At 52.1% G+C, this 70,111-nt stretch overlaps 2 protein-coding genes across 4 annotated transcripts; both read right to left on the bottom strand.

Moving 5' to 3' along the window:
• Window positions 1-35,127: 35,127 nt before the first annotated feature.
• Window positions 35,128-45,914, bottom strand: LOC129200833 (sestrin-2-like). Of its 2 annotated transcripts, XM_054812076.1 has the most exons (10): window positions 45,689-45,914; window positions 40,453-40,518; window positions 39,366-39,563; window positions 38,777-38,959; window positions 38,220-38,429; window positions 37,705-37,855; window positions 37,427-37,542; window positions 36,935-37,125; window positions 36,566-36,710; window positions 35,128-36,476 (listed from the first exon to the last, which is right to left on the bottom strand). In XM_054812076.1, the coding sequence occupies exons 1-10, from the start codon at window positions 45,764-45,766 to the stop codon at window positions 36,390-36,392; spliced, it is 1,425 nt and encodes a 474-aa protein (XP_054668051.1). In that variant the 5' UTR covers window positions 45,767-45,914; the 3' UTR covers window positions 35,128-36,389. The 2 variants fall into 2 exon arrangements, with proteins under 2 accessions (XP_054668051.1, XP_054668052.1); XM_054812077.1 differs by lacking the exons at window positions 40,453-40,518; window positions 45,689-45,914 and adding an exon at window positions 39,740-39,966.
• A 5,555-nt stretch (window positions 45,915-51,469) lies between these two features.
• LOC129200834 (protein FAM76A) lies at window positions 51,470-67,319 on the bottom strand. Of its 2 annotated transcripts, XM_054812079.1 has the most exons (10): window positions 67,201-67,319; window positions 65,938-66,002; window positions 65,061-65,115; window positions 64,334-64,486; window positions 63,321-63,478; window positions 62,719-62,805; window positions 61,927-62,058; window positions 56,776-56,911; window positions 56,207-56,308; window positions 51,470-53,631 (listed from the first exon to the last, which is right to left on the bottom strand). In XM_054812079.1, exons 1-10 carry the CDS (start codon window positions 67,279-67,281, stop codon window positions 53,545-53,547), a joined length of 1,056 nt encoding a protein of 351 aa, XP_054668054.1. In that variant the 5' UTR covers window positions 67,282-67,319; the 3' UTR covers window positions 51,470-53,544. The 2 variants fall into 2 exon arrangements, with proteins under 2 accessions (XP_054668054.1, XP_054668055.1); XM_054812080.1 differs by lacking the exon at window positions 61,927-62,058.
• Between the last annotated feature and the right edge of the window lie 2,792 nt (window positions 67,320-70,111).

Here is a 70,111-nt window from a genome sequence, read left to right as displayed (position 1 = left end):
GTTAAGGTGTCATAATTACAAAACATCAAATGTTTGTTCCCAGGGAAAACATTCCATTGCCTGCCTCTTCGAGAAGGCGTGTGTCTGCTGTAAAAGGGAACAGCTTGTGCTTATCTAGCAAAGGCAGAATAGCACGTGCACAGGAAGTATTTGAGATGTCACACAACATCAAGACAGTTCTGAACATACTGGGGAAAAGACACAAAAAGGAGGAACTAGGATTTTAGTAGCAAACCCAACTTTTCTCTGGAGAAAGCTCTGAAATGAGGTGCAAGAGGAACCGAGTTTGGGGAAATCAGGAGACATCCTGATTCTCATATATTACGTAGCGCGGTAAAAACACGCTCAGCATTTTAGAAAGAGAGAACTTCTGTCCTAAAGAGATTGCAGTTCAAACTAAGACAACCACAATAGGAAATGTCAACAGGCACAGCATGGGGTGATTGGGAAAGAGCTACAAAATAAGCTTGTTTCCAGCTCTGAGAAGTCAAAGCTAGCTTTTATGCGTAGCCCATTTCAGCCTAACCCTTCACCACTAAGTCTAGGACAGCTCATCACCTTGCCCCCCAGCAGCAAAGCGCAGTTGTTGCCTGTAACGCAACATCAGATCAGATGATAATTTGCTGACTTTACAGCACGTGCTCAGCTTGCACGACAGCACCAGTGCATCACAGGGCTGCGGTGTCAGAGGAGATAACCCTCCCACACCATCACTGGAAGTGCACCCGAACAAGCTATCGCCAGCAGGGCTTCTAAGCTTTGCTTTGCTGAACTGCGTAGGCGAAACACTTCTTTTGATCAGACAACCATGCTCCAGGCTACTTCTCTCTGCTGCAGCTAGAATACCATTGCAGCAATATTCCTAGATGGGGAGAACACCTCGACAAAGCCATTAAACTCTCAAAAGATCGTTGGCAATCACAACATTTAAAGAGCTTTGCAAAGAGAAGGGTTAGCTGTGCAGACTTCTGGGCAGCAAGTCAGTCGCCCAAGAACATCAGGTGGTCTTCATTTCAGAGGCAGGTTACTTGGGAAACACCCTCAGAATCCCTCCAGCTTTATCCATTAACACTGCTAAAATACAGCTAACATGCATTTTGGATGCATGATTCGGTACATCCACGTGATATGTGCATAAAGGACACCATTTGCAAAAACTAGAACAAATGCTTCCCACTGAAGGCAGAAGAGCCATAATGATTATTAGAAATATCATTATCAAGTCAGCATTCTCCACACAACCTCCAGTTAGTTGCAACTCTACCGTACAGAGCATTTACAGGTAAGGTCTCCATGCCTGCCCTTCTGGGAAGGGAAAGCAGAAGAGAAACAAAAGCAGACACCTCAAAACCTACTTGAACCTCAGCATAGATGACAGCAACCCTCCTACTCCCCCGGAGCCACCAGGGAGTTCAGTTTAATTCGCCTTTCAAGGGCATTCCTGCACAGGCTGCGCTGAGCTTTGCATATTACAAGGGGCACATTTGTGCCTGGAATACTAATCCTGGCAGCCCATCGCTACTGGACACTCACTGTACGCACCAAGGACATCTGTCATCGCTTGACAGCGCGGCTGGAAGCACCTCAGCCTGTATGGGGAAGGATTCTTCTGAGCAAAACGCTAAAGCCACAGTCCTCTGGTTATTAATAGAACAAGCATAAAAGGTACATCGGAGAAGAAAAAAGGCGATGCTAGGTTAGAGCAAGAAGGAGCAACGTCAGGACTCCCAGCATTTCCATGAGGCTGCCAAAGCAGGAGCGCACGTCCCTGCATGCGCTAAGAAACAGGCACTTTCTCACTGAAGCAATGGATTAAGCAGTGCAGATCCTGCTGCCAGCGTTAACTAGGACTGGCTAGTTGGGAAGCTGTAGTCTGCAACGGACAGTTTGAGACAACCTGCCCCGCAGAACAGAAAATTACTTTTATACCTTATTGTCAGATGTTTCCCAGGTACGTAAGCCTGAGAAAACTTGGATTTTGCATTTCCTTTAGCACGACACATGCTACAGTTCCTCTGAATATTCATGTCCCCAAAGCGCTCAGACATTCCCTGGGCCTGACAGCTGTGTGAAATTCCTGGTACCGGCACAGCACAGCTCCTTTCACCACCCTGGGATACACCACTCCGCAGCCCTGCTGCCTGCCCCTCGCTGCTGCTCAGCATTGCAGCGAGCAGAAGCACCGTCTTTGTCTGGCTTGTTAGTTCAAACACTTCGCCCCTTTTTTTTTTCCCCCCAGCTCTTTGTACCAATCTAAGAATATATTCTTGTTCCATTGACCTGTCTCTGAACTCGCAGCAGCAAGGTGATGGCTTTTTTCCAGCTAGGCGGCTAATCCACACACAATAGAAAACGACTGCTCCGCAGCCATGCTGTAGTATTTTCTACACTGTTTTCTACCCCGTTTTTTCAGTCTTAATGCGTTCTGTGCTGAAGCAGGGAATTTCATCCGTCCCAGCTCTGCCCATATGCTCAGCTCCGTGGCATCCTCCTGAGGGTGCGGTCCCACAGCAACATAAACCGAGCGAAGTCCAGACTCCGGATCTCCTCCCGTGCCTTCCCACCCCTTCCTTGCGCCAGCACCAATTCAGCCACCCAGGGAGCAGCCGGAAAGCTGACCCAGATGCAAACTAAGCACTTTGAGAGGAGCATGCAGTGGGTCGGGAAGGACAGGACCTTGACAGCCCCAGCTCCAAACACTAAGTCACCACGAAACTGCACACCAAGGTGCCACTTGTTTTCCAGCCTTGGGCGATCCACATAGTTCAGCTAGAGCTTTACTGATTACCAGCTTACCCACTTTCTCATGGTCTGATTTTCAGCAACCCTTACCCAGACCTCTTGAAAATTATGCTTTCAGCTTTCTCCACAGTGAAGCTCATTAGCTGTACCTCTCTGTCCTCACAGATGCTTCTGATCTAGGATTGCTCATCTCCGGTAACACTAAACAGCTTCTTTTAAAAGACTAAGAGATGTTTCCAAAAGTCCAACTAAAAACCAAGCCAATGTTGGTTGTTTTTCCCAACTAAACTAGAAAACTGACAACTCTTCCAAACAGAAGTGGCACATTACTTCTCCGCAGCGCCTGCTAACAGGCTTGCCTTAGGCGTGGAAAGCCAGTTTCCATGCTGGCTCAGCTCTAAATCACCATTCCAGAGAGGGACGTGACAGCAGCTGGGCAGCTACTACAGGGCTCTTACTGTAATGAGACACAAAACCGGAGGCTGTCTTGGAAAAAAAAGCATGTGGGGGAGAGAAAGGATGTTCTTATGTGTGTTCAACTATACCCATCGGTTGGAGAGAGAGGGAAAGGGAAGTGTTAACAAACACCCAACAGCCTGGGGAACAAGGTCCTGCATTAATACAGACCATTACCGAGCACTCAAGTGACATACCCATGACATGAAACCAAACTCACTTGACAACCTCCTAAAAGATACTTTATTTGGACCCAATACATTGCTAGTAACAGTCAATAAACAAATATAATATTATAATTCATTATACTAGTTCAGTGCTTTGCTTTACACAATTTTATAAATGATATCACTACAGCAGCACTCAGGAGCCCAAATTCAGAGCCGGTCCCCGCTGGACCAGATGGCAGATGAGCCGAGTGAGGGACTGCTCCTGCCTGCGAGAGCTCCCAATTCTACCAAGAAAAAGCGGACAAGAAGAGTAAGGCTAGCTGGGGGACGAGGCCAGGCAGCCTGCTCTTCTTCACACAGGTTATCCAAGGGGGTTCTGAGTTTTCATCCCTGGCTTGCCAAGCTTTACTCAGATGGTTGAACCGAGCCATCAGAAAGACTCTTTTCAGTGCATCAAACCCAGCTGCAGATGTTTCTGAAAGGCTGGACTCACAGCAAAAACTTCCCAACTGCGCTACCAGATCTGGTTGTCCATCCCTTTTTTATAAATGCAATTAAAAAAAAAAAAAATCAACATTTTATTCTCTCAGCAATCAATTACTCATTCCAGGAAGGCAGATGAGCGGATTTTTGCAAAGCTGAGATAACTCCACCTAATGCTATGGGTATGCTGTCCATGAAGCCCCATGAAGTCCCCAGGGAAGGGCTAAAGTAACTCAATTTATCTGCCAGCCGTAAGATTAAGAGCATGGTAAACAATATTAAAATTCTGTTCTACAAAGCTGAATAACTCAACAGCACAGAACAGTTCTCCCAAGGGGCAGCTTATAGCATAGGTGCACAGACGAGAGTTTAAACATCACAAGGGAAATTGTGAAAATAACCTAAACAGATCGAGGATGCCAAATGCGCAACTATAAATTACAAGACAAGGTGTGAAGGCAGAGTTAACCTCTTGTTGGATCAAGCAGTACAGAGGGGAAGAGAGAGATACACAAGCCCTTCTTCAGGTCAGCGGAAGCCGAAAAGCTTGTCTGTTTTTCTGACTTCATCTAATAACAATATCAACCCCACCTAAAAATCTTGGTTTGCCCATGTCCTTCAGTTATACGGTTTGAATATTTACTACAAATAGGTATGCCGGTTTCAAAATCCTCCAAGCAGCCCCTGCTGACCCAGTTTGTTCCATGCTAATCATGCACAGAGCAATAGAGAAGTCAGCTCCTGTGCATCCCTGGAGGTAAATCAGAATATTCCTCCCTCCATAAAATGACACAGATTAAACCAAGTTGTTCTCACAGCTTAATCTGGCAACGCATCAATGAATGGGGTGCACCAATAATTAATGGGCCTGCAGTTTCTCTCACTTCACAAGGATCCCAAAGCTTGAGACTAGAAGCGGCTTGCATTTCTTCACTTCAAGCAGGAGCACGGCAGCTGCTTAGCACAAGGAAAGGGTTTTGTGGAAGAAGTGGGAAACAGTGGGAAAATCAGAAAATAGTATAACAACCATAAATGTAATTTAAATAGAATACTAGAATAACTAGGTTTGAGAAATCTAAATACAGGAGGACATTACAGCAAATGAAACTGATGACTTTTCGTCACAGATTTAACATTTGGTAACTGGCTCCCCATACAAACGGCAAATATTTTTCAGCAGCGTGGTAGCTGCCTGTGGGTGGCACAGTAATATAACATTACCAGAGAGGAACTGGAAAGGGAAAGGAGCTGCATACTCCATGGCTGCGAGGTGTGGTAAGCGGGTGGGTTTTTTCATCACTCATGCAAAGTTAGCCTTAAAAATACTCATCGACACGCTGTGCAGAACACTGAAGCGGGACTCCAGACGCACCTTCAATCGCAACTCTGCTACTGACCAGCACATTGCACTCTAGAAAAGGCCCTTTGTCTATCCGTGCCTCAGTTTCTCCCTCTTCAAGAGGGGATTAACTTCTTTTGTAAAGCAATTCAAAACCAAATGAAAACTTGCAATACTCTGTTTTCTAGAAACTGCCTTATATAGGACTCCCACATTAGCACCTGGACATCTTACTCAGCTAACAAGCCAAACACAGCAAATATTTTACATAGTTCTACTTGAAACAGATCATACAAAGTCTCAAAAAGCCACTACAGCCTCTCCCAGGTGTCTCAGTTCACTGGATGAGCTCTATTTACCAAACCTTAAACAAAAAGCCAGCGGCCTATAGGAAAGCATGGCACGGAGCATGACTTCTAAGCCAGCTCCCAGTGACAAATGCTATTTCTATTTAGCTATCAGTATGGTAAACACTTATAATTCACCTCCAGACCTTTTGGCAGCTGATCAACCACTCTGGAGGTGTGGATGCACGCGGGGGGGGAAAAAACCTGCAGTATGAATATAGCCAGCCAGCTTCCCTACTTGCTGCCCTTGAAGCAGCTGAAGGGCTTGCCTCAACCAAAATTATCTTCCTGATAAAAGCAGAGAGTAAAATTAAAGCAGAATGGCTAATGACAGATGCTCTTGTTCTTATTATCGTGGAAGCTGACACAGGAGTAAGAGCATCCAAAGGGAGGTAGCAAGGTATGATCAACCTCCCAAAAACTGGAAGCCCTAAGTCACCAAGAACAAGAGATAATTTACCCTCTGGATTCCTGACTGACAGCTAAACTGTAAAACTTTAGATTTACCTCTACTGTTGAGTACATCTGGACATTTTACCCTAGAAGGCTTGACAAATGTACTCATTACCTGCAGGTTACCACATGTCTGTGTGCAGCTGGTATTTAGTGCCCCATCCTCTCCAAACTCCAATTTCATCAGCTGTCTGCCCAACATTTAGCAATGCAGGTTTCAGCTTGGAAAAGGTTTATGAAAGACAAGATTTTAAGCTTGGCTCAGCAAGAAGGCTCAACACCTAACATTTGAACCACAACCCTCAAAACTCACCACCACAGCTGCAAAACAGTTCTACTACAGAAATCTTTTCAACAGAGGAAGATGTACATTTAATTGTAACACAGAAGGAACAAAATAGCCCTTTTGTGGAGATCAGAGGTGAGATCTAAGAGCGACACAGGGCTGAGATGTTAAAAAAGCCAGAAGACCAAGCTTGATATAATTAAATCCAGGATATTAAAGATATTCTAGACATCCACAAGACCAAAACATACTACTTAATCTATCAACACATACAAACCCTCAAAATGTGTTAATAAATTCTTATACCAAAGAATGCAATTCACACATTTTGCTATTACCCAGGAAATCTGGGCACACCAAAAGGAGAGAAGGAACAGAACTGATGTATTTGTAGAGTAGTTTCTACAGAGGATCCCAGTTATCTGAGTACCCAACTCATTTTAGCACAGTGGGACATAAGATGATGAACCAGCTCCACCAACACCTGCTTCAGCATACTGCAAGCAAAAGACAATGAATATTTGAAATGCAGCTCATTTGCCCAAAATCTAAGCTGTACTTTCTATTTCTCCCTCTGTCCAAAAAGCACGAGATGACAAACTGAATTCTTGACTATGAGTCCCATATTAGGAATAACATTATTGCTGCTCGAGCCACCATAGCACCAGAGCATCCCTAGCTAGCTACAAAAATACCAGCTGAGCCTCTGCAAACCTAGACCACAGCCCAATCTCTGCACCAGAGCAAGGTCCGTATAAATTAATTAGTGCAGTAACAGGAAGCACACAGGAGATGTGGAAATACCTAGGAAATTCACCTTTCAGAGAGGGTTATACTAGCGTAAAGGAAAAGCATTCAGGAGTGTGGTCTCTATTCCTCGGATCTGTGAATATTAAGAACAGAAAGTCCCGAGATGCCTTTTTTTCCTAAAACACCACACAATGTATTAAACATTGAGTATCTAAGATTCAAACCCAAAAGTCAGCCTAGCTGCCTTAAACCACCCTAAATGCAGGCCACCAATAAAAGGATTTCTTTTCACCCAGATCTTTTCCAGCTTGTTACATTGCCACAAAAACACTAGCCCCAGCTTTTTTTAAGGGAGAAAACATGGTAGATGCAGGGCTGTACAAAGTTTCTCTTCCAAAAGCAACTAAATGTCAGCTTGCAGTTCCTGTGAAATCCCAGCCCCAGCAGCTCCACACTTGTTTCAACTCTGGAACTGGCGTCTTTCCATCGCATCTTTCTGCACAACCGATTTCAGTACAATAGGGCTCGTCAGAAATTAAAATTCCCTTGTGATCAGTACATACCTGCTCATACAACAGTTTGTTCTTGTACCACATCTCACGGGGAATTTCAATTTACTCGAAAAACCACTAACCAACTCTATCCGTACAGAACCATGGAGACAATTAGAAATGAGAGGATTATTGACTCCAGGGTAAAGAAACTGCAGCAGCCCGAGAGCATGGGGCAGCTTGTCTGAAGCTACAATCCAATACCGCAAAGCAAAGCAAGCAGACTCACGATAGCAACTCCACGACAGAAATAAATGCACCTGTCGACTTGCACTTAACTCTGCATAGGAAGTTACATCTTTCACCCCCCAATTTTAACAATTATGTTCTACTCTTCTTGAATTTGTACAGAGACTGCTGAAGAATCTCACACCTCTGCCACAAAAGACTGATCAGAGATAATCACCGCATTCATTAAGTCTCAGCACTGATTAAGTGAAAAGGCTTTACTGTTTCCAAGGAAGCCTACAGCTTTGGAAGTAGCAAGAGCTGCTTTTACAACCCAACAGGAGCTCCCAAGAAAAACTGCATCTAATGAACAAAATCCATTTTAACCCGACAAATGCTACTGAAAACATGAACTCAGTCTTCTACTTACAGCTGTCTGCCATGGAGCATGAGAATGAGCTTGTTTGGATGTATCAGCAACAAAAACCTCCATCCTCAACCTACCATTAAGGCGTACAGTTGAGGACTGTGGGTTGTACATATCATCTGGGCTATATATAATCTGTGTCTGCATCGCACTATAACACACACCCAAAAGGCACGTAATAATAGGGTTACTTATTTACCTCTGGCTTCTGGGGTAAAATACAAACCACCTTTATTTTAGTTTTGTGGTTTCCATTTTCGTCAAACTTTCAATGAAAACAAAGTAGCCGAGTACACATTGCAATGCTGTGGTAATGCCCCCGTAATTATGACTCGATAGACGATTTCATTTGCAACCACCATTTCCTCACCGAAATGAGGCCACTCTTCATCTCAGCCACTGCAAAGTCAGTTTGCAAAGCGTTTCTTTCTGCCCCTAAGAAGCGACAGGAATGAGCTTAGCCAAACTAAGCACTAAAATGAATTTCTCAGCTCACCTGAACTCTGAAAAAGCCAGCAGCACTTGAGGCAGTAGCTGAATTTGCAGTCCTGCCATATGGGTCATTCCCAAAGCACCTCGCAGGTTTGTTCCCGGCTGCACGCCCCAACTGCTTCCTGGGATAAACAGACCACAGGGTACACGCAATCTGATTAAACCCCACGTTTTCACAGCTGCGAGTACATAAAACAGGCACCTCTAATCAAATTCCATGCTGAAAGGCGACGCAATGTTCTCACTTGAAGAAAGGTGAGATAGACACCTACACAGCACAAGTTTCCTGTATCAAAGTATAGAGTCAATACTCATTAACTAGACACAGCTCAGCTATTGAATATTAAATCTCTTTCTGAATGGACACTTTGGAATCGTGTCATTACAGGAGCCTTAAATTTCATCTTTTGATTCAGATTTTGCCAAACAGTAAGTAGTTCAGGTAGTTTGTAATTCAGTTGTAGCCTTATTTTTCCCTTCACTCTCACTACAATAATCTCTAATTCTGATTAAGATATCGAATTTCCTTAAAGAAACCCTCCCCAGGCAATTTATTCTTCTTGTGTTCCACAGCTCCAGCTTTAATAAAAAGGTGCCCCAGCCATAACTAGGAAAACAGAGAAATTAATTCCCACTACTGATCCGGCAAACATAAGTACAGGCAGCGAGGCATCTCACCGTGAAAATAAGCCCATAAAGTTTCTGAACGAGAACATTTCCTTTAAAAAAAAATATCATTTGTAGTTCTCATTGCTGTGCAAAGTTTATGACACAGCAACACTGTTTGCATGAGGATCGTGCTTACTACAGCAATCTGACCTAACATGCCCCAAGCTGAGTCTAATCTCAGGGGAAAGTTGTGCCTTTCCTAACACTCTTCCAAATGCTTCCGAATAGGGATCAATACCATTGCTAATTCACACGTGGTCATTCATCTTTCAGACCTGTTGGAGGTTTTGGCACTGATACACTTCCCCAAACCTCAGGGCGGATAATCTTAAAGGCAGTGGTGATCTCCTGAAACTCCACCATGAACGGGAATGTTTCTTTCAGCCCGCTCCCATTCTCTCCTCACCACCCCACTCTCAATTTAGAGATGATAATTTCCAGCCAACACATTGAGCCGCATTAAGAGCTCAGCAAATTATCACTGCTTCTCCTGTGCTACAAAAGAACCTTCCATTATAACAATGGCTAGAAAAACACTCAAGTGAACAAGCAAATCTCACATCACGCCCTGCAGGCAGGCAGTCCGTGGAAACTGCTCTTCTACCAACCATGCAAAAATTAAACAAGAGGAATCCATTTCAGCAGCAGATCAGCGATCAGACAGGATGTGGAAGGGCAAAGCATCAAGTGTCTCAAATGTATTTCCAAGGCACAGAAGCTGCTAGCTGAGGAAAGGCCTTCAGATGGGGTGTATTAACTGTACGCTCACCGGAGCTGGCTCTCTGGTCTTGCATACCTGGCACGGTGAGCTCCGGGTTCACAAGCGGCAGATCCCCCAACACGAGATGTGCCTGGGAGAGAAGCGCTCGGGGTAGGTCCGCAGCTCACAGCCCTGCCTTAAGAACCAGCACACCTGGGTGCTTTGTCAGATTTACTTGACTCTGGGTAACCTTGAGTAAATCCATCTAAGAGCTAAGCGATAAATACATACACCTCGCAAGGTGGTTAGAAGTCCAGTATCAGAAGGAGCCTGTGAGGAGCTTCAGAAGAGAATTAAAATCCAGTAAGGAAAAAAATCCTTACAAAATGAGCAGCTTGAACTGTAAGCTATGCCTGTCTGGTGACATCTCTTGTACGCCACGTTCAGCCTTTCTGTTCTGTTCAACTCCTATGTCCTTGGACATCCGAGCAGGTTTGTTAGCACACTCCCCGACCCCCCCACACTCCCAAGCACAGCTATCGACAAGCCAGAAACTGCTGGTTTGCTCAGCAAACAAGAGCTTTTGATAGGTGGCCAGCATGAGGAATGGTTACAAAAGTACCCCCCATTCCCTCCACCTCCACTAGCACTCCCAGCAAATTTTAAACAAGGTTTCTGGGAACGGACTCAACTATATCAGAGTATGAAAAAAGATGAAAAGGAATGAAACTGAAGGAGAGTATGATCACTTAAAAAATGGAATATGGAACAGGCATATTAAGAAAAATTGTTAACGCTAGCAGGACCTAAATCTGTACTGAGCCATATAAACTAGACATAAACAAAAAGCACTTTGCTACACTCTTAAGACTTCAAAGGTAGCTCTGAGTAAGCCCTAGGAGTTTGATACCTGCACACGTATCAGGCAGCTATGAGTAGAAGCTGACAGCATTTCTGGAAATGTAAAAATACACTGAAATCATGTTAGGATTGTATCCTTACCTACAGCTGGAAAAAACTTACTCATTTTAAATGAAATCTAACATCAGCCATGTGAAACACACCTTGGTTCAGTTCTTACAGAAGGTAGCAGGTGGTGAAATATTCCATTTTAAGGAGAAGAAAGATTTTGCAGCACGGTCCATGCTTCCAAAGAGATGTCGTTAGCTACAGAGAGACTGCACGACACACACCCACTCACATTCAATGCTTAACCCTGTTAGATGTGTCCACAGAAAGCCACGCAGTCGAACGCCCTCTCCATCCCTACCGCAGCACAACATGCCCTTCTAAGGAACAAAACCCACCGCTTTTTGCCACCGCCATCTCCTGCACGTACACTGCGACTCAGCACACGCAAGGGCACGCGTTCCACAGCCGTGCTGCATACCTCTGCCACTCGAGATAAGGAGCTCGGTCCCTGCATGTAGGGATTGCATCGCTGCATGTAAACACGCAGCACTCCGTCACTTCTCACTTCCAAATGTCAAGCCAAGCTGTTCTAAAAGGAGACCTCGGAATAAGATGGCCAAAGGAAGGGTTTGCACAGATTATGCTGACCTACGGTGACAGGTTTATTACAGGGAAACTCAGTTCTGCAATAAAAAGGGCATTGAGGAATAGCTATTTTGATGTAAAAAGTAACTGAAGCTTCATCTAATCTGACCCAGCTTCACTCTGTAAATTAATGACACTTACAGCAATCTTCAGAATTGATAGGTATCCTTTCCCCTCTGACATAAGTCAAAGTTGGACAGATGATGTAATTCATTTGAAGGCCACAGAGGATATTTGTCAGCCAGCTTTGGGCTTTGCCTATAAATGGAGATTTCCTAAATGACTTCATCTGAGGAACACTTCAATTCACAAAGATGTGTCCACAAAAAACAGCATTTGATACACAAGAGCTGCATAACAGCAACAAACAGCTACCCCAGAATACAGGGAGCTGTAAAACGCCCACACCCAATCAAACACAAACCTACAGCAGCTTTCACCGGGACTTGAGCTATCAGGTTTGCACTCTCACATCCCAACAGCGAGCAGTGAGAAAGCTGCAGGAGCTCTGCTGACTACCAGTCACCTGTTTCACTAAATTTATTTGCTGGAGCCCATAACTGCACCTCTCTGCAGCCTCTCCTGTCCCTCCAGATGGGTCAGGGACCTCCAGGGAAAGGCAGCCTGTGAACGGAGCTGTAACTGCTCTGCAGCGGGGACTAGCTCAGACCACTCAGCCGTAACACTTTCCTACCTCCGCTCCAGTTTCAGCAGCCAAAAGGAATGAAGTGAGTGATTTCTTCAGCTGCCCTCCCCATCACTAAGACTTCCCTTCAGTCTTCAGTTAGGTCTGGGTATTAACTATCATGCTGCAGAGTCAAGCTTTGAGTAGCACAAACTAATGAGGTCTCTATGTCCCATACCTGTATTTGCAGCAAAGAGAGCGTACCACAAAAAAGTATCTTGCAAAAATGTCACATACTAGTGCATTTGGGATAAAATAAGCTTTTTTTTTTCCCCCCCAGGAGAAAGCATTCAAAGGAAAGAACAGGCTTTCCACAAAAATCAGCAGGCCTGGGCAAAATCCCCCCATTAACAAACTATCCTAACACTGTAGAGTTCAGCATAGCTCTTCCACACCTGCAGCGTCACAGCTTTTTCAGGTTAGTTTGAACTGAAAACGAAACCGGAGAAAACAACTAAACCTGAAAGCTTCCTCGAGGGAGCAATTCAGCAAGAAGCACCAGGTGAGGGCATGAGGCACCGAACACAGACCAGAGCAACTGCGCTTGAACACCAAAACAGCTCCGTGCAGATGGCAACAAAAGCCACAGGCATTTGGCAGCACACAGAGCAGCTCTGCCCAAGGCATCAGGAATGACCCCAGTCAAAACCAGCCTGGTGCAGAAACAGCTGGTTCTAATTCAATTCAGTTCCTCAATTTGTTTGTCACACAGCCCACAAACAGTTGTTTGAGTATCAGGGAAGGGAGTGAACACACAGGATCTCTTCTTCAGCAGCTATAGCAGTTTTAGGTGTTTACACAGCTGCAACCCAAAACAGGGGGCTCACACTGGACAGCACAGTCTGCTGTCACAGAGAAAAGGATAAAATTGGGTTAGAAGGCATCAAGTCAGGCTTCCCAGCACCACAAACTGGCTTGAAAGATCTGACATGAATCATAAGATCCTGCCCACCCCTCTATTCCTTCTTCCACAGCAAACACCAAAGAAAAGGTGCCATCCTTATCTTTCCATGCTGTTTGAGCCAGTTAGATCACCAAGGCAGGAGTATCTATGCTAGATACTCAGAGTATCTAATACTATGACAAAACAGGAGTGTTTACTCATATTTATAAGACTGAGATCGCTGCTACAAAACTATTGTTGAACTCCTCCAATACACTTAGGAGCAAAAACCTGAAACACCAACAGATCCCAAAGCACCAGGATTTGCCAGCCCCAGGTTTTGAAATGAGCAGGACCTTGCTGTTCATAACCCAAGGCCAGGCATGACCCAGGAATTCCAGTTCAACCAGTTCCACCCTTTCTACCCCCATTCCTCCCATTTTTTTGGAACAACAGACAGCAACAAAACCGTACCCCAATCTGCACCAGAATAAACAATTCATTGTAAACCCATGCACTGGAAAGCCACCTGCTCCCCAGCACAATTAAAGGCATTTCCAAATTCCAGCTCTCCTTCAGCCAGCACAGACAGATGGACACAAGAGGCACGCACAGCACAGAAAGCCCGCTCCACTTCCAGCAAAGCCTTTGTACTGCAGCAGGCCAGAGACACAAAGCCTAATGGCAGAGTCTGCCTCCACAAGAACTGTTTTGTTAAGGGATCACAACATAAATCAGCAATCCTCCGGCCACAAGAACAGCTCAAACTCACATGGAGGCCAATTAAACTTGCAATCTGCTAAAACACACATACAACCTCTCTGACTTCTGGGGACTCTGTCTCTCAACTGGCAGATCGGGTCCTGCAATCTAGCTGATGTATTACCTGCCCCAGATGTCCCCAGATAGTAACTGTGACTAAATTTAAAATGCAATGGCTCAGTCATCACCACAGACAACCACAGATTTTTCACTTTCTTGCACACTCTCCTTCCATTCAATACCATGTAACAGGAAGGAAATAACCCCTTTGCAAAGGAAGTGAGAGCCCTGAGAGCAGGCAATAAAATACTGAAATGGGAGCCGATCCGCCTTGCTCACTCCTGCAGGACCTGCCTCCAACATCATAATCCCTCAAGTCTGCAGGTATTTAGGCTGGACCTGGATTCTCAGCAGGAACAGGGCTGCACTAGGCAAATGGAGCGCCTGGCCACCAGAGACTGCCAATTATTCAGACACTTGCTACTGCCTTTGCCAAGACAGAAAATCAGCGCAAGAGGCTGTTCCCATAGTGCTCTGCAATGCGCACCAAGTACAGCAAGCACCAGAGACCGAAATCTCCTTCCTTTCTCCCCTACTTGAGGTCTCTATGTGCTGTTTAGCAAGTCTGGCCATCTGCTGTACACTTCCACTTGAAACACTGGCTATTAACAGGACTGGATTCCCAGTGTGGTTAATCATTGCCCCAGCATATCAGAACCAGACCTGCCACGCTGTAGCTCCCAGGCCCCTCGAGAAGCTGCCACCCACGCACAGGCAGAGCCTTCGTGCACCCACGCAGTGCTGCCCTCAGTGCCACCCTCCCTCTGCACCCTGAGCACAAGCAGAAGAATTTGTGAGCACAGTGCTGCGTGGCTCACGTGGCCTAAGCACCAATTCTTCCAGCCCCCTCAAGCATAGAAAGCTCTATCCACAGGACACATCCTATCAGCACCGCTCAGGAACCGTTTCTGTTAACTTTTGGCTTTCAACTCAGATTTCTTTGGAGACAAACGCTAATAGCCTTTATAAAAAAGGTTCACCAATCCAAAACCAAAGACTCATCACTCTTATGAATCACACAACATTATTCTCCTGCCCGTCAAAACAGAAATGTCTCACCTTGCAAAACAATTGCTGTGCTTGCTCAGGCTCACAAAAAAAGTATCTCATCTGTTTAAAAGCCAAATGCACTCAGTGAAACTATTTGACAAGCACTCCGCTAAAAGACAGCAAACATTTCACCCCACAATGGCTACTTCAAACATAGTCAAACAGCAATTGCAATGCAGCTCAGCTCGGTTAGTATCAGTCATCAGAAACACAGCTTTCTAGCAAGTAATTCTTTTTGAAGACAGAGCCCGTGGGGACACCGAATTTATGACTCAAGCCTGCAGCTGTGAGAAAGGTCCACAAATACAGGTTTAGAAGATCTCATGCCCCAACTACCACAATCAGAAAGCAAGGACCAAACTGTTTCTGCCTCCAACACTGTAACAGAGAAGGCAAATAAACCAGGACCTCCACTTTACCTGCAAAGTCTCTGTGTAACTGGCAAACATTCTCTCATCTCAGACTGGAAGGGACAGGCGTGGAAGGGACACCTACAGTAACACAGGAGCTAATCACCAAGGAGGGCAAGACACCAACATCACTGATGGAGCTGAGCAGCATGCTGACATGCATCACCCCAGCTCCTCCTGCACCACATTCCCAACTGCTTTACTGGCTGTTCTCGAACAGCAGTTTAACCCCAAACATGATTCATCTTGGGGAAATGGGCAAAAATCAGTCTGCTGCTGGTAAACCCAGCATACAGAAAGTTAAGCGCAATGATTTTTAACCAGCATCTCCCTGACAGACTCTTGGCAATGGACACCTCCTTCTGTTTAATGCAGATACAAATCCATTCCCAGACTCCTATTTCAACTGCCCTCGTTGTCACAAGCAAGTCACATGCCATATCAGAACTGGAATTTTGGATGAGAAAGCTTTATTTGTTCAAAAGGCGTGCAAGGATGAACACAGCGGACGATCAGTGCAGGCAAACGACAGCACGAGCTGTCACACTTTCCCAAGAGCAACCACTAGCATCAACTTCAGACGGGGCTTTGTTGAAGCCCAACTCATTAGCAGCGTGGTCAGCCATCCCATAAGTGCTGCCCACTGAGGACTCATCCAGCTAATGCACTTCCCCAGGATCAATGCTGTGCTCCAGGTTCAAGAATGCAGCATAGCTTTATAGGACCTGAGAGCAAGACGACATGAGGCTTTAAACGCACAAAGAAACACTATCCACCACGTTATCCTGATTATGCAAATCAAAACCCTTGCTACTGGCATTAAGAATGAAGGCTCGAATAGCTTCCTGCAGCAAAGTCACCTTGGAAATATGTAAGAATTTGAGCTTTCAGGAAGGCAGGACTAAATAGCAGTTGTAAAGAGTGTCCCAATAACTTATGAGCCAACAGATAATGTCAAACCCCAAGGGAACGATTTGTGGAGAGCGCAGGAGGACGCACCATCATCCACCCGTATATGATCAGGTAGTTCTGCTATCTTAACTGATAATCAAAAGGTAGTAAGCTAAACATCTCGGACTAACATAAGGAACGCTGCTCTTTGCATTTACTTAGCAATGCAACCACACAGTAAGGTGCAAACAAACCTAAAGAAATGTTCATGCCAATTATTAAAAAAGCTAGAGTTGTTTCAGTACTCATTACATGCACCACAAATGCAGAATATCCTTCAACATTAGTCCCCTATAAAAATGACTCTGATCAGCAGAACACATTAATGAATCGGCCATAATATTGACAAAAAACCCGCAATGAACTGAAAGTGAACTCCACCCTCTCGTTAAAGATTTCACTGCTATAGAAACTATGATTAAACATACAGCGCCATGAATCAGCTACCTGAAACGAAGGTACGCCTCAGCAATCACGGAAGTGCCCAGCATGAGCAAGCAGACTTACATTTTGGTCACCGAAGACATTTCTGTCCCCCTCCCAGCATCCCAAAACTGCAGCATCCTGCAGACGAGCAGCTTTAAGACACTTCACAGTTCCCATGAACATTTATTCCTTCTTACCTCTTGGGTTGTTTGGTTTAGGGTTTGGGGTGTATTTTTGGGCAGCGTTTAAAGCTGCACACACTCATTACAGAAAGAGAGCAAACAGTTTTCAAATCGATTTTGACACAACTGGATAAAGCACCTAAACCCAACTCCCAGATGCCTCTGGACCAGCTATGTCTCTCTCTGCAACATTTCCAATCAAGCCTGCAGAAAAGCTGGAGGAAGACAGCAGGGCTTACCAGCAGTTCCCCAGTCTAGAGTCTGAACAAAGTGGATTTAAAAGAGGTTTAATTTTCCCAGAGACTAATGCTCTCAAATCAGAATAAATCCTCCAAAAGAAGAGATTATCCATAAATTTACTAGTTAGAGATGTTAATATATCCAGTGTTTATGCAAGGACTGCTGATCTCTCCATGCATGAGCATCACCTATACAATTTCATATTAAAGAAGAAACAGATTTCTGCTAGTTTCTCCCTCCGCCTCCCTTTCCACACTAAAATGTGGCATAGCAGCTTTATAAATACCACTTTCCAAGAGCAACAGTAATTTACTGAAGAATCGAAGCAAACTTGTTCCTATTACACAAGGAAAGCTCTGAAAAAATCCTCCCCTGCAAAGGAACTTAACACAGAAAACAAGATCCACAGGTAGAAAAGTCCATGGAAAAACATTCAAATAAAATAAAAAAAAATAGCAGAGCTGAAACTTCAAATATGCATTCACAAGCTATTGGACATGGTGCAAATTAAGAAACAACTACTTGAACACTGCTGATTCAACCAGAGCACAGCAACAATACTCACCTGCATTGCCGGACTTACCCAACACATACCTGCTACTCAAACACTTCCTCCTGTTATTCATATTCTAAAGGCTCCATCTACACACCATACAACACGTAGTACGATGGGACCCAGACCAGTATAACCTGGCTGCTAATTACAGCCCTTAAGGCTGAGATGAATTAATACGTCCCTCTAGCTATGAACACAAGTATGACTACGCCTTCGCTAAGCACACATAATCTTAGAGGATAGACAGGAGGATGCAACAGGTACAGGAAAAAGTGACTTGCCTGACATCAAACAGCACAGCAGCAACACAGCTAGAAGTTAAATTAGGCCTCCTGTCCACCCAAGCACCCTTATTTTCCCTGTACTCAGTCTAGTTGATAGGTAGAGAGAACCCAGTCATTAGAATACAGATTGAAGGCTTCGTTTTGAAGCTAAAAGCAGATGAGAAATAGCACTGATTAATGTAATCACTAGCGTCAAATTGATTTTAGAGATCCAAGGGCACAGCACTCCTTCATTCTACTTTCCAAGCCTGATGTGTTCACACAGGTTTCTGCATGCTGGTGACAGAACTGCACGCGCTGCAACGTGTTCAAGACACCTCAGAAAGCCTGCTTAATAAATTAATCTTGAAAATTCCCCCATTTCTTTCCACCAGATGCTTTCTGTGTAAGCCCCCCAATGCTCCCCAGAGAAGCTGGATACTTTCTCACTGCTCCCAAATACCAACCTCATTGGGTGAGATACAGAAGCAGCCGGCCTGAACTCAGGTATCAGCAACAGCAACTGAGCAGCTCATGCATGAGCAAAGTTTTCCGGCCCAAGAACTTCCCTCCCTGCAAAACCTATTTATCTTCATATTCAGAAAAAAAAAAAAAAATCCAGTATTTGTAAGACAAGTGAAACAGAACAGCAGCAGCAAAAAAACACTTCTTGTCATGTTAGGTGTCAGGTTGAATTAGCAGGTAGGAATTTTCCTCAAGTTTTCTCGCTCTGCCAGTGCTGGCCCTCTATTAACTGTCTTCACTTTGTTCTGAACAGGTAACAGAAAAGCCAGATGGCCTAAAGCCATAGCTAATTTAAAAAAAATAGCACAAGCCAAGAGAGCCTGACAGCACTCATTTGACAATTCCACCCAAAGGTTGGTATTACTCTAAAAAGGCGCAACTGAGCCAAGAGAAATCATGTTTAAGCATGCCTGCAATCTCAGGCTTTTCTGTCGATAATTGTGGGACTGTATGTTAAAGATTGATTTGGAAGTACAAGATGAAAAATTCTGACTTTCCTCCTGCTGTGGATCAGGGCCAGAGGTGAACAACACGATACAGATCAAGTTAGGAGCAGGATATAAGCGCTATTTTCACTCTCAGCACAAGGTGAATGAAGCTTCAGTGACCCTCCTCCAGGGAACATGCCACTCCTCACCCGCTACTAATCAAAAAAAGTAAGTGAAAAAACTTTGCTTCTAATTATTTGTCCTCTCTTTAAGCATCACACAAACACCCTTGAAAGGGGAACAAATCCGAATCGACTTACCAGCCCTTTTCCTACTTCTGCCATTTCCCATCTAGCAATAAATTACACAGGGTTTGCAACAGACAAACTAGACTTAAGATCCCCAACAATAAAAGATCAACCTTGCTAACGCAAATCAGACAGCCTAACACTTATTTCAGTCATTATTATCCTTCTCCTTCTAGGTCCCAGCTGATAAAGACAACCTAGGCAGCACAAGGTCACTCCATCCAGGAGCAGAGATCAGTAACTGAAATTCTCTAGGTCCATCCAGATTTCCACTGTCAACATTGCAGCAGAGCAGCTTTAAAAGCATACATTCCCAGAGAACCCGAGGCAGTTCAACCAGCAAAGACCAGCCCAAATCCTCCCGACCCTGCTTCTATCCCTGCGTAAACCCGCTGAAGTCTCTTCTGCACTAGGATACGAAGGCTTGCTGGTAACGGCTATACCTGCAAACCCGCTTCCTGCAGATCTTGGCACTACACCAAACCTGCAAAAACTTTTAGACAGCCCTGGAGATCAGAGCAATCAATAACATACCACCACCAGCACTTTTATGCATCTGCAGGGGAGCTCTTGCCAAGGCAGAAATAATATGGATAGAAATCACACTTCCAGCAGGCACTGCTAGAACAGCTGATTACCCCAGACCTACACCAGCAAATTTAGTCAGTGACATAAAAATTACTGATTTAAGTGGGAGAGAAGAATTCAACAAGAGAACGCAACCTTCAAAGGCACGCGAGTACAGCAAATGCCAAAGTCCCCTTAAAATTGGCTTAGACAGTTACATGCTTTGTTCAAAGCTCAAATTCTCTGAAGGCGACGACCTTTGGCTTTCCCCCTGTCCATAAGCACCTCTGGAAACCTCACCTCCATGAGCACAGTCTCTGCAAACCCACCGAGACGTGGCTTGCTAGCCTGACCTCCTACCTGAAGGCCACATCTAGGCATAACCTCTTTTTTTTTTTTTTTTTTTTTTTTGCTAAGACACCCTCTGCAACACAGCATTTATAACACCGAGAGCCCTGTGCATGCCCTGGTGCTAAACACTGTGCAGACACCAAACAAGACAGCACCTCTCAGACTTCGATCCAAGTTTACAAATCAAGGCTTCTCAGTAGGACTCGGGCCAAATTTTTCTTGCTTGCCCCCTTAAAATCTAACTGTAGAAAAGTAGGCACGTTCAGAGAGATTCACCCCTCCCGCAGACAACTGTAAGGCAATGAAGGAAGCCCATAAGGTTTAAAATCAATGGTGGGGATTAATCTTGATGGATTTTTAGACAAGTAGGTCTATGGCAACACAGCTCTAATGAAGGGGTTCACTTTTGTGGATTGGTTAACTGAAGGAAAACCTGGCTGCCAGTACCTCACTTGTCTGCAAAGAGGTTCACACTCTTAGCAGAAGCTTTCTGGAGCTCGCAAAGTGAAAAGATTCAAACCCTCTAGTTTAAGTGTCCTTAGAGTTTACCAAAGTTCAATGATCTTTACCAAATCTGTTTCAAAAGATGCATAGCTGCGGTAGACTAGAAGCTTAGTGCCGGAGCTAGAGAAGTGCCAGACTTGCACAAACCGACCTCATCAGTATGCACCTTATTTTGCCCCATGACATTCAGCAGACATGGTTAATTAGTTCATGATAATTCATTGCCCATCACAACTTCTGAACTTAGCTGTGCAGCTGGTAGGTAAGCAATTCTTAACTGTGTTTTGTAATCAGCATGCCAAAAGCACAAACACAAAAGAATAAAGTTAACAATCTGTTTACCCATTCCCCCCCTCCTCCAATTGGTGCTGCTAGCACATGGCTTGGGGAAAAAAAAAATTTAAAAAAAATCTATTTTCAGGATTCAACAGAGAAATCATTTGGACTGCTCTCAATTTTCGTATCTTTGCCACCGGTGCTTTGTGTTATTTCACACAATTCATTCCGTTCTGAGATGAAGCCTGTTCCTTTGACTAATAGCATTAAAAATCTCTCTCTGGAGATAATTAGTCCTCCCTCCCCCATCCCTTCCCCAGTCCAATGTGGAAAGAGCATACAGTCATCAGTACACAAAGAAATTCAAACAGTGTGACAACCAGGCTATAGCTAGGGAAGAAAGCTGCCTCTCACCTCCATATCTCAGCACAGCTGATAATAAAAAAAAAACAAGTCGACACCACAAGCGATAGAACCAGCAACACGAGAAAGAGTATCTGTAGATTAATGGCTTTGTCATTAAGAAATCAGAAAAACAGCAATTCCTCATTTGCAAGGAGCATAAATACCAAGGCATAATTAGTCATCGCCAGATGTTTTGCATGGTCACCTTCCAATCCTGCAAGATTGACTCGAGTCATTCAAAACCAGCAGATAAGAGGCAGAACCAGGAAATCTGCAGCCTTTTACCTATGATCCCAAGCCTGTCACCCAGCCATCAGCAAATCACACCAACCTCCACACCTCCATTTCTTGCGAGATACAGAAAATCCACCAGGGCAGAGAAAAATTAAGGACAGTCACCATTTGGAAAGCACTGAGACCCTCAGTACATTCTGTATATCTACACCCTGATTCCTCACCTGGAATCTCCCCTTGGATTTGGGGGCAGAGTTTGGAAGGAGTTAAAAACCCCCAACCAAAGCCAGCCAAAGGTATGACTGCTGGCTTGCGCATTCACTGCCTGACGCGTGACCCCACTGTGCAGAAAAGAACTGGAAATAGTTACCGCTGCAGCATTGACAAGTCAGCAAGAGCTACTAATTAAATGATAAAAATAGATCTCTGAAAGGGCTTTTTTTTTTTTTCCTCTCAACACAAAGCCAAGTCCTAACGCTGCTGCAGTCGCACATCCATTAGTTTTCCATGGGCTACAAACTCACCAGCAAGAAAAAAAAAACAAAACAAAAGCTTTCTCACAGTCACAAAAAACCCACTTGGCACTTCTATGCAGAAAAACCCCAACTAAACAAAATTAGGGAACCGATTCTTAATGACATGGAACATCTCTTCACTCCACATACTCCATTCCAACCTTTAACGGAAGCAGGAACAAGATGACATCTTTGCCCTCAACAGCCATACCAGCTTCCTTGCACTCTCTGTAGCTCAAATTTCTGGTTTTGCCTGAAAAATTAACATGTTTTGAGGTGACTCAGGTGACCCCAAGGATATACACAGCTTGCTTCGTGCATGACATCACTTAGACCAGTGACAAAAAAGCCCTATTATCAGTGTAAGTTCCACCACTGTGTGGGTTTTGCTTTAAGCCCCCCCTCTCCCTCTCCCTGCCAGACATAGGTTTTGTATAGCTTGTAACTGAATATTCATCACCAACTAATAGACCTGCAGGAACTGCAGCATCAGCGTTTTTTAATACATATAATGCCCCAACACATGCCAAACACAATGAAATTTGATCAAAATAGAAGCCATTTGTTTAAATACAAGTGATTTGGCTCTCAAAACTGTCATCAAATTAAACTGGAAATCAAATTAACCAGTGATTGAATGAAGTAGAAGGCTGTATAATCACAGATTACTGATCCAGCGGCACGAAAACAAGGACGCAATCACATTCCCCTTGTTAGTGGCAGCCTCTCTGCACTGCCCCGTACTCCCAACAGGACTTGAGGATGCTTTGTGCCCCAGATACAGCTCATCCAGCCATTTCTTGGTATTCCAGAAAGGAAACGCACCTTACAAAAACACCCTTTGAGATGTTATCCAATAACAAAGCCAGCCCCGTGAAAGTACAAGCTGACATACTTGAAACCACATTAATTTAGGACAGAGCAGCACGGTAATTTCCAGCACTGTTGGAAAGAACAAGTTTAAACCTACTCTGAATGGGAAAAGGGGCTTGTTACCGTCACCATCCAAGGTATTAACTGTCTGCCAACTAGGTTGCCTCATAAGAGGCCTCATTTTGGCTTTATTTCCCTCTTTTTTTGCACTCTCATTTTTAAAGGAATTTAAACTACGTAAAGTTACAATTTTAGGTCTTGTCTACTCTTAAAAGTAATACGTTTAAAGAGCAACAGGCAGTTATACTAAAAACATAGCAAGCAGAGGAATTTAACTACACTCCCGCGCAACCTCTACAACAGTAGCACATCAAGCTATTTCGGCCGATCCTTTACCCCCCCAAGAACAGACCACAGAAAACTTCATCATTCCCCTTCCACTGCAAGCAAACCTGATTCTGCCCAGGACTTGCCGACATTCCTATTTTTCAAAAGCAAGCTTCAAATTTAAAACTCACTCCTACGCAACTCAAGGTTTCTTTACACATTAGAGGAGCGATCACAAGCATTCCCACTTTTCTTTCTAGGCTCGTGGAAGCAACATTTAAACATCCTAACGTTTGAGAAGAGGAACTTTTTACTTTATTTCAGCCTCGATTAAGCACCTTTTCACATCACTCTCTTTTTTTTCAGTGCCCCAGAGAGGAGCACCAAGCCCTCACCTACCTTCACCTGGACAAACACAACCCAATGCAAGAGGTAAATAATTCATCTGCACGCAAACAGAAAGAAAGAACAATTAAACGAGAAAGCACAGCAGGGACGTTTCAAATTTCAGCCAACATTAAGACAGAATAGATCAAACAAAGAAATACCAAAGGGGCTGCCTCAGAAAGAATTTAAAGAAAGGTGAAAGCGCTCCCACAGAAAGCAACAGGACGGCGATACAGTTGAAAAAAAAAAAAAGGTTTTACTTTTAGTCACAGCCCAAGCCCTTCAGAGGACAGCAGTGAATGGAAACTGAAGCTCCGGCCAGCGCGCTGCCTCTTGTTTTGTTTCAAAGCAGGTTTATAGCATCGGTTTGGACTGTGAGCCGGTTCCCGGACGAGTTTCCCCGCCGAGGAAGCCCCCGGCCGCGGGAGGCCCGGCCCGGCCCAGCCCGCCTGCAGAGCCAGCCCGGCGGGCAGAGCCCCAGCCTCTCCCCGGGGAGCTGCGGGGGTCCCCGCCGGGCCAGGCGGGCAGAGCACGGCCCGAAGTGACCCTTCTGCCCCGTCCCCCCTCCCGGTTCCTCTCAGTCACCCCCCAACGCTCACCCCACACCAGACCCCCGACACCCCCCCACAGGCCCCTCTCACCCCTCACAGCCCCTCGCTCACACACCGCCCCCCACTCGGAGCGCTGCCACCGGGGAGACGGGCCGGGCCGGGGAGAGGGGCCGAGCCGAGCTGGGACGAGCCAAGCCGGGCCCGGCCGCCCCCCGGCGACGCTCCCCCGGGCCGCCCGCCCTCACCTGCCGCCCGCGGCCGCCGGCTCCCTCCGCCGCTCCCGGGCCGGCCCCGCCGGAAGCCTCGGGGGAAGGGGCGCGCAGAGCATGCCGGGAGTTGTAGTCCGCCCGCCGCGAGGCCACGCCTCCTCCCAACAGGCCACGCCTCCGGCGATAGGACACGCCCCCTCGTCGCGGCCCGGGGCGGTGGGAGGGACGTGAGGGGGGTCAGGGGGTTTGGGGGGGTGGAGTGAGGCTTTGGGGTGACAGGGGTCGTGGGGGTTTGGGGTGGGGGGTGCTGGGGTGGGGTGAGGCTTTGGGGTTGGGGGTGAGGGGATCTGTGGAGGTTTGGGGGGGTGCTGGGGTGCTGGGGGGCATGGTCTGAGGCTTTGGGGTCAGAGGGTGATGGGGTGCCCTGGGGGGGCATTTAGGGACAGGAAGGATTTGGGGGTTAGGGGGATTAGGGGTCGGTTACCAGGTGCTGTGGGACTTGGGGTTGGGGGATCTGGGGGGCCGAGAGGGTGCTGGGGTGCTGTGGGGGGGGGGGATTTGGGGTCAGCTGGGGCGTTGGGGTATTGCGGGGTGGGGGTCTGCAGCACTGCAGGTGGAGAGATTTGGGGTGACATGGGGTTTGGGGGTCAGTCGGATAGCAGGGTGCTGTGGGGTGGGGATTCGGGGTACAGCCAGGTGGGGACTTGGCATCAGTTAGGGCATCGCACGGAGGGATTCGGGGCCGGGGGAAGCTGGGGCCGGTGTGTCAATGGGGTGCTGTGGGGTATTGGGGGGCAGTGGGGAGAGTGGGGGTGAGGTGTGGGGTGAGCCGGGGATGACGGGAGAGAGAAAACCCTACAAAAGGCATCTCCCACCTGGGCTGGGTGTCGGGGCAGACCCCCTCCCCACACCACGACCCCGGCGGGGCTATAGCACGGCTCCAAAGGGACGCGACACTGTCACCAACCTCCAAACGAGTCTGCCTAATTACTGGGGTGAGGGTTTTACTCTCTAATCCCTCAAGTTAGCTTGTATGGGAGCAGCTGGGGAAACAGGGTGACGCACCCTCGTCCCTAAGGGGGTTCTCAGGCAGCAGGGCAGAACCAGGGCGCGGGGAGGGGGGGGCAGAGCCATCGGTGGATTTAGCCCTCAGCACCCCAGCGAGGGAAAGCTCGCTCCCGAAAACCCAGCGTTCCTGGGGGGCTGCCGGCACGACTGCACGCACACGCAACACGGTGCTGGCAGCGCTGCAGGCAGGAGGCAGCTGCCTGCCCGATCGATCGCGCTGCGGAGCTCGGCCGGGGTGGGAGCAGAGGTCGCTCGCCCAGACAAGGCACGTCTGTTCAAGGGATTCCTGATCTCCTATGACACCCCCCGCTTTCCCCAGGCACCCTCTCCCCCACTTTTGGGCTCCTCTCTGCAACGTTTCCGTCGCAGCCTCCTTAATTGTTGGCTTCCAGCTCTCTGGCAAATAAATCCTGGGATGTTCGAGGCTCTGGGAGGGGTTTCTGCAGGGAAAGCTGCGCCAGGGCTGTCTCCTGAGCTGGGAAACCGCAGTCTTTACTCTCCCGGTGATGCTGATACTATTTTCAAGCCATGCCAGTGCTCCTGGCAGCTGTGGGATGCCAACAACGGGACCCCAGGGCCGTCGCATCCTGCCCCCCGGATTGGGCAGCCTCTCCCTGCCGAGCGAGCCAAGGAGCGCCCCGATGCTGCCGGCAGAGCCAGAGGAGCCGGGCAGGCAGCGTGCTGGCATCACGCGCTGCCGGGATACCGGGAGAGGGCAGGCGATGGCAGGAGCCATGACCAAAATCACTCCCACAGCTCCCAGCACGGCTCCGGCGCGGCGCCCGGTTTCCCACGGTGCGTTGTTGATGCTCAGCAGCTTCTCCCCATCGGGCTGCATCATCCGAGCGGGGGTCACCGCACCGCCCCAGCTCCCACCATCACCTCATGGCACACGCATCACCTTCCTCCATGACAAACCCCAGGCTTTCGGTGGCATGGCTTTGGCTAAGCCCCTCTGGAAACACACCAAGCGACCCAGAGCTCACTCTCCCTTTTTTTCAGTGTGAATATATGTATTTAATTCCCTTCTTCTGTAGCCGGCTCTGGGAAATGTGACTCACCCTTCGGTCATGGTTGGGGTTCCCATTTCAGCTGAGCGAGGATGGCTGGTTCTTACAACTGCCCCGATCGCCCCAGGGGAACAAAAACCAAGGGCAGCCTTGCCTGGGATGGACCCGGGAGTGAGAGTCAAGCCATAAAACACACTTATTAAACACATGGGATGATAAAGCAGCTCATGGCAGAGTCCTGCTGATTTCAGTCGAGCCAGGACTGAGGTGAGATGCTCGCCAGCTCGCCCTCCGTCCCAGCAGGAACGGCCAGGGACTTCCACCAGCTCCCCTGCGCCTGTCCTTCCTCCTCTGACTGCTCTAAACTGCAGGAAGCACCTTGGAGAGCCAGCAAGGCAAAGCCAGCGCTTACAAGGAGCTTCCTCTAATGTCTCAGCTAAGAACGGCGATTTTTATCGGCCAGAGAAGCCGCCGGGGGACGATGTACCCTTCCCAGCACCGGCACGAATGGCATCCTGTGCGCACGTGGCCGGCAACGATGCCAAACTGGTCTGTCACAGGGGAAAACCCTTGTGTCCTCGTCCCCGTGCGACCTGTGGGTGAGCCACCCGCTGCTGCAAAGGTCCCGGGGGTGGGGAGGCAATGAGCCCACTCTGGGGTGCTGCGCTCAGAGCCACCGGCTCGCGTCCCCCCCTTCCTTGGTTGCGTCAAGGGCTGGTTGATATTAGCAGCTCAAGACCATCCATATTTTATGAGTCGTGCTCGGAGCCCACCCGGTGGGTGATTAAACAGCAGAGGCGTTATCCTGCGAGGGGGTCAGGGGAACGCAGCACAAACCCCCGTGACAGCTCCTGGATGCTGAGCAGCATCTTTGCAGGAGCTGCTAAAAGCCCCGGCTCTGGATGACAAACCCTCCTCCCCAAAGCCTCCGGCGGTTAGAGAGACCTCTGAGGTGTCAGAAAAATAATGAGAGGAAAAGGCTTTGCTCTTACAGCGCTGTTACTGCGGAGCTTGCTCGGAGGCAAGCAGCCCCGGCGGGGAGCTCTGCACTGCCCAGCACCTTTGTTTTCCAGCCCTCCCCTCCCTTTCCAGGCCTTTTTAGACAAGAGCATCCATTTCATACATTCAGCTTTCAGCCCTTGGAGGACACGCTTTCCCCGTGTTCCCAGGGAGTACCCCAACCCCTCTGCCTGATGGGAAGGGAAGAAAATGGGGGCCTTTCCCTCCAGGCCATCCAGGCAGGCTGTGGGCATAGCTCGGGCTCTCCCGGGTACGTGGCACCGCTGCCCGGTGCTCAGAGCAGCTCGGGTCCCAGCCACCATCCTGGCTCTGCTCCCTGCTTTGTGCAACGGCTGCGGCACGGGCAGAGCAGGGAGAGTGCTGGGCACAGGGTCTGAGACCCAAACCGTCCCCCCCGACACCCCCCGAGGGTGGGCAGCCAGTTCTTGCTGATCTCCCATGAGGGACAAGGATGCTCCAAATCCTGCGTGGGAGAGGGAAAAATGCAAGTTGTATTTTCTGTTTCCTGGGGTGGGCCCCCATCCCCTGCCATCCTGTGAACCAGCCATTCTGCAAGAAAACGGGATTCGGGGGGGCCTTTCCCAGCGGAGCGGGCAGCAAGATGGGAAGGGTTGGCAGTGGGGCTGGCTGCAGGGACAGGGGGACAGTTTGCAGCAGGGACACAGGGCGGGTTGACAGCAGTGGGGCTGTGGGGAAGCTTTGCAGCTGGGCTGCAGGTTTGCAATGGGATGGTTTACGGCGGGGAAGGTTTGCAGTGGGAATGCAGGGCAGGTTTGCAGCGGGGAGGCTTGCAGCGGGGAAGGTTTGCAGCAAGGATGCAGGGCAGGTTTGTCATGGGGCTGGTTTGCAGCGGCAGGTTTGCAACAGGGCAGGTTTGCAGCAGGCACGCAGGGCAGGTTTGTCATGGGGCAGGTTTGCAGCAAGGATGCAGGGCAGGTTTGCAATGGGGCTGGTTTGCAATGGGGCAGGTTTGCAATGGGGCAGCTTTGCAATGGGGCAGCTTTGCAATGGGGCAGGTTTGCAATGAGGCAGGTTTGCAATGGGGCAGCTTTGCAATGGGGCTGGTTTGCAATGGGGCAGCTTTGCAATGGGGCTGGTTTGCAATGGGGCAGGTTTGCAATGGGGCAGGTTTGCAATGGGGCTGGTTTGCAATGAGGCAGGTTTGCAATGGGGCTGGTTTGCAATGGGGCAGGTTTGCAATGAGGCAGGTTTGCAATGAGGCAGGTTTGCAATGGGGCTGGTTTGCAATGGGGCAGGTTTGCAATGGGGCAGGTTTGCAATGGGGCAGGTTTGCAATGAGGCAGGTTTGCAATGGGGCTGGTTTGCAATGGGGCAGGTTTGCAATGGGGCAGCTTTGCAATGGGGCTGGTTTGCAATGGGGCTGGTTTGCAATGGGGCAGGTTTGCAATGGGGCAGGTTTGCAATGGGGCAGCTTTGCAATGGGGCTGGTTTGCAGTGGGGCAGGTTTGCAATGGGGCAGGTTTGCAATGGGGCAGCTTTGCAATGGGGCTGGTTTGCAATGGGGCAGCTTTGCAATGGGGCAGGTTTGCAATGAGGCAGGTTTGCAATGGGGCAGCTTTGCAATGGGGCTGGTTTGCAATGGGGCTGGTTTGCAATGGGGCAGGTTTGCAATGGGGCAGCTTTGCAATGGGGCTGGTTTGCAATGGGGCTGGTTTGCAATGGGGCAGGTTTGCAATGGGGCAGGTTTGCAATGGGGCTGGTTTGCAATGAGGCAGGTTTGCAATGGGGCAGGTTTGCAATGAGGCAGCTTTGCAATGGGGCAGCTTTGCAATGGGGCTGGTTTGCAATGGGGCAGGTTTGCAATGGGGCTGGTTTGCAATGGGGCTGGTTTGCAATGGGGCAGGTTTGCAATGGGGCAGGTTTGCAATGGGGCTGGTTTGCAATGAGGCAGGTTTGCAATGGGGCAGGTTTGCAATGAGGCAGCTTTGCAATGGGGCAGCTTTGCAATGGGGCTGGTTTGCAATGGGGCAGGTTTGCAATGGGGCAGGTTTGCAATGGGGCTGGTTTGCAATGAGGCAGGTTTGCAATGGGGCAGGTTTGCAATGGGGCTGGTTTGCAATGGGGCAGCTTTGCAATGGGGCAGGTTTGCAATGGGGCAGCTTTGCAATGGGGCTGGTTTGCAGTGGGGCAGGTTTGCAATGGGGCAGGTTTGCAATGGGGCAGCTTTGCAATGGGGCAGGTTTGCAATGGGGCAGGTTTGCAATGAGGCAGGTTTGCAATGGGGCAGGTTTGCAATGGGGCAGGTTTGCAATGGGGCTGGTTTGCAATGGGGCAGGTTTGCAATGGGGCAGGTTTGCAGCCGGTGGCTCCCAGACGCTGCTGCCGGTCCCCAGCGAGTGGCGCTGCCGACCCAGGAAAGCCGGGAGCCCCGGGCGGAGCAGCCGGAGCGGCGGGGACCGGGCAGCCCCAGCTCCGCCAGCCCCGGACCGGTCCCGCCCGGCCGTGGAAAGGTCCCCCCGGGCCCGGGCTGGGAACCGCCGCTCGGCCGGAGGTCGGTTGGGCTGAAAATCCGATGCCAAGGCGAAGAAACAGAGAGCTGAGGGATGAGCAGCAGCGGTGGCTGTGGAGCTGGATCGTTCCCCTCTATTGCAGGGGCGTGTGATGGGGACCCCTTTGCACCCATCAGGGTGCTTCGTCCCCCGGCTGGCGTGGAGCTGGGGGTGCAGGATGGCAGAGCCCGGGACGAAGGAGGTGACAGCAGCTCGGGGACACAGGGTGAATTACAGCTGCCTCCAGCCCTCCCCGCACACCGCCGTGCCATCGCGGCTGCTGCCTGGCTGCTTTTCGAGGACCGAAATGCTCCAGCAGCCAGTTGGGATTTACAGCCTACGGTACCCAGCGCCTGCAATTCCCGCAGGATAAGCCCAGTTTGTCCCCAGCGAGGACAGCAAGTCGGCTTCCCAGTGACAGCCAAATTGTCACTCTTAAATCCAAAGCAAACAGCTTATTACCTGCTGCAAAGGAGCAGAGAGCTGGGCGCTTATCCACCCCCACCCTGTGAAGCTTTCCCTCTGTGCCAGCAAGGATTGAGCTGATTTTGGAGGGGCTTGTGGAGGGACTCAGGCTCCCAGTCACCGGTGGGATGGCTGCTGGCACCGCGGGGACCCAAAGGTGCCCACCTCGCTGCACAGGCTGGGTGCTGGCAGGGTGCAAAGCCGCATTTCTGGGTAAAACGCAGCTGCAAAAGCAGCGCTCGGTGTCCTGAAACTGCAAGGCCACACGCATGCCCTGATGACAGTGTCCGTCCCGCAGCGGTGACCCGGTGGCACGGCCGCAGGCTGGCAGCCCCGGCAGGGCTCGGCACGGTGTGGGTTACACGAGGAAACAGGGCTGGCGCCGGGCACAGATGGTGCCGGGGGATATTTTGGGCTCCACGGACAGGACACATTCTGTTCCCATGAGCTAAGGCAGTGAGCGGGGGCCGGTCCCTCCCCTCCCACCCACCACCCTGCAAAACCTTCAGTGGGTGCCTGGGCGGCTCTGGGGCTGAACGGCTGGAAAGGGGCAGGGAGGGACTGGGAGCACTGGGGCTGTGGGGCTCAGCACCACGCTGCAGAGGCTCTGCCGAGGCAGCTGCTCACCGCTGGGAAACGTGCGATCCCTCGGGAGAGGTGTGGGATCGCCCACGGCCATGCGGACACGGGCACTGGGCAAAGCCGGGGCAGAGACCTGCACCCACCACCACCGCTCGCTTGAGCTGAACCTCCACGTCCACCTCGCCCTTGCAGAGCTGCTTTGTTCCCAGCCTGAGTTCATCCATCCCCAGCCCACGCGGCAGGTCCAGGCGTGCGGCATTCGCAGCCGTAGGGCAACGAGCTGCCAGCGCTCGGGGCGCAGATATTGCCCCTCATCTCCAGCCCTGCACGAACCCCTGGGTGGGCTGAGCCCTGTCCCAGCCGATTTCCAGGGTGGGGACTTCCCCGGCTGCTCAAATCCCTCCGGCAGCTCGGCTGGGCACCGAGACACGAGACGACCCTCGGCACGGCACGATGCTGCTGCACCCTCCCCACGTTACGGCACGGCGAGGGCAGCCCCGGTAACGCCCGTTTTGCAAAGCGTTTTGGACTCCCTCAGCCTTGCAGTGCTCGTTCAGCACAGCCCACAACCATGATTATTATTTTCCCATTGCATCGCTGCATTTTAAACACCGCTAACACGTTAGGTTTTTAAATTGAGGGCAATTGTGCAAAAAAATTGCGTACATTGGGATCATAACTATCAGCTGCAGGTAGGGAGATTATTAACACACCTTCTGCCCTGTGAGACAGACAATGAAAGCTGCTGATAAATTATATGTATGCGTACAAATTGCAGGACTTGGTTAAATGCAGGGTGAGGTAATCGTGACCACCTGAAAAAAGGAAGGGGGTTAAACCGATACAATGACCCAGGCGATGAGTTAAAGGAGGCCCGCGGCGCTGGCTGAATTATTTAATGCTGTAGCAGAAAAATGGGAGAAAAAAATAAAGCAAGGGACCGGTCCTTCCCAGGAGCTCCTGCTGCTGGCGGCTGTCCGTCGGGGGAAGCGCGGGAAGCACTGGGTGCCATCTTTAGGATTTAAAATAAATCTGGGGCAACTGGGGAGAAAAATTTGGAGCCCAACTCAGGACTTGCTGCTAAGATGAAGCTTTGTGAGTCTGTAGGGGGGAAAAAAAAAGGGGGGGGGGGATAAAAATAACCCTTTTAAGAGCCTTCCTGCTTTGCAGCTCCCCAAGGGAGGCTCAGGGCAGCAGCAGGGGCTGCACCCCGGGGAAGGGAGAGCTGCAGGGTCCCGGGCAGCCCGTGGGCTCACCCCTCGGGTCCATGAGCACCCTTTTCTCTCTGCTTTAACGTGAGGATGTGACACCCACCCGTACCTGCAGGGAGGGACTGAAATAGGGCCTCGCCGGAGGAGAGGGGCACAGAGCGGCAAAGATGGGGTGGGCGAGGGGCACGGAGCAGCCGTGCCCCCCGGACTGGGTCACTCTGCATCTTCTTGCGAACGCAGCAGGAGACAGGCAGAAACGACAGAAAGTAATGCAAAAAGAGATTATTTTTTTTTTTCCCCCCCCTTCCTTGCTGTGCGATGGGCAATGCCACGGGCACCGGGCTGCAAACCTCTCCTGGGGAGAAAACCTTGGTGCACCAGGGATGCCGGGCTGGAACAGAGGGGTGCTGGAGCTCGGGCTGCCACCACCCACCCCAAAAGCACAGATCTATCTCTGCGTGCATATATATTTTTTATTTATATATAAACAAAATAAAAATACGTGTGTATATATATTTTTTTTAGCACTGGAGGAGGTGAGCTGAGCTCATGGCCCCTGCTCCCCAAGCCAAATAAACCACCGTGCAGGTGAACAACGCACCCAGCTCCAGCCAGCTGCTTGGAGCCCTGCCCAAGCGAAAACCTTCCCAGCCTCGCAGCCCTCCTTCCACCTGCCCCACGGCACCGAGAGCTGAGAAAAACCATCACAAGGCTCTGACTCACGCCGCCGTCGCTTGCTCAAGCGTTGTAAACTGGTCACCATTCCCCATGGGTTTGCAATTGCTGATTCATCACCCGGGCACTGGGGTTTAAACATAAGCCTGGGCTGGATTTGCAAGGGTGTAGGTTTGGGTGCTGGGGTGACATTGCTGCTCCTTGAGTGCCTGGGGACGTGGCGGGGCTCGGTGTCATCCTGGTTATTTGATATTGCTGGAAAAGCAAGATGGAGTGGGGATGCAGAGCAGTGACCCCACAAAACGTTGGTGCTGGTTTGGCCAGATGCACCAGGGTGAAACTGCAGCAAAAAAGGTTGGTGGTGTTTGCTGTTGGTTTTCTTCTTTTTTTTTTTTAAAAGGCTCAGCCTCTCCCCGTGTGGCTTTGTGACCAGAAACGGTGCCTTTAGGTGGAGGATTTCTTCCATTTCAACAAAGTATTTCGGATGCCTCAAAGAGAGCCAGAAGGCAGCAGGAGAAATCCCCCCTCAGACAGAATCTCCCCATCAACTTGACCCTTTTCTAACAATTGTCATCGATCCTCTGAGCTGTTTCAGTTCCCTAACAGATGACATTTTCTCACTTCTTTTGAAAAGCCAACACGCAAACACCATTGTCCCTGCCAGGATGCCCCAGCTGCACCAGATCCCTGAGATTCCACGGCCAAATCCCTCCATATTTACGGCAGAAAATCCACTAGCGTTAAAGATCTCAAAGCACCCTCCCTAAAATCATGCTAGACTCACTTAAAAATAAGCTCACTGTTATCGTTCCCAGTATATTTGGGAAATAAACCCACCACCCCCTAGGGCAGGGAGCTCTCACTTGAGGTCCCCAAGCACCCCCAGGTCCCTGCAGAGTGTTGTCCCCTATGCTGGATGGGTGCTACAGGGTGACACCCTAAAAATACAGCACTTGGGGGGCGTGGGGGGTGGGTTTGCTCTTCTCTCTGCAGTCCAAAGGCACCGTCGGTATCTCAGCCTCCTCGGCCAGGGCTGGAAAAAACACACTGGGAAATATTTGGAGGCTGTGACTCGGCGCAGGAAAACTGCTCAACCCCGGCTGACGCCTCGTGGGAACCCCAGCGAGCGCAGGCAGGGCCCCCCCCCGCACCCCACGGGGTTCTCCGGCATCTCAGAAGCGTTAAGCTCTTACCTGCGGTTTGCATCGCTCCTCTGCAAGACACCTGCTGAACCCACCTGCAGTCCGCTCCAGCCCAGGGATTTTGGCAGGACCAGCAGAACCAAGGGAGACCCATCCTCCTGCCTCAGTTTCCCCAGCGCCCTTGAGCTGCCCCGAGAGCGCTTTTCCCCCCACGCACGGTGCAAATAGAGGCTCGGCCCTATAAACCCCCAGCAAACCCTCGCCGTGGTGCCCCAGCCCCGTGTCCCCGCTCAGACGGGCGGCACGGTGGGTCCTACCTCTCCGCAGGGGCTGGAGGGTCCCGACGGCCCCAGAGCCAGGATCCGGCTCCTCGCCGCTTCCTGGGCACACGGCACAGGGATGCACCTCGGTCTGCAGGGACGGGGCTGGAGCAGGGGACAGGCTGGCCCCTCCTCGGGGATCTTATCACCAGCTGCCAGGGGCTCCTGCCCGCACCCCGATAAGTGCTGGGCTCCACATCCAGGGCTGGGGTGCCCCCGGTGCCGCTCCGCTGCGGCCAGCTCAGCTCCATCCCAGTGACGGGACCGGAGCATCCCACAGGATCCCCACACTGGGACGAGTGGCTGTGCCCCAAATCCTGGCTTTTGGGGAGGGTGCTACACCCCGGAGAGGCTGAGAACAGATGCTGCAAGGAGGGGGCACTGGAGCCGAGCCCATCCCTCGGGCAAGTGGGGAGTGCAGGGCCCCCCTTTTTTGCCCCCTTGGGCAACCCAGCCCCCCCCCGCCGAGCAGAGGGACCCCTCCACCCCACACTGTGCTATGCAGGATCGGTCCCTGGGGCTGAGCAAGGGGAAGGTGAAACTACATCTCACAGCCACTTGGCAGCGCTGCCCTGCAGAGGTGTTTGGAAAAAGAAAGAAAAAAAGAAAAGGAAACATTTTATTTTTTTTTTTTTTTTCAAACAAGATCTGTAGTAAAGTCAGTGGCATTTCCATGCCCAATCACATACACCCCAAAAAATATAGAAATAACTTAACTTGAGCTACGGTTCAGCAGAGACAAACCAAGAGGGGCTGAGCAGCAGGCAATGCTGCTGGACCCAGACCCACGCTCCAGCAGAATCGGGAGCGGGGGGCTCTCCCGAACAGGCACCTCCGCGGCGACCCGCACCACTAGGAAATGCTCTGGCACATTTGGGTAAAGCCACGGCCACCCCCCCACCCAGCCCCGTCCCTCTCACAGCACGCAGGGGGGGCAGCCACAAAGGTCAAGGCAGCAGAGATGGGCCAGTGGCTGAAAAATGATATTAAAAAAAAAAAAAAAAAAGGCATAAACCACACGGCAGGCACTCCTACCCTCGCCCTGCTCCTGCCGCGGGACCCAGGCACTTCCCATCCCCAGTCGTGGGGGGCTGGGTTGGGGTCCGGCTGTGGCAGGGGCCACGAGGAGGAGCGGCGAGGGGCTGTGTGCACCCCCAGGCACGGAGGGGGTGTCCCCATGTCACCGCAGGCATCGAAGGTGGCAGAAACACCCAGGCCAGGCAGGAACCGCAGCCTTTCCCCCGCCCTTCGGACCCCAGCACGGAGGGGGGACGGGATGGGACGCACACTCAGCTGGGGGGCTGCCCGACTGGGTGACAGGATGGCCGGATCCTTCCCACCACTCCTCCAGCACCCTCCTCGGGTGCGAGCCAGAGACGTGGGGAGGGGGTGGCAGAGCGGCGTCCCCACCGGCACCTTCCAGCACCAGACCCACAGAGCAGGGGCAAAGCCCACGATACGCTCCGGTGGTCTCTGGCACAGGGACAGCCCCTCCGCGGCGGCAGTCTGGGTGCCAGGACGTGGCACAGAGGTGTAACACCAGCACCGCGTGGCGAAGGCGGTACCCGGGGGCATCCCCATTTGGCTTCGTTCGGGCTCACCCCCGAAAAAGGCACAGAGCAGCCGAGCCCCCCCCCCAGCTCTGCCAAACCCAGGGGAGCACTCCAGGGTCTTCCCGGCACTGACGGCTTCTTGGGGGTCCCCTCTCCTGGGACGGGGGGCAGGGAAGCCCCCCCCTTTCCTTCCACAGCTCCAGGCCCCTTAAGCAGGGAAACAATATTCCAGCAGAGTCTTTAGGGCACCAGCTCTCCCCTGGCCTTTCCCCCAAACCTGTGGCAGGAGGAGGAGGAGGAGGGAGCAGCAGCCAGTCAGGTCATGTAGCGGGTGACGGCTCTCAGGGCGTAGAGCAGAGCTGCCTGCATCCGAGCCTCCAGCAAGAGCAGGTTGATGTGCACCTACGCAGGGAGAGCAGGATTAGGGCATGGGGGGGGGGGCTCAGCACCCCACCACCACCCTACAGCGAGGGGAAGGGATGGGGCAGCACCTTCTCCGAGTGCTTGAAGTGTCTCCAGAACTGCGTGTACATCCGCTTGGTTGTCTTCTCCGGGTAGCAAGCCACCGTCTTGATGTAGATCTTCAAGCTGCGCTCCAGGAGCTGGTTCACCTCCCCGTAGTCGTAGTCGTCATAGCTGGGGGAGAGAGGAGAACGCGTCACTCCAGGCACAACCCCTGCCTATTCGTACACCCCCAGAGTCTTGCCAGACCTAAGCCGAGCCTAAGAGCATCACTTTGCCTTAGTCCAAGCAGCAGCATCACTCTCACCAAGACCCAGTCGCAGGCTCCCAGGCTGGACCCGGCTCACGGGCTCTACCCAGGGCAGAAAACAGGCTCCGGCCGTGGCTCGGGGACCTACCGGATGCCAAAAACACAGTGGACGTAATTCCAGATGGCCCTGCGCAGCATGGACGTGTCCACGCCGCAGTGCATGGCGATGGTGTTGTACGTCAGGTTGTAGACGACCTGGAACTTCTCATCCAGGAGCTGCCCCACGTCGGGGTAGAGGCGGTTGATCAGCGAGTAGCCGTGGTCCTCCCAGGTGTAATCCTGCCGGAGAAGGGATGCTGGGGTAGGGGCTTGATGGGGAAACGTGGGGTCCCTTCTCCATGTCGACCCCCCTCAATTATCAGGATCTGGTTGCGCTGCTCAGACAGCTCCAGCCTGGTCCCAGCCCTTCACGCTCTGCACCCACGCTGTCCGTGCAGTGCCAAGACCCTGGGAAGTGCCCCGCTGCCCCCCCACCGAGACAAGCAGGACCTGCCACCCAGCACCCTGCCACCCAGCACCCTGCCACCCAGCACCCTGCCACCCCTTCCCCACCGGCTGGCACGGGACTGCGAGCACCCACCTGCGCACGGAAAGTGGGGGGCGCCTGCTCGCCCCTCCGCGTGAAGTCCTTGTAGCCGAACTCGGGGTCCTCCACGAAGCAGAGGACGTTGGACTGCGGGGAGTGATCCGCAATATCTGCAAGGCATCACCGCGGCGGCCGTGAGCGAAGCAGCGTGACCCTGGACAGAGTCAGCCCCGCACCTGGGGGATGGATCCCGCTCCTTCCCTCCTCCCCCGTGACCTCCCCCCCCCGTGGGGACCCCGGCCCCAGCCAGCTGCACCCCTGCACCTCCTCACCCGAGGGAGCGACCAGCAAACTCTCCGTCTTCTCCAGCTCAAAGCGCGTTGCCATCTCCTCCTGCGTGACACCCTCCTCCTCCAGTTGGCTTTCCTGCAGCAGCTTCAGCCTCTCCATCAGCACCTCCACCTCCTGCATGGCATCTCTGCCCTGGGCAAGCAGAGGGCAGAGTCAACCCTGCCCCACGTCGAGCAAGGTTGCAGAGGGGTCGCAAGCAGACGGAGCTGCTCTCTGCACACCCACAGCTCTGCTGGCACCTGGAGCAGCCCCGGGGCTGCTCTAAAGAGCATTTGTCTCCGGGTTTGGCCAGACCCTGGCTGCTCCCGTGCTTCATCCTGGGAGCCAGGAGGAGGACGCTACCGCACAGAGGGTGCTACTGCACAGCCCTAAAGCATCTGCTGTTCCCAGTTAAAGCCCTTGAGGCAATTCCCAGGGGAAGGGCCATGAAGCAGTCGAGCACCCCGCCATGCCCGATCTTCGCACCCTGCACAGCGAAACCCCCCCCTTCCCTTACCGCAGAGCCCCCCGTGTTGTCATCAGAGGCAGGGCTGCTGTCGCTGTGGGGTGAGGGGGGCCGGCAGCCGTGCCCCCCATCCTGCTCCTCCTCAGGGTTGATGCCGCAGCCGAAGACGAAGGAGGCGAGCGAGTGGTAGTGGGTGAGGAGCACCAGGGCTTGCACCAGCTCCGCCAGTGACCAGCTGTTCTCCCCCGTCTTCAGCAGAGCCTGCAAGGCACATGGGGTTGGAGAGACCCCCCGGGCCGTAACCCCCCCACTGCACCCCAGAGCCGGGGTAAGGCAAGGGCAGGGAGACAGGAGGGTGTTTGGGATGCGCCTCCCCCAAAAACCAGCCGCTGTTGACAGGACTGTCCCCAGCCATGGGGGACAAGTCACCCCTTCCCCATCCATCCGGAGCAGCGCAGACCCTGCGCCCCAGCTCAGAGACTCCCTCAGCCCTGAAAGGGTTAAACGTGGGGGGGGGAGTGGGGGTGCAAGCGGGGATGTGGCCCCCAGGGTCCCACCCCCAAAAAATAAAGTGTGTTTTGAGGGGCGATCTGCACCGAGCTTCTCACCTCGATGTGCTCCTTGGTGATGAGCCAGGGCCGGTGCGCCAGCAGTTTGTTGATCTCATTGAGGTTCCTGAGTTTTTGGGGGGCACAGTGCAGCCCCTGCAGCCATGCCGGGTTGCCCCCCACCTGCAGGAACTCCCCTATGTGCAAGCCCACCAGGTAGGAGCACTGGTGCCGGGCTGCTGCCTGCGGGGAGAGCCGGGCAGTCAGCCCCCAGCACCGGCCAGGGGACTCCCAACCCTGCTACAAGCCCTTGGAGAATCCAAGGCAGACAGCCACACCACCCCCCCTGTTCCATCATCCTTGGAGGGCTTTCCCTGGGGAGGAGAGTCCAGACAGGGGTTTCCCCCCCGCCCCCCCCCCAGATCAATGCTGGTCCCCAGGGGCTCTAGAGGGAAGGGGTGCTGGGGTACCCTGGATGTGCCCCATGGGACCAACCCCAAAGGAGCTTCCAAACCTCTGGGACCACAGCTCCAAGGGGGACCCCAGCTGTGGGGTCCCAAACACCTTCCTGCCTCCAGGCAAAAACCTGGCAGAGGACCACACGTCCCCTCCAGGGACCCCCCCCACCCCAAGGGACCCCCATCCTCACCATGATGGCGATGTAGTGGCGCTTGTGGTAGGGCAGGGGCCCGTCCATGCGCAGCAGGAGGTACTGGGTCTTCCAAAAGCTGCTGAGATACTGGGGGTGCAGCCCCATGACCATGGTGATGTTGTCCACCCTGCCCTCCGAGACGAAGGCCTCGATGAGGAGCTGGCGACGGCTGCTCTCCGCACCTTCCTGCAGGATCTGCCGGGACGGGGAGAGGAGGGAGAGGAAGGCGATGAAGGGCAATGAAGAGCCCCCCCACTCTTCACAACAGCCCCCCTAACCTAGAGGGAGGACATCCCCCATCCCCCTCCCCCCAAATCAAGCATCGGTGGCCAGCGGGACCCAGGAGCACCCATCCCCACATCGATGCTCACCCCATCGGAGGTGCCCAGCCTCTTCCCTGCCGCCCGGTACGGACACCGCTGGCAGCCCCCGCTGCCCGCCTCCCCCCTCCCGGCCCCGGGGGGCAGGGGGTGACGGGGGGTCTCCATGCCAGACCCCGCACAGCCCAGCCGACTCAGCCCGCGGGTCAAGTTGTTTATTTGGGCGCTGGTGTGCGGCAAGGAGGAGATGGGGCTTGGCTCCCCCTCCGGCCTCTCCACCCCCACCGTGGTGACGAAACCGTGGCGTTATCTCTGCCGAAGGAGGAACCATCTGGGACACCGATGCCGGGTGCCGAGATAGGGCTGAGGGTGCCGGGGCACGGGGAGCCCCGGGGATTTCAGGGCACAGTTTTCGGTTGGGGGGGGCAGGGCAGGACAGAGGCTGCATTTGCAGCACAGGGGAAAGATGAATGGGGAAACTGAGGCACAGGCAGGGCAGGGATGTGGGGCAGGAAAACGTCAGGGTGAAACAACACAACTGCTCCCCCCGTTCTCCAAAACAAGACACTCCCCCGGTGTCACAGGGATACCCCAGCTGGGTGACCCTTCCCCATTCCACCCCCGCCCAGGCACTAGCAATTGGGGGGAGGGGGGTGTGCACGCAAATCCTTCCTTAACAGCCCCCCACCCATGGCAGCGAGGGGCGGAGGAGCCCCCCAGCAGGTAGGGACGCACCCACCCAAGACCATCCCCACCACTCTTACCTCTTCCAGGGGGATGAAGGCGCTGGGACCCCTCCCCAGCTGCTGGGGCACCTTCATCCCTCTGTCCTAGGAAAGAAAGAGCAGCAGCTTTAGCCCGGCACCGGGGCAGCCAGGAGCCACCGAGCATCCCCGGGACGAGCGGCTGCCACCGGCGGGACGAGCAGAGCGGCACGGGAAGGGGTGACGCAGGGGGCCGCCCCGCACGGGCCACGGGGACACGCGGCCATCGCCCCCGCACCCTTGCGTCAGGCCGGGCAGCGCCTGATGAAATCAGGCGGAGGTGTTGCTCTGCACCCCCAGGAGGTGTGACACGCTGGGACGGCGCCAGGACACCAGAGCCGCGGCATCGTGAGCCAGGAGAGCGGAGACGCTCCCGGTTTACCACGTCCATGGGAAAAAAAAAGAAAACCAGAGCCCAGGGGGGTCCTGAGGGACGGCGACGGGTCCCGGGAGCAGCCCGGCGCTGCGGTTTGCAATCACCACCATAAATATGACGCCCGGGGTTCCCGCAAACCCTCCCAGGCACAAAATGCCGATAAACATCTCCACCAGCTTTTTTTTTTTTTTTTTTTTTCCCCTTCCCAAATCCGTTAACCCACTTAAAACAGAAAGAAGCCACCCAGTTCAGGTTAGCCGCTGCTCGCCGCGCTCCAGGCACGGGGCTCAGCAACTTTTTGACACCCTCCCCCCACGCTCCATCTCCCCAGGGGACAGCAAGTGTTCCCCACCTATATTTCCTCCAAGCAGATGATTTTTCTCCCCTTTGCCAGAGGGTGGGAGCCCGGCTGTGCCCAACCAAGGTGCACCCAGGAGCAGCGATGGGGATGCTGCGAGCACCAGCACCCATCCAGAGCACAACGGGACCGGGACCCTCCCGGCCCTTCTGCTGCAGGGATGCAGCAGAACCCGAATCCACCCTTCCCTGTCCCTCTTTTGCACCACAGCATCCCATCAGCTTGCAAGTTTGCAGTCGTGCAGGGGAAATTTCTCTGCCTGCATCAAAGCAGCACCCACAGGTGCCAACCGCAGACAGGGGGGACGCAGCACCCAGCCGCGAGAGCTAAAACAATCGCTCCAAAACACCTACAGAAACCCCAGAACCTGCTTTGGGGCTGAGAGAAAAAGAGGGTGGAAAAGGGTTTGAGTGCTCCCACCCCTGGGAAGGGGGCGAGAGGGAAGGGGGGGGCTGGTGCACGGTCCCCTCAGAAACAGGGGGGATGCTGTGCTTGCGTGAAACCAGGACCGAGATGGGGCAGCGGTAGCAGAAAGGGCATTCAGCAGACAAACGCCCACAGCATCACTTCCTCCAACCCACGCTCCGGATACAGGTGGCGGCAGTGGCACCCAGTGCCCACCCCAGAGGAAGGTGCTCAGGGCCCCCGCTCCGGGTGGGGCAGCGCCGACCTCCTCTTCCCATTCCCTGCAGAAATTCCCGGGGTCCCTCCGCCAGCAGGAGCTGGGGTGGCCCCGTTGGGCTGGGACCCGTCCCTGAGCACAGGCTGCGCCCGGTCACCTCCGCTGGGACTTTTGAAGGAGCCCGGTCTCAAATGTGCAGGCAGGATGTGAGCACAGGGTCCAAATCTGCCCGCCCAGGGAGCGGGCAGGGTCTCAGCCCCCTGGGATGCTCGTGACCACCCTGCTCCACCCCATGGCACACGTCCCCCGTGCAAACCCGTCGGGAAGCAGTAGCGCCACGGAGAACCCGAGGCAGCAGCAACTGTGCCCACAGCGTCAGACACAGCAAAGCTCCCGCGGCCCGGCCGGAGGGATGCCCGGCCGGTGGGGACCCGCACCCTGCTCTGCTCCGGGTGCAGGCAGAGACGCAGCCGGGAGGGATGCACGGGGCAGGCAGCAGCCACCGGTCACCCCTGCTTGTGCTGCTGGGGACACGGAGGGAGCTGGGCACCGGGTGAAGGCAGCGCCAGCCCAAGCGAAGCCTCGAGGCATGCCTGGTCCCCTGCCAGCCCCCAGGACCCAAAATAAATGGCTCGTTCCTCAGGGACAGCAAGGTGCTTCACAGCTGGAAGCAGGCAGCCCTCGCTCCCGCAGCACCCGGTTCTGGGTGAACCGACCAAAGCGGGAGCAGCACCAGGGACCACCTGCAAGGCGTCCTGTCAGCCACACTGCACCCAGGCGAGTCCCAGTGACCCCCTTTCTCTCTTCCCCGCATCGCTTCCCTCCACCCACGGCCACAGAGGCTCCCCGGGGTGGGCAGGGCACAGCCACCCCCACACACATCCTGCAGCTGCGGGGAGGCGTGGGAAACCCACGGCATCGATGCAGAGAAAAGCAAGCACAGCAACAGCATTTTCCAAAACCAAGAACCCTTCCAAGACCAACACCACGCACCTTCCAGCCCACCAGTGACGGGGAAGCTCAAAGGGCAGCTCTGCCCCCAAACCTGCTCCCCCCCCAGCGCTCAGCATCCAGCATCGCACCCAGCGCCATGCTCCCAGCCTCCTGCAACCGTGCAGAGGAGGCCGCGGCGAGGCGGCAACGAGGGTCCACACTGCCGGGATTCACCTGCGGGAGACGCGACATGTCACGGGGACACGGCGGCAGCGGCAGGAGGGTGCCCAGACACACGCAACCGGGGATGCCAACGGCGGGATGGCACGTCCCACTCTCCAGCTGCGGAGCAGGGAGCTGCTGCTGCCCGGGGTCTTTTTCACGGTGCCCTGTGACAGGATGAGCCCCAGGGCCGTCGCCCAGCTTCAACCGGGAGAGACACCCGAGAGCTGGAGCCAGGCACAGCCCCGGTGACAGCGGGTGTCTTCTGCCGGCTGCCTCCAAATCACTACTGAGGTGGCAGGTGCAGGCCAGCACCCTCTCCAAAGCGGGGAAGGGGTGTGGGATGGCACGAGGTGACCACGCAGCAGCTGTCAGTGTGGCCACACGCTCTCCACGTGTCAGACAGCGGGTCGCGGCATGCCGCGGGCTCTTGCTGGCACCGGGCTGCAGCCACCCCAGCAAAGCAAGCAGTGCCTGCATCCAGCGGCTCCGAATGCTCCGAGCACCCGGGATGCTCCTGCCCTGAGTCACCACGGAAGTGAGACCGGGGTGACAGCGGGAGCAGGCTCGTGCCATCGCTGCTCCGGGTGCTGAGCTGGCTCCACGCTGGCTGACTCAGGGTTTGGGGAGAAGGAGCTTCTCTGGAGCTCCAAGAGGCTCCCTGGGAGGAGACAGCAACAGAGAGACCCCGGCAGGCAAATCCACGGGACACGGCCAGGGCGACTTCTGACCCTGAAAGCAGCAAGGAGCCGGGGAGTCGGGCCCACCCCACCACTTTCCAGTGACAGCCCAGGGTGACCTTTGAAAGTGCATTTTAACCATCCCTATGCAGACACTCATTATGTTTTGCTGCATTAAGCAATCCTCAGGGGTGCTGCAGTTAACCCTCGCCGCACCGTGTATCACCTCCTGCTTCTGCTGATGGGGAAACTGAGGCACTGAGGCGATGCTCTGACTCGCACCAGCCACGCAACCTGCTCCCAGGGTCCAGCCAGCACGGGGCAGGTGGAGGGTCTCCACAGAGACACCGGGGGAAGGAGTTAATCCCCTGGGAACAGGAGTGTGCCGAGCACCGAGGCTCCCTCCCCCCCCCCCCATCCCTGCACTGGTGCCAGTGCTTAGTCAGGTGTTGGAAAATCATTCCCGATAAGGCGAGGTTAAACAAACACCATTGCAGCCACCTGGCAGAGCAGGTTTGCCCCTCGTAACCGTGCTCCTGCCAAAAACCAGGCAGCAGGCTGTCCCTGGGCCGCACCGGGGAGGGCGAGAGCAGCGCCGGGGCTCGGCCCCGCTGACGCACGGAGCCGATGCGTGAGCGCAACCGCCTTGGCAGGAGCTGCCCCTGCCGCACCCCCAGCCAGACCCACTCCTGGAAAGGCAACCAAGCTGCCGTGACGCTCCAGCAAGGACAACGGGATCCCCAAATCCCACCCCTGCCTCGTCCTGAAAACCTGAAGAGGTTTCACGGAGAAGAGCAGAGCTGCCGCTGAACAGGCAGCCCTGCAGCTCTGCAAACCCCGCTGCACAGCGCGCAGGAACAAAGCCGAGGTGCTTTCACGGCGGCTGTAAGCGTCCCAGCCCACAGAGTTTCAGCGGTACCTGCTAGACACCGGTGGCATCCCCACCACCACCGTCCTTCCCCCAGCCTGCTCGAAAGCACCGACCTCAGGCTTCAGCTCATGCCAGGACAAGCGCCGGAGGGGAGTCCCCGGCAGCACTGCTGTCTGGGGTCTTTCCCACCCACCATCCTGGGGTTTCCAACTTCCAGCCCGTGTCAGGAGTAACGATCCCTGCAGGTACACCGAGGTGGGACGGCTATTTGGGGAGCCACCAACTCCCCACAAGCAAAGCCCCAAGTTGCAGAGCAATCCTGCTGTCCCTGGGGAAATCTGAGGGGAACGCAGGAACAAGAGGAAAAACTGCAAGTTGGGGGGGTTTTTTTGTGAGGAAAATAGGTCTTACAAACAGAGGCATTTCCCAACTTTTCAGGAAACTCAGCACATTGGGGGGCTGAAGTTGCAGACCAGTCTGATTGCCTGGGAGGGACAGGGAGGTCCTGCAAAGTCCTGGACACCTCGGGACTCCAGTTTTGCACACAGGAGTCCAAATGCAAAAGCCCCGGGCAATGCCAGAGCTCTCCCGTAGCTCTGGGTTATCCGGGGCATGAAAGAGATCCCATGCCCGGCCTGGGAACTGCAGCACGAGCCGAATGACTGGACGGAGACCCCAGAGCCCCCCAGCCTCCCGCCAGCTCCGCACCACCAACCCCGGGGGGCACGTTGCATCGCCAGCCCCTGCCTCAGTTTCCCTTTGCCTCCCTGCCCATACCTGCGGGCAGGACCTCTGCCCAGCTCCCACACACATCACAGCTCCTGGAGAGCTCAGGAGACCCCGAGATCGTCCCCGTAACAGGACAGGGCCACCCCATCCCCAGGAGCCCTTATTTTTAGGCTCACTGCAAATCAGCAAGAGGGTTATTTTTGCAGCCCGGCCCCGGTTCCTCCGCCCGGCCCGACACGTCCCTGCTTCTCCCCTCCGCACAGCCGGCCGAGGGGGGGGATGGCCCCGGGCGGAGGGGGACAGCGGTCCCGGGGCGGGGGGGGCACCACCAGTCCCTCCCCGAGGGACCCCCGGGCGGGCTGCACAGCACCCGGTCCCATCCCGGGGAGGGGGCGATGCAAACCGGGAGCCCCTGGGGCAGGCGAGCCCCGAGCCGAGCCCTTACCTCGCCGCCCCGCCGGACCCCGCAGCCCCGGTACTCCTCCAGCCCCGCGGGGCGGCACGGCGAGCCGGCCACCAGCATGGCAGCGCGGGGGCTAGGCGGCGGGCATGGCCCCGGGACCCCCTCGGGCTGTGGAGCGGCCCCGGGCGGGGCGGGGGGTGCCCGGACACCCCCGGGCTCTGGAACGTTCCCGGGTTCCCGAGCGCCCCGCGCCCGCCCGCCTTCATAGCGCGGCGAGGGGAGGGCGGGGCCGGAGTCAGCCACGCCCCCGACCCGTCTCGACCAATGGTAACGCGGAGGCTTGGCCAACACGCACACCCCCGTCGGCCAATAGGGAGCGGCGGCGCGGGGGGTGCTGGGGGTTGTAGTTTCCCGCGGGTTCCGGGAGGGGGGATCGCCCCGAGCTGAACCCGGGAGCCGTGCGGGACCCCCGGGCTTGCAGCAGCGTGAGCCCCCCGCCCCCGGCCAGGCACCCCGCCTCGCACTGCCTGCATCCCCTCTGCTCCGAGAGGAAGGACGGGTTCCCCCCGCGCAGCCCTGCTGCGGCATTTTCCCCAGCCTTCAACACGGGGAGACACGGAAAATGTCTCCTGGGGCCAAAGGGAAAAGCAACCTCATGGCAAAGGCACTCGAGGAGTCTGCGCGCGTTTACGGGCAGTGGTATTTGTCCAAAATCGCTGAGCTGCCCTGGTTCCCCTGGTTCTGTGCGGCCACAAGCAACCACCGTGTCCCCCCTCCTGCCACCCCAGCACCCCCCGATGCCCCCCCAGCTCTACGCGGTGCAGTTTGAAGACCCCCAAGAGTTGCAGAGAAGCTTTCCCTTCCCATCCTCTACGAGGCATACAGCCCTCCGTCAGATCCCGTCCATTTGAATAACAAACACCGAACCCAATAAAAGAAGGTGAAAGAAGGAGAAAAAAAAAAAAAAAAGAAGAAATAAATCCCACAACCACGGGTGGCCCCAGACAGCAGTGCTGATAACAATCTGGCGCTGCTTGACAGCCTGCACATGGCAAAGTCCAGCAAACGGGAGTCGCTGCACAAACAACTCAGGTTTTGCCTGGCAACAGCCTCCTCCCGGCTCCAGTCCTGAGCTCCTGCCAATTAAGCGAACATGTCAGCGTGCCTCGGCAGCACGGTGCTGGCGGCATGGCCAACGGCCGGCACGCCACGGCACGCTCGCGGCTGCGCCAGCCTCTGCAGAGGGGAGAGGACAGAGCGAGTTTCAAATGCCCCCCGGTCAACTGCTCCTTGTCCTTGTCCCCTTCCCGGTGCACCGCAGCCTGCAAACACCCTGTGCTATTTTCAGGGGTGTTTTGCAAGCACGGCTCTGCGCCGAGGGTGTGGGGTCTGGCCGGTGTTCGGTGCGAGGACGTCGCCTCCTGCTCGCCTAGCGCCGGCCACCCCGAGGTGTTTGCCTCTGCGTTAGCACTTGTGTCATTTGAGAGGAACAATTTGGTTTTTTAATTGCATCTGATCCAAGGTCCAGGTTGTTCCTGCTCCGAGAGGAACCAGCCCCACGCTCCCCTGAGGCCAGAGGTGCCGTTTCAGCCCCCGTAGCCCAGGTCCAGCTCCATCGCCTGCTCCTTTGGCCCCCGGAGCTGCCTTATACCGGGCAAGAGCCAAGATGCTGCCTGGTCCCTGGCCAGCACCGGGGCTGTGGCTACCTGAGGCCATGAGCTCTGGGTTTGCTTTGGCTGAACACATCAGCCTGGAGATGAAAAGCCGTCTCTTGCTTTGCAGCAGCAAAGGCAACACGGTGTAAGCAAAGCAGAGGGGTGGCATTGCCTCTGTTCTCCCCTTTCTGCCCCCCCCAGAAAGCTTAGAGAGACCTGGGAATCCCGGGGCCATGAACGCGCATCAGGCCGTGGCCCAGGGGGAGGGATAGGCTGGAGATGCTGCCAAATATTTAACATAAAAATATCCCATCAGAAGACACCGAGGGCCATGCCAGAAGGATGTTTGTCCCAGAGCCGGCTGGGCTGGCCAGCACCACGGCCCCAGCATACAGAGCAGGGGCAGGAGGGGCCGAGCACAGCCAGGCGGTCATCGAGCCGGGCAGTGCACTCGCTCGGCAATAAAGAGCAGCACGCAATCCCCCATCTGCTCCGCAGCCCCGGGTCAGGCCCCCCCTGGCCGATTAGAGGAGCCTCAGCACTTTTCCTGGCCTGTTTGCAATGCTCCTGCCCACGCAGCGGCCGGCTCAGGCTGTCAGCAGCATCTCCCCGCCATCGACAGCAGCCTGGCAAAAGGAGATGACCTGCCGGTACCTCTGAGCTGCCGGGGGCTCGTAGCCTCCCACGCTGTGTGCCAGAAACGGGTGATACCAGGCAGTACCAAAGCAGCTCCAGCATCTCAAGTCCTTCTGTGCTACAAGCCTCACCCAAAGGCGCTTGAAGTGTCACCTTTTGTCCCAATTTGAGCTGGGCAGCGCTCGTTCTCCAAGGAAATACAACTGCAGGAGGGCTAATTCACAGGGGATTACCTGGGCACACGGCAGCTAGGCTCATTACAATATTAATCGGAAAAAGGGTGGCAAAGGAAAGGCAGTATTTCCTCGAGAGAGGAACCCAAGAGCTGAACCCAAACACCCCGTTTCCAGAAACACCAATCATGGGAAATATGCAACAGCTCAGTAATTATTTAGGGATTGACAGTGCCCTAGTTATCAACATGCTGACTGTACAAGTCTGTTGCTTTAGTTTAACAGTGTCCTGCAAGAAAGCTAAACAGGAAGGCAAGGCTGATTGCTTAAGATAAGTCACCTTAGAGCAAATAGCAAGGTTGGCTGGGGACAGCCATTACCTTGTCCGGCCTTTCGGTATTGCACCAGCCGGTGGTTTTAGCCAGCCCAGACCCCGAGGACAAAGGGAAGCAGTGGAGACCACACAGGGACTGTCTGCAGGGAGCCCCTGGAGCAGATAAGACACATGCCGTTGTTTGTTTCCTTTCCTTACGTGCTCCGCTCCTGTCCGAAGATTGGGGAGCTGGATCACCCCACACCTCCCCACTAATAGCCTCTGGTGGGAAAACCCACGGGCACCTGGCCTGGGTGGGCTGGAAGGGAATTTCTCCACAGCCACCTTGTTTGGAGCCACGGAGGGAAGGTAACCCCAACACGGTCCTCAGCACTGCCCCACCTCCTGGGACACAACAGGAGCTGCAAACGCTCGGGACCTCGCTCCATCGGGGTTTGTGCACTGCAGGCAGATGGACGTGGCTTAGAAACAATGGTTTGTACTGGTTTGTACCGGTGAGGGATCCTCCTTGGTCTGGAGCCTCTGGGAACAGCAGCGGGAGGGAGCCACTATCCCCATGTGCTCCAGAAGCGGGGACGGAATACTGCGACGGCTGGTCTGGGGGTTACAACAAGAACAACAAGGCTTGTGCTTACCTCTCCTGGCTCAGCTACAAAACACAAGTTACAGAAGCTTTAGAGGACTTAAAAATCCTTACTGGGTTTTTTTTTAAAGGACGATTTTAAAGCCCGTTGCCCCCAGGGTGTGCTGCCTGAGTTAGCGCTCCCAGAAAGCCCCAGCAATTAGGGAGGAATGGAAGGGAGCATGTTTGTGGGTAATTACCGGCTGGTTAAGTCAGTTTACTTCTGCTGTCAGGCTGCAAAACAGTTTATATTCATTTGCCTACTAAAGATTCAAGTCCTTGCCAGGGGGCCTGTAAGTTTGGAAAGGAGATATTTATTCAAGTCATTACTTAAAAAAAAAAAAAGAAAAAAGAAAAAAGATATCTAATCCTCTTCATTAGTAGATCTCAGGAAATGCTTTGTAAGAGGTTTTCATTGTGCCCTGAAAACCCAACCACCTCCAGCTCCCCAGCTCAGCACTGTGGAAACTCGGAGTTTCTGCATCTCCAGAAGAGATTTCTGTTGGAAGTAGGCAAGGGGCTTCAGGTCAACAGGCCTGAAATGAGTGGAATGGGGAAAAATACTGACCAAAAATCTGAAAGTCTCATTTTCAACCTTGATTTCATTACTAGCAAGTGGTTGAGATCAGTACGCAATATTCAAGTGCATTCAGTTACTGTCAAACCCATATTTTCCTAAAGCTTTGAAATAGAAATAAAGCAATCACAACCCAAAATAAATTAAAAAAAATATATATATCCTTCTGCAAACATTCAAACCGCTTTAGAAGCGGTGGATAAACCACAGAGAGAAGGAAGCGTGTGCTAGCAGATAAAGGCAGGAGCCAGCCATTTCTTACCCAAGGTCTGGCTGGGAATTGCAAAAATTGCCCACGAACCCGTTTGAAATCCTCCCCGCAGCTCTGCCAGGGCAGAGACAAGAGCGGCTCCTTGGAGACACGGCTCTACCCGCTGAGGCTGAGTCGGAGCCCAGCCTTCGGCAGCTCAGCTCTCGTCTATCTCCCGACCTGCTGTAAACAAGGATAATTGGGCACATTCCAGGACAGGCAAGGTTTGCTCGCTCAGCAGAGATAAAGCGTCCTAAGCACCACCAGCACGATTACACGGCACTAACGGGGTAAGAAGTGCCAAACTTGCCTTCTCGCACGGGGCAAACCTTTTCCTTGGCAGGCTGCAAGCTTGCAATTGAGGCATTTTTGTCTGAAAACAAGCCTGAGGAGGAGGGACGAGGAGCTGTTCAAGGCCACAGATGCAATACCCAGCTCAGGAATCCTCCAAGCCAAGCCGGTGGGAAGCACGCGCTGAACAAACCGTGTTGGTTTTGCACCCGTGGGTGTCCCCTGCCTGGGTCGAGGGAACCAGCCCAGATTTTTGGTCTGACCCAGCACAGGTACTTGTACAGGAGCTGAAGGAACTCAGCAAGGCTGCAATAGCCTCAGTGCTCCAAGTAGGACATCCCAGGGCTCTCAGCTAGGTCAGGGGGCTGAAAGCTGGCAAAGCCAGGATGAAAACCCAGACGAGCGCACACCACCAGCCTCTGCTTTCACAGGCATGAGAAGCCAGAGATCGGAAGAACAGCACTGACGAGAAACATTTCATAGAAATTATTTTTCCTTCCCCTAATTTAACCACGAATTCGGATATTTGTCACAAGTAATGATTCCCAGAAAAACAGCTATTTTCTGTGTGCAACTCCAGGCTTTGAAAAATATGGAAAGATGATTTTGAGCTGGAAAGGTTGTGTGGTGTTCCAAGAGAGCTAGGGTTTGCTTTTTCCCACCCTGCACTACAGGCAGCGCTCAGGAAGAGCCATTCCAGGACACGGCAGCTCCTCTGCCCCGCGAGAGGAAAGCACGGCGTGTCACAGCGCTGCTCGTCTCGCCAGGAAGCTGCAACGAGGAAAGCACAACGCGCTGAACTACGGCTCCCACAAGGACGGGGGCATTTCCAAATGGTAATCTCCCGAGAATTTTTGACTACCAAATTTCTGCTGGAAAATTAGAAGCTTTAAAAAAAACCAAAACCCAACAACCAAACAAACCTGAGTCATGGCTGAGGTACGGGGAAGACTTCAGAGACACAAATGGTGTTTCCTCACCTCATTTGCATCTGTATCTTAAAGAAAAGAACTCCCTTATCCTCTTGCCTTTTTGTTTCCTACCAAGACCATATTTTTAGGATACAGCCGGATGGGTCCTGGGAAGCTGGATGTAACCAAGTAACGAGGAACCTGGCAATCAGCTTGATTGGGAGGATTTAAAGATAGAAAGAAATGTAGGAGCGAAGCAAACAATAGAAAAATGCCATCTCCTTCCCATACGCACCAGACCCCGAAGCAGCACGACTGATGCTTCGACCAGGCAGCCGCCAGCAGGAGATAAATCAGTTCCAGGCAGGGAAGGATGCTTTGGTTGTTTTTTTTCTTTAAGGCAAATAGAAAGTATCAGACACAGATGAGGAATTTTTTTTTTTTTTAAAACACTTTTACAGTTGTCAGAGTTTTGTACAAATCAAAGCATCCCTTTTAAAATCTCCATTATTACAAACATACAAAGAAACAATGTTATTACTACAAATCATCAGCTACTCAACTGCATTATCAATTTATCACAATTAAAAAAAAACCAAACCATAATAGTATATACAGGGCCTTCCTCCCTCTATTTATTTCTGTATCTTGAGGGAAGCAAAAAAGCAAAGCCCCCATTTAAAAAAAAATCCCACCAATGAACCTCATTTTCTAAAAACATGTGAAGTATAAAATTCGGTGAGTATTTTCCTGCTGTCACACTCTAGCAAAGTGTAACAACTTCTTTTTTTTTCTTGTTTTCACATCAGAAGTCTCTTTAACAAAAAAAAAAAAAAAAAGAACAAAAAACCCCACATGGCAGTGTCTGATGCTGCAGCGTGCTCCTTCCATGCTGGAAGCAAACATCATCAAAAAAAAGTGCCTTTGAGTAAAGTCATCTCTAGTAACCAAAAAAAAGAAAAAAAGATGAAAAATCACAATCTCTAGTTAAAAGCTTAATAAAAACCCTGACAGAGCAGCCAGCCCTGCATCAAAAAGGACAATTTCTCCTCTTCGCTACCTACCTCCAGCACCGCTCCAGACTAAGGTTTCATCCCTACTCCTCTGCCCCGAAGGTCTCCGAACCCCAAGATGTTTCTTCACACCCTGACTGGAGCTTGGTGCCGGGACACCGAGGAGCGTTCCTGCCAGCCAAGAGCTGTGCCGTGCTTCTTCCCCCCTTCGCAGCGGCCAAGTGCTTTGTATCCCCCCCCCCATTCTCTCCTGCCCCAAGCGACAGAGCCTGGGGAGCACCCAGCCCAGCTGGCCTCACTGGAAGGGTTTGTGGTCTCTGTGCTGTTTCTGAGCAGCGCATCCCTGTTACAGGGAACTTTCATAGCCCTTTTATTCTGCTGGTTTTTCATCAGCAGTGAGAAATGTCCCTGGAGAGCCCCAAAAACACTCCCTGGCTTGGGTTGCTGCCTGAGTAAGCGCTTTACTGGAGCCAACCTGGCCCCTACTTCTGCATCTGGAAGGGAGCAGTGGGGCAGAGAAAGGGGGAGAAGAGGGCGAGCTCAATCCAGGGGCAGGGGAACAGAGGAAACATCCATGGCTTGAACTCTCCTCGTGGAAAGAAACAGAGTAAGAGATGCTTGATCGCACCAAGCTACAGAACTCATCAAAGCCCCAAAGGTCACCAAGTAACCAGGGCACCGAGGGGGGGAATATGGGGTGGGTTTGGGTCGGTATTGTTAGGCTCTGGCTCCCAACCCAAAAGCTATCATAACAAAACAAGAAAACACAAAACTAGGCAGTTTGGTTTGCCAAGTTGACATAGAAAAGAAGAAAAAACAAAACAAAACAAAAAAACCCTTCCAAGATAAATACATAGCCCCCATTTTGGAAGCATCTTCAAAAAGCTGGATCAACCATTCTCAGCAGTGGCACAACCTTCCAGTAACATCTGTTGGGCTGGTGATTTATCGGCTTCCTTTTGAAGAGGGAACAGTTCAAGAAAAAAAAAAAAATCAAGCTCCCACCACACGCAGCTCTCGTCTTATCTGCATAACAACTGGCCACGGCTATTGCCTCACAGCAGCAGGTTGGGAACCAGCAAGAAGTCTCTAATGCAGCAGGTTCCTGTTTGCTAATAGAAAGGGTTGGCAGTGGTAGTAACTGGTTAGGAAAAAAAAACTTCTTCCAGAAAGCAGTACTTTGGGGAAGAGGGTGGGAATTTAGGATGGCTGGGACCTCTCCCCATGGATCACCGTGATACAGACCAGCATTCAACAGAGATCGAAACCAGACACGCTCAAGCATGCTGTCGAAAGGCAACACACACCAGGCGTTTCCATCGAGTCCACGGCAGTGGGATAGTGACAACACTGAGGTTTTGGCTTCCAGCGATCAGGCAGGTCTCCTAGACTCCTTGGCTAATGCTGGGGAAAGCTCCCAGATTGGGGGTTTGGTTTTAAGGGGAGGTTATTGCTCCCGACTTCTCAGGCTTTTTGCCCTTCGATAGGGCAGCTGCTTGCTTCAGGAGTTCTCTGTTCTTGGCCTGGAAACACAGTGAAAATGGGTATTTAATAGCAGGGATCATCATTAGTTCTTGGGATCCTAGAATTGCCTGGACAGAAGCTGCTGGCATCCTGCGCGCAGATGAAAAAAAGGAGGTAGATGTTGCTGCGCGGCATCACAGCATGAGCTCAAGTCCGGCATCTCATCTCTTAACTGCCTAGAAAGGGCTCTTCCCATCCCTTCCCCCTCACGTCCCCCCAGTGTAATTGAGAAGTGGGCTGAAAGTTAACAGCTTCCACCGTGAAAGGTGACAAATGCGCAACTCACATTAAACCAGCCAAGGACGCTCACCAAGGTCAGCGGGACCGGCTTGCCTTCCTTCCCCTTTCGCCAGCCGCCGTGCTTTGACAGTGTGAGAAGCAGTGGAGTAAAACTCTGGTGACTCAAGCCCCCAGCCTGACTCTTGTTTTAGCAAGTTGAAGGCCAAATTCCCCTACCCCACGCTCTCAGTCATATCAAAAACGCAGGGTGGAGTAGCTCACTGTTCGCCAGCTTTGCTTCACCCTTGGTTTCTTCACACGCCACCAACATTTTATCAGAATTCAGCGCTGCACTGACCCTGCATCTCTACTAGGAGCTTTCCAAACCCATCAGAGCACCAACATGTAGCAACTTACAGTCTCTCTGGTTTGCAGCTAACTAAAAATCATGGCAACTTATGGACAAGGCTCTCTAGCCCCTTTTACCAACATTCCGAGCTCATGCTCCTCTAGACTATGTAGTAAATTATGCTATAGCAGTAGGATAAGGGGTAGAACCCGTGTGAAGCCAGATACGGGTCTTCTGCATTGGTTTCCAGTGAATGAATGAATATGCAAAGGGTTATTAGAGGAATTAAACCCTCTGCTCCAGTGCTCCACATGGTAAAGCAGCTTTTTTTGCCTCCTGCAGACTGGAAGAATATAGGCACCTCTGCTTCCCCCCACGAAAAGACAAGACAAAATAGTAAAAACCAAGAGCATGTTCAAAAAGTGAATCATATGAACACTTCAAGGCACCTACAGTACACCGAGAGGATTTGAATTTTTATTTTGGAATCAGTGAAGAAAGTTTCCAGAGCCTCAGTCAATACCAGCTGAAGTAAAACATTTGGACACCAGAGAGAACGAGTTCAGGGCAGTCCCAGACCAAGCTAAGTACAGAACAGCACAGCAACCGACTGACATGCAAACCCCTCTCCACCCCGGAGAGGCAGGTGACTGCAGGCAAACCTGCTCGTGGATCTGATGCTTCCTCTTTTTCAGAATTAAACAAGTTTAAGGCTGTTGGAAGGTGTCCGACAGCTTTCAGAGCAGACGTCCTCTTTGAGCTACAGCAGGGTATACTGCTCCCACGCACACTGAGCAACCAGCGTGCCCTGCCTTGGGAAACCACTGCAAGGAGGGCGGTCATCTCCCAGTTAGCCCTTGACCTCACAACCAGGGCTGTCAAGGTAACCAAAAAGTAGTGGTTTGCACTAATGGAGAATTGTCTATTCAGAACCAGAGTAAGAACAGCAACTCATTCTACGCAGGCCACCCAAAGGTACGATAGAAACAGCTCTGGGCTGACACAGGCAGTGCAGGATCAATAAAGCAGAACGGAGACAGAAGGCTCTGGCTGTCATCAGTCCCTCAAATACAAACTGCCAGCGCCTCCCAGCTCACGAGGAGCGGGAAACGTTTCCAGCCCTCGGCACGCCACACACAGATATTCCAACCTTCAGATAGGCGTACAGTGCCTGAGAATGTGCATTGCAAAGGGGATCTCACAGGCACCAGCTTTCTGACAGCGGCACAGTCTCCAAAACCTGTCTTCCACTCTGATAATTAACTTGGGTTAATTAAGGAGGGGTTGTTTTCTCAGGGAGAATATAAGCCTTTTGTCTTATCCCCTCCCATTTTCTCATTGCTAGGGCTTTAGATCATTCTTATACCCCAGAGTAATTAAAGGGTGCAAAGTTCATTTCTGTGTCTGATTTCTTCCCTGTAACCAGCTCCCCTTTGACCTGATCTCTTCGGTGGCTCGGAGCATATTCACGCTGATAGTCTGCCCAGTGGTTCCATGGCCAGGACAAAAATCCTGCTCTCCCTGTTCCCTCGAGCTCAAGGACTTCTTTATTTGGACTACGGAGATACAGTGCTAAAGGAACTGCCAATTGTTTCTTGAGCTTTGCTCTCTCTGGTTACCGGTCACATAAATCACACTGAGAGCTACATGGTGCAGGGAGCTGACAAAGGTGCTGTGGTCTGAAGAAACAAGTTCAAACCTGATTTTGGCAACAGGTAAAATGAGTTTGATGGTTCCCGTCTAGTCCATAGGGGACACAACACGGCACTTTACAATATTGTAAGTCTGAGCCCGAGGAGAGAGCAGCAAGGAGGATATAAATAGGGGTTACAATGCACTGCAGCCTGGTACAGAGCTGGGGAGGGGCTTGCCTGGCAGAGCAGAGGCTGCAGCACAGGGCTGAGAAGCATTAGCAGAGCTGTGAGTGCAGAAGCTCTGATCAGGAGTGTCCTCAGTCACTCCTGGGTACAGCACAGCTCAGCAAATTAAAACAAAAATGCTGTCACCTGTAACTGCTCCATGACCTCCTTGTGTGTCTTCTCCATTTGGTTCATCTTTGCCCTCATCTGAGACTCCTGATACTGCAGGTCGGCTTTCAGCTCCGTGATCTGCAGATAAACCAGTAAGGAGCAAGTGAGCTGGAAGATGAAATTAATGCCTTCATCCCAGACACACCCTGCAACAGAAAATGCCTCTGCAGAAGTTGTGTGAGACTGGATGAGTTCAGAAATGTGCTGGGGTGGGCTGGGGGAGAGCAACGAGACCAGAACCGTAACAGTGAGCGGCATGGAGAAGCAGGAGCGGCCAGGACTGTCTTTCTGCAAGGAGCAGCGTATTTTTTCTTCAGTCTTGCCCCCAAACGAAGGTCTCCGAGACAGTGGTCAGAAAATGACCCTTTATGAAATGAGATCTCCTGGGTAATTCCAGAAAGCCTCTTTAACTTTGGAAAGGAGGCAGCCTGGAAACAGTCAGAAACTCTCTTGCTCACTCCAAGATAAAAAGCCAGGCTCTGCTGGAGTGTGATCTATGTAAATGTGTCAGCATGCCGTGGGGGGAAGCAAGCCAAGGACTGTACCTTCTTCTCCTTCTCCAAAATCATCTGATCTTTCTGGTGCAGCATCTTTTTTAAAGTAGCCACTTCCTCCTTCAGCTGGGCAATGATAACAAAGTGGTCAGTGCCAGGAGAGTCCAGGGCGAGGTCTGGGGAAAAACTGCAGCAAAGAACAGGGAAAGACTCATCACGACCCGTTCTCTTCACTGAGGCAGGGAAACTCCCACGCAGATGGCACTCAAAGGAGAACGGGAACAATTTTGTGACACACGTTGTGTCCTCCAAACACTCCTTGAATGCAGGTGTTACCTGTATCTCTACCCTGGATGCCACATGGAATTTGGGAAACACATGGTATGACAGGCAACAGGGATTATGTGCAAAGTATCCAGTTGTATTATTACGTGATCAGCAGGGACGCAGGGCTGCTACGGGTGACCATCGGCCAGTGTCTGCAGCAACCATTCAAACAGCAAGGATTCCTTTTTCAAACTAAAGAGTTGAGGACAGCAATCAGAGAGCTAATGAAACTTTATGCAACCACTTATGAATCCTCTTTGCTCACAGGCAGTCCTTGGATGTACAGCAAAACTTTTCACTAAATGTAAACAAACGTTCTAGCAAGGAGGGAACATGAAAGAGAAACAAATAACCTCAAGTTAAACAAACAAAGCAAAGGGAGACACCTAGATTAAAGTCAGTACTGTCCTCAGCAGGGAAAATGGGTAAAAAGACATGCTAGACTTTTGTATTTTGATTCCGCCATGATACAGCAATTTAGGAAGAAGCTTCATTACCGCTTCAGGAAAGACTCTCTCCAGGAAGACAGAGAAATAGCCGAACACACCACTTGTACACCACCAGGTACTCTAAACCTAAGCAACCAGCTGAAAACTTACCTGGACATGAGTCACTACCCTGCAGTGGTAATTCACAAGCCTCCCTATGAGATACCCAGTAATCTGGGCAGCCACGCAGAGTCTTGCACTACAGGAATGTTTCATCTCCTAAGATACGATAAGCTGCAGCCACAGGCCCAGGGAGCTCACCTGATCTTTGCCTGCCTTCTGTTCCTTACCGCTGTAATGGTAAACCTGATTTTTATCTCTTGGTGCTAAAAGGGCAGCACACTCCCAGCCGCACACATCTGATATTGCCGCATAAAAATTTAACAATAAGGCAACAAAGCTTCACCTAGAAGATTACTTCAAGTCTGGCCATTATCAGACAGCACTGCTGCTATAAAGATAAATAGCCAGGGTTACCTGAAGTCTGACATTCTTTATTTTGTTTTAAAGCCTCCAGAGTAGGTCAACACATGTCCTAAAGCCTGCATTCAGCTCTAAAGCCAGGAGCTGCCACGGGCTGGGGAAGGTCTGAACCTGAATCAGTATGCTGCCACCTCCACGCTTCCAGTCCCCCATCTGTACACCGAGGCTGCTCACCACACACTGGGGTCTCCTCTAGTGCCTGGAAATAATCCATTTTCTAATTAAAAGCACAGTCTGCATTGACTGCACTGGTTAGCAAGGATGTGGCAGAAGTAAAGGCTCTTTCCACCATTGTGCTGGGGATCTACAGAGGGAAACTAAGCAGGGGCAGCTTCACAGATTTGAAAGTCACAGGATAGATAGCCCTCAGGCATGGAGAGAGAAAGCTTGGCAAAGGAAAACTCAGAACTGAGGGTCTATAGGAGACAGCCCACAGTCAAAGAGTCTCACATGGTTAAAACACGCTGACAGTAGAGCCCACACCATAAGATCGTGGCAGGTCTCTGGATATACCAGGTATATACACTGTGCTCGTCACGCTGGGCAGCTCTCGCGTGCAGAAGAGGTTCACACATGCACACTAGTAGAGAATACCTCCATTTTAAAACCGTTCCCAAGTACAGTTTCCCCAAGTGGAGGCTGTGCAAGATGATGGTGGGTGCTCCAGCACCTTTCTGTGTGCAAGCATGTTACTAACAGTAGCTTTCTTTTCCCACTCAGTGCAAATATGCTGGGGAGAAGAGAAAGAAAGAATAAAAAAAAAAGCAGGCTCCACAGAGAAAAAAAAAAAAAAAGGCTTCCTCACTGATTCCCTCTGGCTAAGAACAAACTCTTCGCTTACACCATTCCTTTGCCCAGGCCTGCTTCCCTCCTGCCATATCCTGGGGTGATAAAGAGTGCCAAGAGATGCTCACATTTCCCTGAGCAGCTCCAGCAGGAAAAATTCCCTCCTTGGCAGCTCCTGTTGCAGAGCACACTGTGGAGCTGGGAAGGTGAGAGCCGGCCCTGCCACCCAGCGGGGAGAAGGGACAGGTGGGCCACCAGCCTTCCACAGAGCCGCTCTCCCACTCAACAGATCCCGGTACCTGACCCCAGGGCTTAGAGTGCCTCCCCTTGCCCCTGAGATATGCACCCGCAAGTGGGTAAGGGTGGGCTCAGAGCGCCCAGGCATCCCCTCCTGTCAAGTACGTGAGCACAGGCAGGTAGTTTTCTATCCAGTTGCTGCAAAATGCACCCTCAAATGTGTCAAGGTGCTAATTAATGAAGCAGGGTTTGGGGTTTTTTTCCCCCCTCTCTTTTTTTTTTTTTTTTAAAGACTGACAATTTAGTAATGAAGGGTTTCTCTGTCTTTAACCCCATGTTAAGGAAGCAGCCTGAGACTTCAAAATTAGAAGGAAAACTGCCAAATACAATTCGCTCCTTTAACAGACTAAGAATTAAAACAACCGCCCAACCAAACAAAACAAAAAGCCATTTCCCCTACAAATAAACTCCATACCCAGGATCCCAGCCCCTTGGGATAGGTCAGGGGGACACGTGCTCTCCATGTTTGAACAGTCTAAAATGCATGCCTCTAATTAAAGTGAATTGATGAGCTCCTGTTGCTTTCAGCAGAGACAGAGGAAAAAATGGATCACTTCCAAAGACACCTGCCTCTCTCTATTGAGTGGAAAAGCAACCAAAATGACTGCCTTGAACTCCACACCTGTTAAATGGCTGAAATTAGGCAAAACAAACGCCAAGTTTAAAGATTTTGCTATTCAAGTCAGGCTAGCATAAAGAGGCACAGACCAGGCTGACCAAACCAGCATCCAAGTTTTACCCGAGACAAAAATACCCACCACGTGCAAAAATCCATCCAGGCCAATAGGAACCAGCATCTGAACTTACACTTCCTCTAACACCGCCAAAACCAGGCACAGTTCAGCCCAAGTCCCAGCGTTCGCCAGGACTTTTCTATGCAAATGAGAATCATTCTACTAAATGTACTTTGCTGCTCAGCACCCTCAGACATCACTGCTCCCCCCCAGCCAGCTCAGTCAGTAGCAACTCCTCATTGCCTGCTTTAATTTGTGTTAAAAGCACAATTTAGCACCTTGTCTATAGTCACAGGAGAAGGGACTGAAGCCTGTTCATCTGAAGAGTCTGTAACACAAAAACACTTCTGGCAAGAGGATGGGGACACCAAGCACTGCCCAAATCAGGACCAGCACAGCACCAGAGGCGGGAGGTGAAGCCAGAGTGCTCACACACATAGGGGCAGCCCAGGACTGGGGGGCACTGGCAGGACAGAAGGATTAGTAAGGGAAGGTCTGCTGCAAGATGTGCTGAGAGTCACTGCGGGGGAAGGTTACTCCATGTGCAGCAGGGCCAGTGCTGTTAGCTCCTCACAGAGCTCACTCAGAACGAACCATTCAACACCACCTATTATACAACCACTGGAAATTGCTTAGTCCCCATATTACAGCCATTGGGAGCAACATCCACTCCAAAATATGTAAACAAAAACATACAGAGGGAATTCACTAACACACAGTAAAGGAATCCTGTTGTATCTGCAAAGAAGGGACAATTTCAGACAAGCTGGACCCTGTTGGGAGTGTTGCCAAAGTTAACTGAGCTCAAGTATGCCCAAATTTTGCCCAAACGAAGGCCAGATCAGAAGTTTGGCTGGAGCCAAGATACACCGTACAGAAAGTCGCGGCTGATCTCAGCAGCGAAGAGGTGCTGGTTGTGTATCACCATGCTGCTGATGAAAACAAGCCTTGCGCTGCAGCAGACCCTAACTCCACACTCAGGCTATGACCCAAACTCCAGGCTAACTCTGGAGGGGACAATCTTATAGAAAATGGTGCAAGAAGGGGGAGGTTTGGGGGGATTCATCCTCACAAAATACCCCCCAGCAACTCCCAAAACGCACTTTCTGAACCACTATTATTATTCCACTCAAGAAACACAGCCGTGTGTCTATTTAAGGCAGCTGCAGCTTGCCTTTTCTACAGCACGCTGCCGGAGCTCTTCAGTAGTTGCTAAAATTACACACGGTTTGTTACTGGGATTCATCAAAAAAAGTCTGTGGCAAGGACCACAGCCTTGGCAGGAGCCAGACTGACAACATCTGACACAAGAGCAAAATGAAGGCATTTGATTCCTCTAATACATGCTCCTGTTTTGCAAACGAATGGCTGAGCAATTGATGCCAGAGCATAGGACCTTTTGCTTCTTGGACACTTTTGAGCCAGCGGGGATATTACTATGAGTTGTTAGGTCTCAGCCCAGGCTTTAGTGAGCAGATAAAAATACCTGGTGCTGTCCTACAGCCCGGAGAGCAGCCTCAGTAGGCGAGCGGGAGCCTTTCTAGAGGGAAAGCTGCAATAGTACCGATGGGCTGCACCGGTTCTACCAGGGACCTGTCTCCAGTCTCTCCTCTGGCTCCGCCAGCACTGAAGGCAGTCAGATGAATTCTCAGACCACTCTGTGCTCAGCCGTGGCTCCCGAGCCACAGTTAATCCTTAATTTTTTCCGACTTTTAACTGAAAACACCATTCAGATGATAAACAGTCTTGTAGACCGCTCTGTGGGAAGCACCAACCTACAAAATTATTTAAGTTCTATTTCCCATTGTAGCATTCCACATAATAACAAACATTGACAAGGTGTCAATAGTATCTATAGAGAGGTGCGATCTGTGATCTCAAAGACATTCAAGGCAGGTAGCAATTAATTAATTACCAGTGGCTTTAAGAGAAACTTTGGCAATAACGAGCCTATGCTGTGGTCCGAGCTCCCAATTCACTACTGTTTGGAAAGAGATCCATTGATAAGGACAGTTTCCATGTGTGAGGCAGTTCCCAGGGAGGGAGGGAGGGAGGGCAACAGGGGAGAAAACAACAGGTGATCTCACTTCAGGATGTCAGTGCCTTGAGAAACAGGACAATGGTGGGCACCGAGACTCTGTTGGGAAGCAGCCCACTGCGCCAACGTGAACGGGGCACTCTGGATAGGGGGACAAAGCATCTCGGGAGAGGAAGGAACGCTGAGAATCAGAGAGGAAAGGCAGGAATGAAAATATGCATGTACAAGACCATAAAAAAATAAAAATCCATCTCAATCTCCTCTTTCTTTTCTGCTAGTCCTCCCATGCTGCTGCACATGCAGCTGGCATCAACATAATCCAGCACAAATGTGTGACAGCAGAACAGGATCAGATGCTTTCAAGCAAAGCTGTTGGATTGCTTGTCCCTCCCCCAGAAGGTAGGAGGGGAAATGGGAGGTGGGTCTTGATCCTCTCCTCTGAGGCCGTCTCCCTGCAGATCTGATTGCTCCAAAAGCACAAAACCTGCAGAGCTTGACTCCACAGCACAGCCAACAGCCCCTCTCTCCCTATAACTGCAGGGAGAGGATAAAGCTGATCTGGCTGCAGTTTTTCTAACTGTTGGGGAGCTCAGCCAACAAGCAGTTTCTGTTCTAGCAGGTACAGGCACTACGTATTCTTTTCCTCTTCAAACCTATGTCTAAATGCCAAGTAACACTGGCCTGTCGGGTTCTGGAAAGCTGCTAATACAGCCCCTCAAGGTCCCAAAGCCCGAGGCTGCTGCTCTAGCATAAGAGCTTCCTGCTGCTCGCACAGAATTCTCTTATATACACTTAGCAAACAAGACCACCCACCCACAATTTCCCCATGTAACAGGCTCACCTGTCACCATTGGCAGATATGGCATCAAACTTGGCTTTCTTCTTTGGGATTTCATTCTGAATAGAAGAGGTGGATAAGGTTTTCTGGCTAGAAAAATGAGGAAATTGTATGTCAGAACCTAAGACAGAGAAGCAGATAAATATTCCCACCCACTTTGAACCTATTAAAACAAGATTTCCTAGCACAAGAAAGAATGATAAAAAATTCATTCCCTGAAGAGTAGCTGGAGACTAAAAATAAACAGAAAACAATGTGTCAGTCGGATCAGTAGGTAGGTGAACAGCTCATGCTTAAAATCTACATTTCAATCATTAAATTTTACAAATGCAATTTAGCTTTAATTGTGTACAAGTTCAGTAAGCTGAATCACTAAGAAGCACTGTTGGACTACAAGTCTACGCCAGAAGAGCGGGGTTTGCAAACTAGCAAAGCTTGACTTAGCCAGATTCTCCCGAACAACAAACAACTGCCAAAACCCATCACCAAGGCACTGAGGCCCCAGGCACTTCTCCCAGTTACTTTAGGAAGCGCGCTAAGAAGCGTGGAGCAGCCAGGCACCCTGTTTGCTCACCCTGCACAACAGAAAAGCTCGTGCAGGTTACCTGTTATAGTGGCTGCCACTGCTGAGCCTACTGTACTGTTCCTTCTCTTGCAGGCTTGCCCGGGAAGAGCTGCTCAGGTGTTTGCACTGCTCTTTGGTCTTCTGTAGGACCCGTTTATAGGACAGCGTGCATAACCAGCATAGCAGCTTTCCATCCACCTGGAAGATGAGAGAGAAAGAGAGGGGGAGAAGTTTTGGTCTTGTTTCCTGCCCACAAACCAAACACAAAGACGACAAGAAGCACCTTCAGGCTTAAGATCACACACGAACAAGCAATGACTCAAAAAGGATCCCTCGAGTGCCTGGAAAGGCTAAGAAGTGCATCTGGCATGGCTGGTGCAACGCAGACAGCACTCATTAATAGCAGCTTATCTATCCTAACTACAGTCTCTGCCAAGCTTTGCTTCCAGACTGTCCTATAGCACCCATTCACCTGGGCAGGCTAACTCCAGTGGGATTTCTGCCAAAGCAATGCCAAGGAATGGTACGTGACAGGGTAGTCACTGGAGCCCAAAACAGCAAGGGTTTCTGCTCAAGGAGGACAGGGAATATCAGCACAGCATCCAAAACGAACAATAGATGCTTACAGCCCGCAGGACGCAGGCCTTAGAAGCACACACCTCCTAAGGAGCACTTATGTCTAAGCAAAGGGTGTGCAGAAGCCATAGAATGGGTTTCCTGGTGGAGGTATGACATTTCCAGCTCCTCAGGCTACGGCACAAATATTGTTCCCCATCCCTGTCCCTGAGCGGGCACCTCACGTTTCACTCTGAGGCCCCTTCTCCTCTGCCAGCCCACCTACCCTTAGGCCCAATTCAAGAGATCTTTCTCAGCAGATCTGGCAAAGGAATAGAGGGGCTCAAAGATTAAACAGCTTCAAAACACAGCTCAGCTCAACTCCAGAAAAATACTTTATGACCAAGAGACACCCCCTTTTGAAATGTTTGAGGTGGACAGAAGAGCACTGTGATCAGCCTTTTTACCTTTTCGGCCTCCTTTTACAGAGATACTGACCTTCTTTCTATCATCCTTCCGGTCAAATGCACACTGCTGCTTGCACTGCTCACAGGAGTGCGGAGGTCCGTACTTCTTTTCAGAGTTTGTGCAACGCTGGCACTTGTTTCCAATAAATGCTGCTATAATGTTGCAGTACTGGCAGGGTTTTGGCTTTAAGAAACAAGAACAACTGATACAGCAGTGCCTTCTAATTACATTAATACATTGCTCTTTCCCCTCCTCCCCATCACTTCAAAACTTTTCTTTCCCCATTCCAAGCTAACTATAATGCCGATCCAGGAGACATAAGTACACTTGGACCCCGGTCTCTATTAAGTGTATTTAGCCATGGCACCCAGACCATTTATTGAGTGCTATGAAATCTTTAGAAAATATATAACTCCAAAATAGAAACAATCAAAATCTCTTTTTTTCAGATTTCAGACAAGCAGGAAAGAAAGATTTATCACTGCTTCCTGCAGCAATCTCAGTTTGTGTAAGCACTCTCTTGTTTCGATTGGATATCGAATAGTTCATTTCCTGGCCTAAAATGATGCAAAGCTGCTCTTTTCCATACTAAAAGAAGAGAAAAGGTAAAAGCTTCACGCTTGAGGCATCCACGTATTATTGATCAGTCATGCTATTACAACAGAGCCAGCCCATAAAACGCTCTGGGATTCAGCAGGATAAAGACAAGAAAGATGAAAGGAAAAGAGGCTGGTGAGAACGAGCCCCTCTCACTTACTGTTCCATAGAGCTTCACATTCTGAGCACACTTCTTGCATATTGTGTTGGTTTTGCTGTTAAAAAGAAGGACAGATCATTCTATTAACACTTCCCCAAAGAAAATTAAACCTCTGCGGTTAGGATCCCTGTCTCCCCTGGGCTCCATCTCTAGCGGCAAGACTGTATTCATCTTCACGAGGGACTCTGATATCAAAGTGCATTTCCTATCCCCATCTGGCTGAGGATAATTTGCCAAAAAGTATTATTACTAGGAGGTATCTTTTAATTAAGGCATCCCCAGATGACACCAGGTTTTTGTCCTTACAAATACAGGAGTCTGATCACTGCTAATTGGCAGCAAGCGTGATTCAGCACTGGTGACAGCCTCAGTTCTGGAGGAGGTCTGCTCTGGATGACAAGGTCAAGGCAGGTCAGGACAGAGGTGCATTTGTCCAACAAACGCAGGAAAGAACACCCCACGCAATACCCACACACGGCTACTGGCTTTACCAATCCTTCCTCTGTAAGCTACATAACTTACAAAAAGGCAAAAAGGCAAAAGCACAGCTAAAGGAAACACATTAGGGAATCATTTTTTGGATACCAGAAATCAGATAAGAGGAAAACTCGTGGGAAGATGCACCCAGATCCTTCACTGGAAGATGCATCTGAGCACTGACCAAAAATAAAGGCCAAGCAAAAGGCGCAAATCTAAGGATGCCACAGAGGCACGCTGACTTGCCCAGCAGACCTTTGAAGAAGGCCAAAGGTCCCCTAAGTCTTCCACAGCAACAATCTACAGGCTCAGTCATCAAAGGTGTGGGGAAACGTTATAGTTCCCTGGGTGTGTCAGTTGTAAAGAAAACATCGGTCTCCCCAGCTCAGCGGATATTTACCTTTCCTGCTGGAATTCAGTCCTGCAGTAAGTGCATTTAACAATGGGATGCGCAATTCGGCACTCCTGCAACAACAGAAGCCTTTGGTGAGATGCAGCGCTTCTCCCGCACACCACTTCCCAAAATCTCAGATCACCTGCTGACCTCCGCTCCCACCACACGCACACATATCCGTCAAACTCAAAACATTTCCTCCCTGTACAGTCATGCTGCTCTTACGAGGGCTGAGAGCAGAGGAAGGGTGACAGGAATGGCATGTGTCACAGGTGAGCCAGAAGTAAACTCAGATTCATAAGGAGAGCTTATTTGTGCCCAACACCCACAGACAAGGGTCACAGCGGTTGGCCTCACCTCCCAGGGAAGGAACACAGAGTCCTGCCACAGTTATTCACACCTGTACCCTCCACAAACTTCCTGTGGTGCCTCTGGCACTGCTCTCCTCTCAGCCTCGGAAGTTCCCCTAGACTCACCTGCTTTGCCACATCTACCTCAGCAATCCTAGGTTACTTCACTTCCTGCTCCCCATTCCCTATCTCATCCCTGATCTCACTCTTCCCCACCCAAACTGCCCCACCCACCCAGACTGTCCCCCAAGACCCACCTCCCTCCTTCAAGATACCACAAGACCTCCCCCAAATGTCCCCCAACCCTCCCAAACACCTGGGCATCCCCCAAATGCCCCGGGCCTCTCCCCTTGCTAACAGCCTTCCTCACAAACAGCCCTTCAGTTGCCCCCAGGCTTTCCCTCATGAACATCCACCTCCCCTCCAGTTCCCCCCACAATGGCCCCATGACTCGCACTCCAACGCCCTCCAAATACTCCCAGCACCCCCAAACACCCTTCCATGCCCTCAAGTCCCTCTGACAAACACCTCCCCTATTAGCCCCTCAATACTACGCCCCCTCCAACAGTCCCCAGGCTCTACCAGCTGCCCCCATGCCTCCAGCCCCTCAAAACCTCCCAAATGTTCCCAGGGCCCCACCCACACAGCCCTCAACTGCCCACCCCGTACCCTCAGGCCCCAACCAACCACCCTGAGGCCCCAGCCTCCCTGGATGCCCTCAGGGCCTCCCCATAAAGAGCCCCCCCAATTACCCCCAGTCCCTCTAAAAGCCCCCGGCCCCCTCCAAAACACCCCCTGCCCACCCTCCCTCACAACCAGCCCTCCAGTCGGTCCTTGACACCCCCCCCACCCCAGCAGCTCCCTCACAGACAGCCCTCCCAGTCCCCTTCCCCAAGCAGCCCCGCCGGCCGCCCCGGACCTTGCAGAGCTGCTGGCCCTGGCTGAGCGCCTCGAAGGGGAAGCGCTGGTGGCACTTGGTGCAGGCGTAGAGCGCCGCCATCCCGCCGTCCCGCTGACAGGCGCAGCCCAGCCCGCCCCGGCCGCCCGGCCGTCTGTTCCCACCCCCTCCCGCCGCTCCGCCTTCACCATTGGTCATCCGCCGCATCAGTCACGCGTTGTTCGTCTCTCATTGGTCAATATAGCCGTCACTCTATAGAGGGGGCGGGTCTGCCTACTCCCCCCGCCCTTTCCCTCCGCAGGCGTTAGGGAAGGGGAAGCGTTGACGTCACGCGGGGGGGGGGGCGTTGCGCGCATCGCGGTGATGCAACCGCCCTCCGCGTGACGCGTCCCGCGGACGCGCGCAGCGCTGGGGAGGTCGCGCGAGATCGCGCAGGGGGTGTGTGTGTGTGTATATGTATGGGGGGGTGACCCACAAGGCTTTGCGTGAGGGGACCCGGAAGTGGGGACGGGGGCTGAGCTGGGCCGGGCCGGGCTAGGCCAGGCCAGGCCAGGCCAGGCCTGGCCTGGGCCGGGAGAAGGGGCTGAGCTGGGCTGGGCTGGGCTGGGCTGGGCTGGGCCGGGCCGGGCCGGGCCGGGCTGGGCCTGGGTTGAGGGAAGAAGGGGCAGAGCTGGGCCGGACCACGGCCGAGGGAAGGGCGAAGCCAGGGCAAGGCGAGAGGGAGGTCCGTAGCTGGTGTGTGTTAGGGCAGGGTGAGGGGGGCGTCAGGCCCGGAGGAGGAAGGGCGGCAGGGTGAGGGGCCGGGCCGGGTGAGAGGAGCTGCTGAGGGAAAGGGCTCTGCGGAGGTGGGTGAAGGAGGGTCAGGTCTGGAGGAAAGAAGGGAGCAGAAGACCGGGGCGGGGAGTGGGTGTCTCCGCTTTCAGAGTGGGGCCGAGGGGGAGCTGGAGGCAGGGCAGGGGCAGAGGGAGAACCGTGCCTGAAAGGTTGAGGGAAAGAATTGAAGGAAAGGGGAAGGGGAATGAGGAGGTAGCGTCTGCAGTGAAAGGAAGACCTTCACGTGAACTCGTTTCCCTCTTTGCTCCAACTCCAGCAGCTGCTGGCCCGCTGCTAGGGCAGCTGCTGGTCTGCAAGTCCCAGGCACGGCCAGGGCTGTGATTTGTACGGGTGGATCTGCCTCGGGCTTGGGGCAGGGTCAGCGCTGCAAATTGCAGCTCGCTGTGTTTACACCACAGCTTGGGTGCCAGAATGTGCAGCTCCAGACGCTGGGAAGATTTTATTTTTCCTCTGTTTCAGGTATGAGGCCGGACTCCAGTCACTGCAGCAAGGGCAAATCGTACACTGCACACACACTGAATAATTTCTCTCTTTTTTTTTTTTTTTTAATCAAGTAGTTGTCATTTTTTACAATGTGACACAGAACAGGTGCTGTGAGCTTACGTATATGCTGTCTGCCCGAAAAATGGGGGAATTAAACCATTTTGGAGTTTAAAGTTCACTCTGTAGAGCCAAGATCGAGTGAACAAAAAGCAGTAACTACTCAGGGCTGTGTAAATAAACCCACAGCAGCATGATCTGGTCCCTCTTGTGCCTGTGTTTCCTGACATTCCTGTGTTCTTACACCCTTCCCTCTGTCAGGGATACCTTGAAATCTTTGGGAAACTTCTTTCCCCACTTTTTTTTTTTTTTTTTTTTTTAACACCAGATGACAGAGTATTCCCAGTCTGAGCTTGTGCAAGTGGTGAAGCTGAAATACGAGATGCTCACTGCAGCGCTCAGTCTTTCCCAAGAAGGACCGGGGGAGTGTCTTGGGTTTTTAGTAGGGCTGCGTGGGTGTGCATATTAAACTGAAATTCTGCTGTGCTTGGCTACCTCGGGGACTAGTTATAATCACCGGGCAAATATGCTGTGTGTAGGAGAAATACTTAATTTCATGAAATTCATTGCATTGTGCTGGATGCTAGGTTGTGATTGGGAAATATTGGTTGGTGAAAGCAGAAGGCAGAGCTTGGCAGAGGCGGCGGATGGCTTTAAACAAAACCTTCCTCGCTGCTCAGGGGCTGCGATGCTCCGAGGAGAGGTTCTGGGGGAAATCAAGCGGAGGTGGAGGGCTGGGGCTGCCCAGCTTTCTGGGGTTTGACAGCGCACCTGGAAAATGTAAACGCTGCGAGCGATTTGTTACAAGAAATAAAACCTCCTAAAAGTCGAGGCAGGGAGGGGGGGAGAGTTTGCAAATCTCTTGAGCTGAAGGAAAAGGAATGATTTCGTTTCAGAATGTGAACAACAAACCTGCCAGAGCAGTCACGGTCGCCAAGGGAAAAACATTTGGCTAAGGAAGAGCATTTGTAAAGCTGCTACCGAAGGAAGTGTAATAAGAAACGTTTAAAAAGCCACTGCCTCGGTGATTTTCCAGGATAGCCTCGCTAGCAGTAAAGCGGTTTCTAGCTTTGCAGAGCTTGGAAGACCATTCAGATCACATTGGATACAACCATTTGTACCCCAAAAAAGCTCCGGTTATTGTATTAGATAGCGAAAGCGAGATGGCCTCCCCTGGATCGTGGTCTTTGCTGTCTTAAAACCTCTCCGTGAACCACCCGCCTGTGTCCTGACCTGGCTCTGGAGACCCAGACCCCCAGCAGCCCCTTCCCCGGGGTGTAGAAGTATTTTTGGGAGCTCATGATCAGCACCACCCCCCCCCTTCCCAGGTTGTCTGGAGCATTTTGGAGCCAAGAAGTTGCCAAAGCAAGTTCGATTCAGCTGCTGTTCTTTGACACTGTCTGTGGTTCTCTGTAAATCACTAACAGATAATATTTTCATATTCTGGCTCGCTCCGTGTCCCCTGCTTTCTGAATAATTACCTTGTTTTGTGCGAGCCGTAAGAGGTTTTCACAGATAATTCATCCAGTGCTGAAAGGCAGCCAGCTTTTGGGCTGGA

This window comes from Grus americana, unplaced genomic scaffold (assembly GCF_028858705.1).
Source record: "Grus americana isolate bGruAme1 unplaced genomic scaffold, bGruAme1.mat scaffold_556, whole genome shotgun sequence".
NCBI classification, from domain to species: domain Eukaryota; kingdom Metazoa; phylum Chordata; class Aves; order Gruiformes; family Gruidae; genus Grus; species Grus americana.
This window is presented reverse-complemented; position numbering and strand designations above follow the sequence as displayed.

Coding starts and splice junctions, on each gene's coding strand:
- LOC129200833 (XM_054812076.1), bottom strand. CDS start 45,766: ATGCTGGTGGCCGGCTCGCCGTGCCGCCCCGCGGGGCTGGAGGAGTAC. Junction 40,519..45,688: donor GGGTCCGGCGGGGCGGCGAG/GTAAGGGCTCGG, acceptor TTTCTTTCCTAG/GACAGAGGGATGAAGGTGCC. Junction 37,126..37,426: donor CCCCCACTTTCCGTGCGCAG/GTGGGTGCTCGC, acceptor CTTCTCCGGCAG/GATTACACCTGGGAGGACCA.
- LOC129200834 (XM_054812079.1), bottom strand. CDS start 67,281: ATGGCGGCGCTCTACGCCTGCACCAAGTGCCACCAGCGCTTCCCCTTC. Junction 66,003..67,200: donor AGGGCCAGCAGCTCTGCAAG/GTCCGGGGCGGC, acceptor CTGTTGTTGCAG/GAGTGCCGAATTGCGCATCC. Junction 53,632..56,206: donor AGGTCATGGAGCAGTTACAG/GTGACAGCATTT, acceptor CTGTGTTTCCAG/GCCAAGAACAGAGAACTCCT.